General features: G+C 41.5%; 2 protein-coding genes, 1 long non-coding RNA gene and 1 pseudogene across 3 annotated transcripts in view; 2 read left to right on the top strand and 2 right to left on the bottom strand.

The window, feature by feature from the left end:
• The first annotated feature begins 7,170 nt into the window (after positions 1-7,170).
• LOC125292280 lies at positions 7,171-8,310 on the top strand (annotated as a pseudogene).
• A 21,587-nt stretch (positions 8,311-29,897) lies between these two features.
• On the bottom strand, positions 29,898-36,619 carry LOC125291702 (E3 ubiquitin-protein ligase TRIM35-like). The gene is made up of 6 exons (XM_048238540.1): positions 35,883-36,619; positions 35,034-35,120; positions 34,426-34,656; positions 33,899-33,921; positions 33,695-33,813; positions 29,898-30,808 (listed from the first exon to the last, which is right to left on the bottom strand). The coding sequence occupies exons 1-6, from the start codon at positions 36,255-36,257 to the stop codon at positions 30,177-30,179; spliced, it is 1,467 nt and encodes a 488-aa protein (XP_048094497.1). The 5' UTR covers positions 36,258-36,619; the 3' UTR covers positions 29,898-30,176.
• Positions 36,620-68,804: 32,185 nt separating this feature from the next.
• LOC125291748 lies at positions 68,805-69,176 on the top strand. The gene is made up of 3 exons (XR_007193049.1): positions 68,805-68,836; positions 68,952-69,052; positions 69,147-69,176. It is a non-coding gene; the product is annotated as an uncharacterized LOC125291748 (long non-coding RNA).
• Positions 69,177-71,881: 2,705 nt separating this feature from the next.
• The window catches only part of LOC125292283, a 20,767-nt gene continuing 20,559 nt past the window's right edge, over positions 71,882-72,089 (bottom strand). The window contains exon 12 of the mRNA XM_048239500.1: positions 71,882-72,089. This exon is cut by the window's right edge and continues 737 nt beyond it. The gene's annotated coding sequence lies outside the window, so the exon portion shown is untranslated.

Genomic DNA, 72,089 nt, shown 5'->3' on the forward strand with positions numbered 1-72,089 from the left:
TTTAACTTCCAACAAAATTACGTCTCACTGCAACGATCGCCATCTATTGGACAAAGCGACTACTTATCGCCAATACTGAAAATGCAGCCATGATGATGATGAATATTTATTTTGGCTTTCTTTTAATCCTACTGAATTTGTAATTATGTATCGGCCGTTCTAATACCGATAGTATGTGGGTGCCTGTGTGTGCATGTGTATATGTGTGCACCGCCATTTACAGGCCAATGAGTGTACAGTCACTAAATGTACACATAACCTAATTTTTTAGACCCCCCCATGGATGAAATTCTCTGAAACTTGGCATACCCCAGAGAATGCCAGGTCAATCATACACATAAAATTTGGTGCAGTTCTGAACATCTTAACTGAAGATAGGGGCGATTAAAGCAGAATAATATTGCATTTTCATTTTTTTTGGGGGTGCAAATCACAAATGAGTGATTATGAGCCAGGTTGATGTGGGCCCTTGAGACCAACATACCATAAAAGATTCTTCATCCTCAGTGCCACGGTTCAGGTAGTTATTTAGGAAAAACTGTTTTTTTTTTGCAGTTCGGGGCCCAGCCAGGCTGGTAGGTAGTTTGAAATGAAATTAAATTTTTCGTAAAAGTCTAGTGGGGCTACATACCCACCAAATTTCATGTACCCGGTGGTTCGGTGTCCCGGTATCAATGACCAAAATTCAGGAGTAGATGGCGGTAAAAATTCTTGAATTATGTGCATGTGTGCGTGTACAAATTTATGTTTATGTGTGTGTGGGTGTGTGTGTGTGTGTGTATGTGCGTGCTTGTGTGTTTGCCTGTGTATGTGTGTTTGTGCATGTGCATGCATCGTACATATGTCTACTGTGTGGTATGTGTCATAATTATGATTACTGTAAATGTATGTGTGTGCGTGTGTATCTGTTTATGCACATGTGTGCACATGGAATGGGTTAACATGACCCCTGGAGGCAAACATACGGAAAAATTGGTCATCCTAGGCCCTACAGTTCTCAAGATATTCACAGAGAACTGTGTCTGCCCTACCCTCCTTTCGGGGTCCAGTCCAGCGGGGGGCTACAGATCAAAGCGAAGAATAGCGGTTCCATGCTATCCATGTGGGGGTACATGCCCCAAGTTTTGTGTACCCGGTCTTTCAGTGTCCGGGAATCCTTGTTGGTGTACGTCACTAAATGTACACATAAATTATTTTATTGTAAGGCCCCCCCATGAACGAAAGTACACAAAACTTGGCATGCATTCGGAGGGTGTCATAATGATCCTACACTTTTAATTTTGTGCAGTTTTGACCTTGTCAGCCAGAGATATTGTGATGAAAACACCTAATTTTTTTTGCTTTTTAATTTTTAACTAGGTGGCGTATACATGAAAAATAAGTGGTAATGGGATGGGTTGACATGCCCCCTTAAGACCAACATACAAAAAAAGGTGGACCTCCTAGGCCCTCACGGTTATTGAGATATTCAGAAACTGTCTCCGGCCACCTACAGGCCAGTTGGTGTATAGTAACATAAATTAATTTATTGTGTGGCCCCCATGAACGGAATTCCACAAAACTTGGCGTGCATACAGAGGGTGTCATAATGATCCTACAATTCCAATTTCGTGCAGTTTTGACTATGTTAGGTCACAGATACCTTCAATTACAACACCTCATTTTTTACTTTTTTTTGTGTTTAACTAGGTGGCGCTATACATGAAATGAGTGGTTATGGAATGGGTTGACATGGCCTTGAGATCAACATACAAAAAAAAATAGTCCTCCTAAACCCTACAGTTTTCGAGATATTCACAGAAAACTGTGTCTGCCTCCCCTCCTTTCGGGGGGGTCCAGTCCATGGGGGGGCTACAGATCAAAACGAAAAACGATGGTTCCATGCTATCCATGTGGGGTTACATGCCCACCAAGTTTCGTGTACCCGGTCTTTCAGTGTCCAGGAATCCTTGTTGGTGTACGTCACTAAATGTACACATAAATTATTTTTATTGTAAGGCCCCCATGAACGAAAGTACACAAAAACTTGGCATGCATTCGGAGGTGTCATAATGATCCTACACTTTAATTTTGTGCAGTTTTGACCTTGTCAGCCAGAGATATTGTGATGAAAACACCTAATTTTTGCTTTTTTTAATTTTTTAACTAGATTGGCCAATATACAAAAAAAATTGGACCTCCTAGGCCCCACGGTTATTGAGATATTCACAGAAAACTGTCTCCGGCCACCTACCAGGCCAGTTGGTGTATAGTAACATAAATTTATTTATTGTGGCCCCCCATGAACGGAATTCCACAAAACTTTGGAAGTGCATACAGAGGGTGTCATAATGATCCTACAATTCCAATTTCGTGCAGTTTTGACTATGTTAGGTCACAGATACCTTCAATTACAACACCTCATTTTTTACTTTTTTGTGTTTAACTAGGTGGCGCTATACATGAAATGAGTGGTTATGGAATGGGTTGACATGGCCCCTTGAGATCAACATACAAAAAAAAAAAATAGTCCTCCCTAAACCCCACAGTTTTCGAGAGATATTCACAGAAAACTGTGTTTGCCCTACCCTCCGGGGGTCCAGTCCAGCGGGGGGGGCTACAGATCAAAAAAAAAAACGATGGTTCCATGCTATCCATGTGGGGTTACATGCCCACCAAGTTTTGTGTAACCGGTCTTTCAGTGTCCGGGAATCATTGTTGGTGTCGCCACTAAATGTACACATAAATTATTTTATTGCCAGGCCCCCCATGAACGAAAATTACAAAAACTTGGCATGCATTCGGTGGGTGTCATAATGATCCTACACTTTTAATTTTGTGCAGTTTTGACCTTGTCAGCCAGAGATATTGGGATGAAAACACCTAATTTTTGCTTTTTTTAATTTTTTAACTAGGTGGCTTATACATGAAATAAGTGGTAATGGGATGGGTTGACATGCCCCTTAAGACCAACATACAAAAAGGTGGACCTCCTAGGCCCTACGGTTATTGAGATATTCACAGAAAAACTGTCTCCGACCACCTACAGGCCAGTTGGTGTATAGTGTATAAATTTATTTATTGTGTGGCCCCCCATGAACGGAATTCCACAAAACTTGGCGTGCATACAGAGGGTGTCATAATGATCCTACAATTCCAATTTAGGCAGTTTTGACTATGTTAGGTCACAGATACCTTCAATTACAACACCTCATTTTACTTTTTGTGTTTAACTAGGTGGCGCTATACATGAAATGAGTGGTTATGGGAATGGGTTGACATGGCCCCTTGAGATCAACATACAAAAAAAAATAGTCCTCCTAAACCCTACAGTTTCGAGAGATATTCAGAAAACTGTGTTTGCCCTACCCTCCTTTCGGGTCCAGTCCAACGGGGGCTACAGATCAAAACGAAAAACGATGGTTCCATGCTATCCATGTGGGGTTACATGCCCACCAAGTTTCGTGTACCCCGGTCTTTCAGTGTCCCGAATCATTGGACGGAAATTTGGGCATCGAAAAAGAAAAAAAAAAAAATCTGACTAAACCTATATGACTGCCTTGTGGCGGTCATAATAATACAGATATGGTTACTACGGTGATGCTAGGATAGACATGGTGGTTGCATAGCTTAATAAAAGTTGATAGTTTAAAAGTAGACTGTTTAAAAGCTGAACATAAAAAGTTGTTGATCGACAGTAGATAGTTTAAAAGTTGTTTGATAGACAGCCAGTTTAATAGTTAGTTTAATGATAGTTTAAAAGTAGACCCGTTAAAAAGTTGAAGGAGTTTGTTGTTGACAGACTGGAAGTTTAATGAATGTTGATATTCAAATAGTTTAATGGCTGTGTATAAGTAGATATTTGACGATAACTGAAAGTTGGAATGGCTTTGATGTTTGCTAGCAGTTATGCTAATTTTTTAACTATGCTAACTATCCCTACTTAGCTAATGTTTTATAGCAGTGTTAGAAGAATGCTAACATGCTAACCATCTTTACTTAGCTAACTTAGCCAACGTTTTCTAGCAGTTTAATGAATGTTGATATTCAAATAGTTTAATGGCTGCAGATAGGTAGATATTTGTGATAACTGAAAGTTGGAATGGCTCTAATGTTTGCTAGCAGTTATGCTAAGATTTTTTAACTATGCTAACTATGTTACTTAGCTAATGTTTTTATAGCAGTGTTAGCAATGCTAACATGGTAACCATGTTACTTAGCTAACTTTAGCTAACATTTTCTAGCAGTTTTGCTAAACATGCTAAACTATGCTAAAGAATGCTACTTAGCTAACTTTAATCCAATGTTTTCTAGCAGTTTTAATAAACATGCTAAATGCTAATGTGATTAACATGCAACACGCTTTAACTATGTTATCCATGTGACTTAGCTAACCTAAAGCTTATCATTTTTTAGTAGTTATCTTATGCTATAAACTAGCTAAAGATGCTAACAATGTTAACATCTTAACTATGCTAATTATGTGACTTAGCTAACCTGTGATAATCATTTTAGTAGTTATGTTAACTATGCTTAACCAGCATCTTAACAATGTTAACATCTTAACTATGCTAATTATGTGACTTAGCTAACCTAACTAATCATTTTTAGTAGTTATGCTAACTATCTTAACCAAGATGCTAACATGCTAACTATGCTAACCATGTGACTTAGCTAACCTAGCTAATCATTTTTTAGCAGTTTTCATTAAAATGCTAATCTCAAGATGCTAACTATGCTAACCATGTTATTTAGTTAACTTAGCCAATCATTTTTTTAGCAGTTTTGGCAAAATGCTTAACCAAGATGCTTAACTATGCTAACTGGCTACAGTGGTAGGAGTCATAGTCGATACAAGGAGACAAGGATACAAGGAAGTTTATTGTCACATGCATATAGTTACTGAAGTAAGAAATGCAGTGAAATTATGTCTGGTGTCAGCCTATTTGTGCATTAATGGGGGGTAAAAGTGCAGTAGAAGATTTTAGTAGATTAAGTGGCAAGGGCTGCATAAAATGGTGGGGGAGGATTGGGATTGGGTGGGGGCACCAACAAGGGCACCCAAGAGCAACAGGGGCAAGGAAAACTCCTTACCAAGGAAGAAACCTTGGGCAGATCCACGGCTCAGGGGCTACCCAACTGCCAGGGTCTTGGTGTGTGTGTTGGGGGATGACAGGGGAGATGGGATAGTGTGCTGTGTATGTGGGGAGAGGGCAGTGTGCAATATGTGTGTTGGAGAAGCTTCCTCATGAGACAATGTGCTGTTTATGGGGCGTGTGTGCTGTGGGTATGTTGGGGATGTGTGTTGGAGAAGCTTCCTGATGAAATAATGTAATGTGTATGTAGGGGCAGTGTACTGCAAGTATGGTGAAGGGACTTACTATTGCAAGCAGAGTACTGTATGTATGATGTGTGTGAGTGATGACAGTGAAGATGTGTGTGCCGGGAGGGGAGTGGAGCAGTGACTGTGTGTGTGTGTGTGTAGTGTGTGTGTGGTGGGTGGGGGCAGTGTGCTGTAAGTATGTAGAGGATGTGTGTTGGAGAAGATCAGTGTGTGCTGTAAGTATGTAGAGGATGTGTGTGTTGGAGAAGATCACAACCGAAGACAATAAATTCAGATAAGGAGGCTACATTTTGTCTAGGCCTGTGGTGAAGTCCTAATATTTTCAATTTTGTGATGAAAAAAATATAACCAAAGTCATTAAACATTTTGTTGGCTTGAAATCTTGAGGTAGCTCTGTTGGGTTAACTTATCAACAATGGCAAAAAGAGCACAGGAGTTATTAATGTGTTAATAATGTTACAATTAATGAAGAATGCCTGGCCCTCAGAGTTATAAATGTGGAGTCTCTTTTTGAAGATGTCATTTAGTTAATCTGAAGCTTAGTGTTTCTCCATGGTGTTTTAGGTTTACTGAAGTCTTTCTAACCTTGGCAGGTGCTATTATACTATATAGAGTCAAGGACCCTGAGAATATTAGAGCTAAATTGAGTAAGATGGTCTTCCTGCACACATGGTGTCATAGCTATGGCTTCATAGCTATGGCTTCCATAAAAAGAGTGCTGATATTCTCATTAATTTATTTGTGGTAATTTGATGGTTTTACTGTAGAATTCACTATGATAGTTCATAGTAACACTGTCAACTTATGGATCTTTTACAGTTCAACCATGAAGTATTTATTAACAGTTCTACCATGACCGCTTTTGATGTGTTCATGATAAGTGATAATGGATGACACTGTGTTCTTTAATCAAAAGTTTGTCATGGTGGAGGCAGTGTGCTGTAAGTATGTAGAGGATGTGTGTTGGAGAAGATCCTGAAGACAATGTGCTGTGTATGTGGGGGCAGTGTGCAGCAAGTATGTAGAGGAGGCTTACTGTAGCAAGCAGTGTGCTGTATGTATGTGAAGTGATGACAGTGATGATGTAAGTGTGTGTGTTGGGGATGGGGGTGGGGGGCAGAAAGGCTAGGCAATCAAGGACATGGGTAGATGGAGGAGAAATCAAAAATAATAAATAAAAAGTGTGCAAAGGTTGGAGAAAGTCAGGTGATGATGCTACCAGTTAGAACACTCTCAACCGCTGAAGTGTAGAAGGCCTTCTGGACTGGACCCCCCGAAAGGAGGGTAGGGCGGACACAGTTTTCTGTGAATATCTCGAGAACCATAGGGTTTAGGATGACCACCTTTTTTTGGTATGTTGATCTCAAGGGGCCATGTCAACCCATTCCATAACCACTCATTTCATGTATAGCGCCACCTAGTTAAAAACGAAAAAGTAAAAATGAGGTGTTGTAATCGCATCTGTGACCTAACATGGTCAAAACTGCACGAAATTTGCAGGTACCTGTTGTCTAGCAGTTTAGGTACTTGTTGTCTAGCAGATACCAGTGAGAATTGAGTGTGCATAATGCAATTCAGTGACACAGTTAGAATCATATATGCCTTTCAGCGTGACTTATTTTTGTGGAAAAAATGTGCTGGACTGGGTGGCGGTCATATTTTGTACCGCTCTGCGGTACATCTAGTTAGTGTAATATTGATCATATTTGTGATCCGGTGTCATTTTTCTGTGTTTGTGTTCTCGCAGGTACAGTGACACAGAGCCACAGCAAGAGAGAGAGAGAGAGAGAGAGAGAGAGATAGAGAGAGAGAGATAGATAGATAGAGTGAGAGAGAGAGAGAGAGAGATGTCTCAGAAGAAGATTTTCCTGGTTTTGGTGGCTGTCAGCACAGTCAGTCTGCTTCTTCATCTTATCTGGTGAGTACAGTGAATGTGTGTGTGTGTGTGTGTGTCAATGTGTTTGTGTGTGGTGTGTGTGTGTATGTGTGCGTGCGTGCAAGTGTGCACTGTGAAGTACTTGCATGTGTGTGAGTCTTTAAATCGTTTTCCATTGTCTCGCTGTGGTTTGCAAATGTTGCCCAGAATGATTGATTCTGTATGACCATCATTTAAATCAAACATGATATGAATAATGATACATGATAAGTTTAAACCTTTGTTGGCCTGAAATTCCACTGAGAATTCTTGCTTAAAAAGGTGGCACTTCAAGGGGCATTGGATTGTTGCCTAGGTAGTATTATAAAATATAAAAAAGGAAAGTTTGGCAGTGTAGAAGGGAAACATTATCAACAACAAGCCTTTCATTTTCAACAAGAACCTCTCATAGAATTCATATCTGTGTGTGTGTGTGTGTGTGATGGGGGAGTGTGTGTTCATTCATCATATTTGGATGCTGTCTTGTTTTAATCACTATTAGTCATTCAAAATAAATCAAATGTGTGTGTTTGTGTTTTTAGGACCATGTCGGCCTTCAGCTTGGGATGCTCCTCGCTTCCCCTGAGCTTGACAGCGCCTGGTAAGCCCAAGCACACCAGCGTGGCCTTCCTGAAGACGCACAAGACGGCCAGCAGCACGGTGCAGAACATCCTGTTCCGCCGTCGAAAGGGCATAACCTGACCGCGGGCGCTTGCCTGCGTCTCCTGGGCGCCACCTGTTCTGCTACCAGATGTTCAGTTTTCGGGCCGCCGGCACTCCGCGACATGTCCCTACCGACATACTGGCCAGTCACATGCGGCTCGACGTGGTCGAGATGCGGAGGCTCATGCCTAATGACACGCGCTACGTGACCATCCGCGAAACACGCCATGCCCGAAATGCACCAGCTACCGGCGGCAATAAGCCAGAGCTTCCAGCTGCAGCTCCAACGTACCGCCGAGAGTTCCCATCCGCTTACTACCGCGTCGCAGGGAAAAATGACTCCATTTTCGCCAAGAACATGGTGGCCTTCGACCTTTGGCGGCGTAGCTGCGACCACCAGCCGCGGTAGCCATGCCAGTATGTTCAGGGGTTCGCCGCGCTGCGATCGAAGCCCGTCTTCTCACCGGTGATGATCGCCGAGCACTTCGACGAAGTCGCTGGTGCTTCTGCCAGCTCAACTGGGGAGCCCCGAGACGGTTGTACCTGAAGCTCAACATAGCGAGGAGTCGCCACTGACGCCAGTAATCGGCCGATGCCGCCCAGATTCGGGCTGGAACTGGCTGGACAGCCGCCTACTTAATACTTCAACGCCACACCGCGTCAGCTGAGCAGCTGGGCTGCCGCGCGGGAACGCGAAGCCGCGGCTGATGCCACAAGGCGCAATCCCTGCGCGCGAAAGTGCTTGAGGACATCGCCGCTGCAGTACCCAACACGAATACACGCCAACGGGACCTGCGGCCATGGCAGCCCTGCAGCAAGGTGGCCATCGTAATCTGACCTGCCTGATGCGGCTCCGGGGGGGCAGGGGGAGGAGATGGTGGAGGAGGAGGGCGCAAAGGGGAGTTAGGGGAAGGAGTCATAGCAAAAGACATGTGCGTGAAGATGGCCATGCCAGGGCCGCAGTACTCACGGCTGTTGCTAAAGTCACAGATGATACGATACCGGCGCACTCACCCACACCCGCAAGAATGGGAGCTAAAACTGATATCGCCAGACTCAGAGAACGGCTGGATGAACTGGGGAAAGGTAAAACTCAATTGTTTAACTCGAGGGGAGGTGGAAAATGAGTGTATTTCCCCAAATGGTGGAATATCCCTTTAAGGACGCACGAAACACATACTGTACTGTACTTAAGTAAAAGTATAAGTATATATACTTTTTTGATCCCGTGAGGGAAATTTGGTCTCTGCATTTAACCCAGTCGGTGAAACACACTCAGCACACAGTGAACACACAGTGAGGTGAAGCACACACTAATCCGAGCGCGAGTGAGCTGCCTGCTTGGCTGGAGGGGGAGCAGTGAGGGGTTAGGTGCCTTGCCCAAGGGCACTTCAGCTGCGGCCCACTGGTCGGGGCTCGAACCAGTTACAAGTCCAAGTCCGGTTACAAGTCCAACTTACCAAGGCTACTTGCTGGTGAAGGAAGTCTGCTTTTTAAAGTTGGTGACGGGAAAAGAAAATGAATTTGCTGCTTTTATATTGTTGTTCTTGAGAAGGACCTCAAGAACTGAGCTCTGAATGGTGACCATCTGCGCTCATCTTCTGTGACTGGACCTAGAATTTTAACAGCTGCACCTGTCCGTGGACTGGGAAATTTCTTAGCTTGACAATATTTTAATGCTAGTTTGCATATTGTGATGTTTTTTGTTTTTTTTTTGTATGTCAGGCTCTTTCGATATAAATGTTGAATGTTGTGCACTTAAACCTTGATGTGAATCCAAGGCTTGAAATACAGTTTGTATTTCAAATAACATATTTGTCGTCTGTTATTTGTTTTATCTTTTAGGCCCACATCATGTTTACCCCTTTTCATGTAAACTTAAATGTAATACTTTGAACTGAGTTAATTAAATCATGGAAAGTATTTCCATGTGATTCAATTGCTCTCTTTCAGCATGAAGAAATTAATTTGAACCAACTTGATTTACTTGGGTTTGTGCAACTTGATTTGAAGTAGTTTTCAATAAGTTGAATCAACTTAAATAGATTGTGTTAACCCAACCTAAGTAAAGTGAATTGGGCTCCAAACCTTACAAGAAAGTTTAATGGACCTTAACAAATTAAGTTGAACTAATCAAAGTACCTTAAGTTGGACCAAAGAAATTGCTTAATGTTGAAACTAAGTTATTTAATCATGTGGAAATACTTTCCATGATTTTTTTAAAGTAAATCCAACAAATACATTTTTTGAGTGCACCAAGTGATTCACAAAATGACGAGCCTTAGGCCTGTATGAAGTTTTTTTTTTTATTATTATTATTATTGTATAAAAAGGAAAATGGTATGCCTGGTGCCTGGTTGGAATCAAAAGTGCTCTTTAAATGTACATATTTATATATGGTACAGATGTGCTTTTCTGATTAGTTTGGGATTTGCTTCTTTGTATTTTATTTTTTTTGTTTTGTTTTGTTTTAAAGAACGCACAGACTTGTTATCTTAGGTGTTTTAAGAAGAACCAATAAGTACATTCTTGAAATAGCGGTACAGTTTTTTTGTTTTTCATCTCATTATTCAATTTGGTTACTTTGGGCTGTTTGTATTTTTCTTTTCTGGACATTCTTGATAGAAGTTATTTTAAAAAAAAACAATCTCGGAATGTTGCCATGGATGATGATGTGTATGTCTGTCATGAGAATGAACACAGCAGCTCTGTTTTTTTCTTATAGAAGGAAAGAAGGAGACAGAAAGGACAGCGAGAAAGAGAGAGAGAACGATTGTGGGTGCGAGTTTGACATTATTTTGACGACCGTGCATGCACACTGTGGCCAGAGCGGAGTCAGACACACTAAGTGGGCAGAGTCAGGCCGAAGCTAATTAATAAAAGATAGAGATAGATAGATAGATAGATAGATAGATAGATAGATAGATAGATAGATAGATTGATAGATAGATAGATAGATAGATAGATAGATAGATTGATAGATAGATAGATAGATAGATAGATAGATAGATTGATAGATAGATAGATAGATTGATAGATAGATAGATAGATAGATAGATTGATAGATAGATAGATAGATAGATAGATAGATAGATAGATAGATAGATAGATAGATAGATAGATAGATTGATAGATAGATAGATAGATTGATAGATAGATAGATAGATAGATTGATAGATAGATAGATAGATAGATAGATAGATAGATAGATAGATTGATAGATAGATAGATAGATAGATAGATAGATAGATTGATAGATAGATAGATTGATAGATAGATAGATTGATAGATAGATAGATAGATAGATAGATTGATAGATAGATAGATTGATAAATAGATAGATAGATAGATTGATAGATAGATTGATAGATAGATAGATAGATAGATAGATAGATTGATAGATAGATAGATTGATAGATAGATAGATAGATAGATAGATAGATAGATAGATAGATAGATAGATTGATAGATAGATAGATAGATAGATAGATAGATAGATAGATAGATTGATAGATAGATAGATAGATAGATAGATAGATAGATAGATAGATTGATAGATTGATAGATAGATAGATAGATAGATAGATAGATTGATAGATAGATAGATAGATAGATAGATAGATAGATAGATTGATAGATAGATAGATAGATAGATAGATAGATAGATTGATAGATAGATAGATAGATAGATAGATAGATAGATAGATAGATAGATAGATAGATAGATAGATTGATAGATAGATTGATAGATAGATAGATTGATAGATAGATAGATAGATAGATTGATAGATAGATAGATAGATTGATAGATAGATAGATAGATAGATAGATAGATTGATAGATAGATAGATAGATAGATTGATAGATAGATAGATTGATAGATAGATTGATAGATAGATAGATAGATAGATTGATAGATAGATAGATAGATAGATAGATTGATAGATAGATAGATAGATAGATAGATAGATAGATAGATAGATAGATAGATAGATTGATAGATAGATAGATAGATAGATAGATAGATAGATTGATAGATAGATAGATAGATAGATAGATAGATAGATAGATAGATCCGAAATTAACACCGGTTGCATGTGGTCTTGCACATTTCAGTGTCCCTACCTTGACATACATAGTTTCCCGCTACCTAAATCGCCGCCAAGATAGATAGAGATAGATAGATAGATACTTTATTGATCCCCAGGGAAATTCAAGGTCACAGTAGCATACAGACACATTCACTAACAGCAGAAAGTAATTAAAAGTATATAATATAAAACACAACTAAGCAAGGACAGTAGAAGATAAATATATACTAAATACTAAAAATACTAAAATACAAATTATACTAAATAACACTTAATCTAAATCAATCAATCAACAGTTGATTAATCAATCAAGATGCGCTTGCAATGGCTGAGGCAGGGACTGAGCCTGTGATTCTCTGTGCATAGTAAGGTAAGGTGCTCTGTGTGAATGAGTGTCATGGTGATGGTGCAAATGAGTAAGTCAAACAGTGAAACAGTGTATAAAGTCTATATATATATATATATATATATATAACTATATTAAGGAATGTATAAGTGTGGTCACAGTCCGGCTGTGGCATGGAGGGAGGGGTTGTGCGTATGTGCTAATATAACACGCAAACAGTGAGGCAGAAGACAAGTGTAAAGTGACTAGTGGACAGACAGTTCAAGACATGGAGGTGGTGAAGAGGCAGTCAGACTATGCGGAGAAGTCTATTTCTCCTCTTCCCTTAAGTGAAGCATTGAACAGTTCAATGGCCCTGGGGACGAATGACTTCCTCAGTCTGTCTGTTGTGCAAGGCAGTGAGCGAAGTCTCCAGCTGATCAGGCTCTTCTGCTTAACAATAGTGCTGTGGAGTGGATGACACTCATTGTCCAAGATATTGATCAGTTTGTTCAGGGTCCTTTTGACAGATATTGAAGTGATGCACAGAAGGATGCCAAACTTGGGCCCGAAGCGTGTCTGAGAGTGAACAAAGGATCCTGTCTCTTGTCCATCATCAGTGTGTCTCTCACTGTGATTTGTTGTGTATTTTCCTAATCTGCTCTTTTCTCTTGGCCCTCCGCCGCAAGTCTTTCATAAGGAGATCGACTCGGGAGGCATATTTTCGGTTTTTTTCCCCCTAAAGGCAGCGGAATGGCCTGCTGCAGTTTTGGAGTGCTTCCCGGACAGGGATTAAAGAACCACGCCTGCTCCTACTGGAGATTTGTAAGTTTAGTCCGTGGATGAGTCCGTGGATGAGCTTTGCCTTTGCCATACTCAAAAAAAAAGAAGAAAAGAAGAGACTTTTTTTTTCTCTGTCCAGTGGTGATGGTGAGGTGTCCTTCATGGCTGTGCTGCTTCCTGTCCGAATGCTTTGGAACAGACAATGTTTCCCAGTATGGGTCTCGGGCCGCCTAGCTCCACTCACATCCATCTGGGATCGGTTCCATTGAGAGTGATTTCAGCACCAGATTGTATGGTAGAGCCAATCAGGACGCAGAGCGGGAGTTTCATAGATGTGACGTACAGTAGCGTAGAAGCCAGGGGGTCAAGAGCATGCAGATTAGCTTCGGCATGTTAGCATACGCCATTTTCAAATATGGCGCTGCATGGAGCATTAGGAACCAGCTCCATGCACGAAAATCCGTGTTGGGCACGAGCTCTCATCGCTGCATTACCTGTTGGTGGGCGGGTACCTATCCGGCTACAATAGCGTTATTCTATTCAGTTTTTCCTTTGAGGAGCCTATGAGAAGACGCGTGCATATTATGGTTGTTTATCCATCATATGACAAATAAAGAAAATTCTATTGATCTTGTTTTACGTTGTTGTTTGTCCCGAACAAACATAGCCTAAACATGATTAAATACAATAAATTACACAACAGCGGCATAAAGACTTTGTCTCGTTGCACCATGGGTCTCCAACCGTTGCTCTCAACCTATAGCCCGCCCCCTTTGGAGCTTGCCAGAGGCTGAAGCACTAGGCTACTACATTTAAACACAATTATTGCCTTGAGGCATTCCAGCCTACAATTTAATAAAGTAAACCATGCATAAAAAAAAAAAAACTCAATTTAGGCTACTTCGCTATGCAATAAGGTTTCCATTAGAGCACAGCCGCACGTTCAATGAATGAAGGAAAGGCCTTGTCTGCAATAAACAGCTGGAAATTCCAACACTTTTTTTCAACTACGAAAACTTTACAGTGATCATCAAATACCCTCTAGATTTAATTGCCCATCAGTCTCAACATTTAACTATATAATAAAAGTCAAAAAGTAAATTAAATCCCATACCAAAACCGAAAATCGTCTGCGTTTGATAGCCTGGTATGCGCTCCAAACAAAAGCGCATGTCTCACAATAGCGTACAATGTAAGAAATAAAGGTCTGCCTCGAATAAGCCTACCTCAAATAAATAGTGCCTGTGCTTTGCAGCCTAAGTAAATAGCAGACCCTGTTTTTGCTGAGTCCGCAGACAACATTCTCTTTAACCGTTACTTTACCATCTGCGATTGGTGTACAACTCAAAGTAAAGACACCACATGAGTTGGGGGCGTAATTGTCGCTCAGGCTGATCGTTCTGTCGCGTTATCTTCAATACTATCTTCAATAATATTGAATATTTTCAATATTATTTTTCAAAACAAATTGGCTATTGAGGGCTCTGGCTCCAGTCATTATTGTGGCTACTGGCTATATTGGCTTGATTTGGTCATGGGCCAACAAATACGTTTACAGCACCAGCTATGAGATAAAAAAACAATACAATAAAAACAAACTAATCATAGACTGTAAAAATCGCTACACCTGGCACTAAAACCGAATAGTTTATTTATAGTTCGACTACAGATATTTCACGTCATGTTCGAATGCATATTTGCAGCAGGACAGCAGGCGAACCGCTGTGTTATCCAATGAAATTAAGTTAGCTTCAGGCGACTCCACTCGGACTCCATGCGTTCGAGCCACTTTTTCTTCTTCTTGTTATGAGGCAAGAACTTTATGTGCATTATAGCCACCCTCTTACTGGAGGGCTGACTCTTTTTACAGAATATCCAATAAAATCGGCGTTGGTCCATCGTCATTTCCAGCTTTGTAACTTGGCGCATGGTCAGAGCCGACTGGCGCTGGATCCAAACTCCAGTGTTCAAGATGGCGTTGACTATGAATTGGCCGGATTTACTAGCCTAGCCTCCACCATTCATTTGTATGGAGGCGGGACTTAGTCACTCTCTCCAGTTATATATAATACCTCCATGGTAGAAGCGACTGTGAGACTGTTCTCAGCGTCACGGGTTGGCTTTGATGTGAGTGGTTGAAGTAGCACGTCAATAGATGACGGACAAGTGGCTTATCCAATCTTATGCAAGGATTTTATAATAAGGCCCAGCCTTCTGAAGCAACACTCCAATGGATTGATCCCAGATGGATGAGTGGAGCTCGGCGGGGGTGAGGTTGGGAAATGACCGAGGTTGGACGTGAACCCAGGTCACCGTGGGCACTTAAATCCAAATGGTAGGGGCGCTGTAGCCAGTTGTGCCACAGCATCCCATGAGAGTTGTACTCTTGATTGGTTGAAAACACTTAACACTTGCTCCTGATTTGTTGAACACAGCACTACTATAAAATCAAGTTGCTGGACCAGAGACATACCACAGACATGTAGTGCTGTAGGTCTCTCTTAGCAACAAAATTTTGAACAGAACCAAGCAGTAAGCCGAATGAGAAAAGAGTCCAGTCTTTGAGCAACAATACACACCTTCCTCAAAATAGATCTCTATCATCCATGCCTCTGAGACTACCATCAAATTAATAACCTAATTGAGTGTCTTTGGGGTTGAATTGCTTTGCTTTTGAAAAGCGCAGTGCTCTCTGCTCAAGGCAAGAAGAAGACAAATTTCCTTGTAAGAAATGTGATTGCGTTAAACAGCCAGCCCTTGTTATTCTAATCAGTCATGTCTGCCGCAGTGAGGTGCAGTAGTTTGATGCTTAGTCTCTGATCTGTCCATTCCTCCCACTGTGATCTGTCTGCAAGACAAGACCCTGCTGACTCAAATACTGTGATGGATGTGTGTGTGTGTGCTGACTGTTCCTCAGACAGATCTGAACCTGACTCAGATAGACATCCCCAACTCCTGTTGTCACAATACCAACATTATTGTTTCAATACCAATACTAAGTGAAGAATCTCAATTTCGATTTTTTAAAACTTGATTTGGTTTGTGTGATTTGTGAGATCATTCACATCAGTGGCAATCATAGAATTTGATTGACCCTCCACACACACACACACATACACAGAAAGTGATGGTTGTCATCAGTGTTTGGCAAGTTACTTCAAAATCGTAATGTATTATGTATTTCTCATTACTGTTATTTCAAAGTAATTTGTTACATTATAATATGTATCTGAATTGTAAGGCATTACACTACTATTGTATTACTTTTGAGTTACTTTCACCAAAATATCTAGAAATATGAATTTGGAATTCTAAATGCTTATTATGCTCAATGCAGCTCATTGCACTTCTAATGGAGGGTGATGTGGTACAACATAATGACTGAGCTAGGCCAAAGGTCAAAGTCTGGTCAATTGTGATAGAAATGCTGTAACTTTAGGCTTAGGCCTACTCATTAAAATTAACAGAGAGCCCACTACCTGTATATTGCAACCCAAAACTTAAAGGAACACGCCACCCAAAGTTGGTAGTAATATATATTCTTACCTTAACTTTCACAAATTGAGTCATACCTCTCCCATGTCGGTACGTGCACTCAAACGCTCTGGCTTGCAGCGTGAATATGTTAGCATGTTGCTATGCTAGCGGCCTCAGACGTAGCCATAGAGGGAGGAACATAGCAGTAATCAAACACATCCACGTTTTTCCTACTTAAATACAGTTGCACGAGTAGTTGATAAAAATGTGTAAGGTCACACAACATGAAACGGGGCGATTTTCCAAGCGAATAAACAGGAGAACTACAATGTGTGGCGCAATAGCACTTGGGAGTACTTCAACGTTAGCGTAGTAATATTAATTAACACCTAATTGTAGATCCTATCCACCACAGAGTTTAGAATTCATGATTGATCGCACACACGCATTTTCGTAAGAAACAACCTGCCCTGCTGGCCTTAGTTTGAGCTGACTTAGCAAAGTAGCAGGTAGTGAAACAGATTGTGAACAATCATGGTTATAACATGCATTGTGAAGGGTTTGCTCTCAGCATTTCTCACCAGAGGATTACACCACATCATTGCTGCAAACGCATGCTTTCTGTGGCACATCCAGGGTCTTCTCGATCTATGACCCCCGCTACCGATGGCAACACCATTCTCGACAGCACAGGCTCTCCACCAGTTGCTGTTCGCCCGTGTTCCCTCACCGTCTCACTCATCTTTCCTGCCTTTCACGATCCATAAAAGCTAGTTCCTCGTCTGTGTATTCGGGTTCAAACAAATATGGTTTTGGGTCTGCTACAAGCCAGTTGTTATCGTCATCGTCTATTAAGTCAGCCATTGCAAATAATTTCACTTCCTAGCACAGGTTGAAGTCAACGTCAAGTTGGTTCTATTTACGGAGGTGAATGTGTGTGTGTGTGTAAACATCATGAGACTGCCTGGGTTATTTTGTTTCAATATTATAAAACACATAGTAATTGTAGCCTACCATTCAGGGAATAGGCATTTAAAAGAGAGACAGATTTTGGCAGCATTTCTCAAACCCACTACTGGGTCGCGGAGACAGGTGGGGCGCGAACTGACGTGAAAACAGGATTTTTTTTTATCTGTAGCCTAGGCAGCACCCGGTGCGCAATGGACGCACTGTGTTATTCATAGGGAAGTGCTCGTGTCAAGGCAGCTTAGTCCCGACCTGAATGAGATTTTGAACAAGGTTGTGAGAGTGATGAATTTCATCAAGACCCAGCCCTTAAAAGCGTGTCTGTTCCCCGCACTTTGTGAGGAGATGGGAGCTGACCACACAGCTGTAGCCTACTGTTTCACAGCGAGGCAAGGTGGCTTTCCCGAGGTAAAGTGCGCGCGTGTTTGTATGGACGCATTTGAGTAGCTTTATTCAAATGAGAATGCAATATGCAATTCAAAAAGACATTACATTATGCAATTGACAATTCATTATGCAATTTAATATTGCAATTTGCAATAATATCCAACAAATTGTATTTTAATCTGCAAAGTGACAATGAAATCCTAAAATCAATTCCAATAATTTTGGTTAAAAAATAGAATAAACATGGATTGAATTGCATTCCATTTTGCCATGGTACTTCAGTCTCAAAATTCAAATGGCAATTCATTTTGCATTTCAATTTTCAATATTCAGTTTTATCATTTAACTGTCAATTCGTTTTGCAATTTAATATTTAAAGTGCAATGTAGGATTGCATTTTAAAAACATATTTGGCAAAACTGTCAATGCCAGCCTGAAAAGATTTTGGATTATTTTGGGCAAAACGTTTTGCCATCGTTTTGAGGCATTTTATTCAAATGGAAAAGAAATAGCGCCCCCTGTGATTGTATTGCACTTTGGTCACACTCTTTGTGTTGCAAAATTCAAATGGCCATTCAATCTGCCAAACGCATTGCAATCTGTCAAGTCACTCTTCAAGGCGGGAACTAGGCTACGTCACTTCCGTGTTTACGTCTTCTTACCCAGTTAGCGTTTGCAATGGAGGAGTTTGGCGGAGCAAACATATCATGTCACAGTTGATGAATAATGTTAACCGTGACCGCGAGTAGGCCTAGTGTCTGCGAGACCCAGCTGTGTTCTTACATTATTAAGGCTCTTTATGTTGCTGCTGATAACTTTGCCAACCAGCGGCATCTTTAGTAGCACCCCCTCCCCCCAGCAATCAGTAGCCTACAAATAAGCATCGTATAAAACAATTCAGCGAGATAGATTTGGCCAAACGTGGTCCCGGAGCGACCGCACCCCCAGGTCTGCTTATGAGGCTAGCCAGACCACGGAGGGGAGTCTCCGTTGTGTGTGTGTGTGTGTGTGTGTGTGTGTGTTAGAGAGCAGGGCAAGGAAAGGCTGTGTGAGTTTTAGCCTAACTAACGACAATAACGACAAATGGACGACAGAGTGAGCGATCTAGCCCTACTTGTCCTGTGAACTCCAAAGAGCTCCGCGCTCTCCCTCATAGGAGAGGTGACCCTCTATTCCCTCCAGTGGTATCCACAGAAGGTCTCCCCACCGGCTAGCGCCTATTAGCTGTAAGGCCTCAGAAATCTTTGAACGGACCAGGTTGACATCAAATCGGACAAGTAGGGCTAGAAAGCCCACTCTGTCGTCCATTTTCAGTAATCTGTCTGTTGAGTCAGACTCGTTGACGCGGTGGTGTTCTACATAATCAGCCAGAGACCTTAGTGCAGCTGCAAACTCCTCCATTGCAAGCGCTAACTGGGTAAGACCAGAGCGGTAGAAAAACAGAGTGGCGACACTCTCATAGACATCCATAGGAAACAATGGCGGCGCTTTTTCCAGGCTACTTCGGCGTTATGCAGAGCTCAAAAGTTCCTAACTTTGACATTCACGGCTTTAGCCCCATTCACTTCCATTGCTCTACTTGGATCAGGTTGATGAGGTGGCACAATGGTGTCAATCTAACAGCTTGACAAACCCACTGAATATCAATAAAACCAAGGAAATGGTAGTGGATTACAGAAGGCAGCAGCAGAACTACAGTTACACCCCACTAATGATCAGCGGGCAACCTGTAGAGAGAGTCACAAGTTTTAAATACCTTGGTGTCCACATTACTGAAGACTTAACATGGACTGTTAACACTCAATATGTTCTGAAGTCCAGACAAACGACTCTACTTCAGCCGTCCAGCTAAGGAAATTCAAAGTTTCTACATCTATCATGAAGGCCTTCTACACTTCAGCGGTTGAGAGTGTTCTAACTGGTAGCATCATCACCTGGTATGGGAACTCCACAGTTAGAGATTGTAGTACTCTGCAGAGAGTAGTGCGCTCAGCTGAACGTACTATAAGAACTCAACTCCCTGTTCTACAAGATATCTATTCCAGAAGAGTACTCCTAAGAGCCCAAAAGATTCTGAAGGACTCTTCTCATCCTAACAATGGATTATTCCTACCGCTGAAATCAAGAAGACGCCTATGTAGTCACAAAGCCAGAACTGAGAGACTCAGGAGAAGTTTTTATCCCCAGGCCATCCGAACTCTGAACTCACACTATACTGCTTTGCACACATTCACTCCTCAGCACTCTCAAACATTTCCCAACTCTGAACTCACGCTATACTGACTTTGCACTCATTCACTCCTCAACACTCATGACCCCCGCCACACACACACACACCTACAAGACTTTTAGCACTTTTACATCCCTCACCCTATGCTACAGACCTTTTATTTATTTTCTTATTTCATCACACGTCAAAACACACACACACACACATATCTGATTTTCTCAAACTTTTGCACATCTCCATAGAACTTTTTATTTATTATTTTTGATTTCTCCTCCATCTACCCATGTCCTTGATTGCCTAGCCTTTCTGAAAGAGCAACACCTAGACTATTATAAGTTATTGTTGTTGTTACTGGTGTGTGGTTCTTGTGTCCCTTGCCAGCCCAGTCCTGTGCCACTATCACTGTTCCAAACGGGAGTGTGGCACGAGCGTGGTCGTGGGACAGTATAGCGTCTGTATAGTAGCCTACAGTAGGAGTTTTTGCTCCAACTGATGATAGGTTTCAGTTCATTTAGTTTTCAGGAATTTTACATTTCTTGTTGGTGTTCTTGGTGTAATAATTTTGATTGCTTTATCTGCCAAGTAATTTGTTAAATACATAGCGAGGTTTGCATGGAAGAGACTGACGTGACGGCATTGCCTTTCATTAAGTCAGTGATCTTTGTAAGTAGGGGAGAACCGGGACAAATGAAACACTTCTTAATTAAACATAATTTACAAAGACATAGTAAAACACTGAAAGTTAATATTTTGTCACTAGCAACCTACATCTGTCCTCTGTCAAATACAGTTGCATCTACAGCTCTGAACGAAACCGTTAAAGAGTTATTTAAGGAGAAGTCGAACGTGCGTTTTGTTTCATTCGTCCCTCCTGGCTGGGACGAATGAAACAGCATGAGGGACGAATGAAACATACAGCTTAAATTATGTAAACTTTCGACAATTTCAATATTTGACAACATATCATGAATGGTACTTCCAGTATGTGTTATTTTAGATAGATTGCTGCTGGGCTAGTTCATGTCCTTGTTCATGTCTGTTAACAACCGTCATGGTGAAGCGCATATCTCACGCTTATGGAAATAGCATGCACTATGCCATTAATATAGCTAGAATAATGCATGTTTCAAATTATATAATGTTTCTATAGTACAAAATGTTATTTAACTCTGTTTTTATGTGGTTAAAGCCACCACACATCCAAATAAGTGTCCTTCATGACCCACAGGCCGTCAGTCTCCATAGGTTAACATGGCAAAACTCGACCCCCTACCTGATAGCCTCAAATATATTTGCATCTTTCTAAAACTGCTTTTCCATATCTCACCTGCATAAAATATAGTATAAACACAGATATGTGTGCATTGACTTAGAATAAATGGGGTTTACTGCCTGGTCGGGACAAATTAAACAGGTGTTTCAATCGTCCCGCCATAGACATTTAGCATTATAGGATGTTTTGCATCCATTACAAACAAACATGCAATGTGAACGTCTTGGATTGGGGAGAGCACTAAATGCTTTACTGAATAAGCATGAAGTCAAACATTTAAATGAAAAACACTCTTTAATAATCAAAAAAATAAACCGCTAATGAAATAAACTTGTGACCATCAAAAATCGTTTATCGCCTGTAACTCTGTGATACCAGGACGTAACAGGAAGGCATTTGGCTGTGCAACGGAGGTTAATATGCTCTATGTTTTGTCCAAATGAGGTCTGTCTATCATCGTTGCACTCGGAGAAAACCGGAATGTTTCATTCGTCCCCCGTTTCAATCGTCCCAGTTGTACCCTAGGACAAATGTCTTTTTTTGGATAACTGAAAAGTGTAGTCAGGTTAATAGGGCATAGATCACTCTGAAAGTAATCCCCAACAAAATAATTCTTTATGTTATTGTTATAGTTTTTGTGTGGACTTGTGGCACCCCCAACCAGCCTTGCAAATGGTTGGCTGTGTATGGGTATGTAAAACTCTTGCTGGCCTCTTGCTGGAGATGGCCTCTTGCTTAGGTTTCTGCTACTTACTTACTGTGTTGTCCAGATTCCAAAAATAATTCAGTGGAAATGCATGGATTCCAGTTGCTGCTACTGGAAGAAACTGGAATCCATGCATTTCCACTGAATTATTTTTGGAATCTGATCCCTTTATCATACCTGTTCATTCTTACTCGTAAGCTCGACTTATCAGTGACTAAATTCAAGATGGCTGCAAACGCTAAACTTCGTTGAAGATACTGTCTGTATAAATCGTCTTGTAAGTAAACTACCAGTGCTTTTTCAAAGTTCTCAATGTCTCGTTTTAAATGTCAGGGCCCTCGGAAGTCTACCAATGAAGTGTGGAGATACACTGAGCCTCGTAAATGGGTGTAAAACAGTGATTTATTTGCATGGCTAGCCCGATGCCGAAGCACCACTATTGAAAAAGCTGTTGGTAGCATCGGCTAACTAGCGCCAGATTTTGGAGTGCAGGGGACAAGCCGAGATGGGCTATGAGACATACGTTCACACTCGGCATCATGTTTCAATACACTTTAGGTCAATATCACTCCGGAATTCTCCTTTAATATCGAGGCGCCATAGTTTGTCGGATTGGCCTGCTGGTATAAAATGAATTGCGCTGTCTGAAAAAGACGCGCTCTCTTCCCATGCAGTCAAAATGAATGGGAGTCTTCAGAACAGGCTTGTCATATAGTGTCACCCTGACATGACAGTGCATAAAGTAGCCTATAATGTGAATGACTTGTTATTTTATCAAGGATTTCTTTGTTTTTGCAAAAAATAAAGTACAATAGCCTTTATTAGTAGGCCAGAAAGCAGCATGTTGAAATTATATGCCAAATTGCGTTTTTTATTACAATGATAAAATTGTAGGCTACTGGCCGATGTGCGTTTTATTTGGAGACTGTTTTGCGAGACAGAGACTGAGTTTGCTGTTACAACATAGCCAATGTAGGACTTTAGCCTTTTATATTTGCTGCATTGGATATTTCTAGAACAGGCAAGAGCTTTCTAGCCTCACGTCAGCAGCGCCACATCACCCATGTACATTAAAACAACCAGCGGATGGCGGGCGGGTGCTGTTTTGAAAATTGGTCAAATGCGGATGGATGATAAGTTTTGCTATGCAGTTAAGGTTGAAATAATAGCCCATCTGCGCATCTCTAGTGTGTGTGCCTCTCGCTCAGAGGGGAGGGGGAGGCTGAGGGGTCGATCAAGCATGAATTCTAAACTCTGTGGTGGATAGGATCTACAATTAGGTGTTAATTAATATTACTAATTACTAACTACCTACTTAATACGCTAACGTTGAAGCAGAGTCCTGCAACGGGTCGGGTATCCGCGGGTACCCGCAGAAAAGTTGCTAAAACGGGTAAATTATGACGTCCCTAAAATATACGGGCAGGTATGCGGGCGGGAAAAGAACTCCTTGCGGGCGGATACGATGAGAACCAAAACAGTAGCCTATAGAAATAAAACATCATTGAAAAATATGTGAAATATTTGTATATCTAAATTACCATTACCACATAAAATATGTGTTTTAGTCAACGATCGACACTTGACCCATCACATCAGTACTGCGACTTTTGAATTATTTGTTTGATGCATCTATGTGTGAAAACATTAAACAATCTAACCGTCTCGTAGTTGGAGCGCAAGAGAGTAGGCTACAATGGAGGAAGTCAAGGTAAAGTTGGCTAGTGGCAGGCTCAGGTTGTTTTTTTCTTGTTCTCTTTGTTTCATTAACAGGTCCATTTTATGTAGAATAATGTTCTGATGCAGCAAAGTTTGGGCTATGTTTCGTTGTTGTAAGGTTTATGCCTGACGCAAAGTTTTGTTAAAAAAAGGTCGTCCTTTACGTGCTTCAATTGTGCGAGAAAAAAAATAAAGCACATTCATTTGAATGATTTTAGCTTGTGTGTGATTTATCGCGGGCACGGGTCGGGTAACGGGCAAATATTAACGGGTCCGGGCGGGTGCAGATTTAATTTTAATATCACCACAGATGACGGGTCGGATCTGGTGCTGAACTTCTAGGGTGCGGGCGGGGGCGGGTCTAAAAAAATGGACCCGTGCAGGACTCTGCGTTGAAGTACTCAAGTACCAAGTGCTATTGCGCCACACATTGTAGTTCTCCTGTTTATTCGCTTGGAAAATCACCATGTTTCATGTTGTGTGACCTTACACATTTTTATCAACTACTCGTGCAACTGTATTTAAGTAGGGAAAACGTGGATGTGTTTGATTACTGCAATGTGAGGCCACTAGTATAGCAACATGCTAACACATTCACGCTGCGAGCCAGAGCGTTTGAGTGCACGTACTCACACGGGAGAGCTATGACTCAACTTGTGAAAGTTAAGGTAAGAACATATATTACTACTGACTTTGGGTGGCGTGTTTCTTTAAAAACATGTCAAGATAGGTTACACAGTGCCGCTGCTGGCCATTTTGGTGCCCTAACTGGTGAAATACAGTATTAACCTAAGTATGTCATCATATGGCCAACTATAAAGATGTAATCTGCCTGTTCTCAGGGATGGGTAGTATTTCTGAAACATGTAATATGTATTTCAAATACAAAATAGTATTTTGTCATTTGTATTTTATTGGGTTGAAGGAAATGGCTCTGTATTTTCTATCAAAATACTTTATTGGTGTGTATTTTTGTATTTTAAAAATACTGCAAAATACTATGTGAAAAACACTAAAAAAAAGTAGATACTACACACAGGTGTAATGAATTATTGGTAATTAGGCAACAATGGTTAATGTTTATCACAATCAGCTAATGTGAGAACAGCTGTGTTCAACGACATTCACAGCTTTTCAGTGATGGCCTTTGCTGAAGCATCAGCTCTGGTCTGAATTATAAGTATAAATACTCTTTGATCCCGTGAGGGAAATTTGGTCTCTGCATTTATCCCAATCCGTGAATTCGTGAAATACACTCAGCACACAGAGAACACACAGTGAGGTGAAGCACACACTAATCACGGCGCAGTGAGCTGCCTACATCAACAGCGGCACATTTGGGGAGCAGTGAGGGGTTAGGTGCCTTGCTCAAGGGCACTTCAGCCGTGCCTACTGGTCGGGGTCCGAACCGGCAACCCTCCGGTTACAAGTCCGAAGCGCTAACCACCAGAACTGCTTATCAATCATGTTTTTTTTGTCATAATGCCATTGTGTGTGTGTGTGTGTGTGTGTGTGTGTGTGTGTGTGTGTGTGTGTGTGTGTGTGTGTGTGTGTGTGTGTGTGTGTTAGAAGACTGATGCAGAGGATTACAATAGTAAACTACAATTACATTGCTTTTCTAATAATATTGCAGTTGTCACTTTTTTCTCTCAACCTATTTTGATGATTAATGTGCTAGAAGAGGGGGATTAGTGTGTGTGTGTGTGTGTGTGTGTGTGTGTGTGTGTTAGAAGACTGATGCAGAGGATTACAATAGTAAACTACAATTACATTGCTTTTCTAATAATATTGCAGTTGTCACTTTTTTCTCTAAACCTATTTTGATGATTAATGTGCTAGAAGAGGGGGATTAGTGTGTGTGTGTGTGTGTGTGTGTGTGTGTGTGTGTGTGTGTCTTCCTCGTCCCATCTCCTTGTCATGGCAAATTACTAAGCGCTTTCAGATATAACCTCCGGAGTACATGCGAAGGTTTGTCAAACGGAGGTCCTACCCTTCGGATGATTCAGATATGATGCTAACCTGCGGACCTTATACTGACCTTATACGGACCTATGTGTGAACGCACATTACAGAATCTCCGTGTGGTTGTCGAGTGAGGGGTGGGGGCTTGTAGAGTTCACAAGATGCGAGATATGACGCAGAATATATGCGGCCGCTGCCTGTCACAGCTGCTGTTGTATGTTGAGTGTATGCATTATGTAGGCTAAAGAACAAAAATCTATTGTGCATAGGCTAATATTTGAAGTAGTCGCGTAAGTGCGCACTTGATCTACAGTATTTGTATGTGTGCTTTGAATAAACACATTTATCTGTTTTCAACAGTTATGTAGCAGAATTACTTGGCTATGGAACCCCAAATCTGGTTTGCGTTGGAGAGAGAGAGCATGCACAAACTTTATGGTAGCCTACCAGCCAATTCAGTAGGCTAACTCAAGACTTCAAGGCCATCATATACAACGTTTTTAAGCAACAAACAAAATACTAACATAACAGTGAAGTGGTTTGCTTTTGCATGGTTTATTTTTTCCAAAAGCATCCTCTCCTCATGTGTCTATTGTATTTACATTTTGTATTTATCTGTGTGCAGTTGCGACCTAAGTTGGAAACTTTTCATTCTGGTTTTGTTGCTAAGCACACTCTAAACACATAGGTTTGGTTTTGAATTTCTATGAAAAGATAATCTGCTATATCATCCCTCTATCGGCAGACCATAACATTACAACTAGGATTTAATTTCAGATGTGGGTAAAAATCTGTGAAACCAAGATTTCAATGATACGTGAAAATTGACCTGCAAGCTGCGCTGAGTGCATTGGCAGGCCGCAAGCTGTTCATGTCTGCACTAGATGAAGGTAGTTAAGAGGCATTCCACTGTTAGGAGGCATTCAGTGCACGAGTCTGCAGCCTGTGAATGTACTGTGAGTGGTGAGGTGGTTTTATACAGTATGTGGTCTTAAGATGCATCCTCTTCCATGAGCATCAATATCAGTAGGCTATCACATGGTTCACTATCTTATCTTTATCGGTCTAAAGGGTGCAGTAGATTATTAGCTACCCTACAGTCCATTCTTTTGTAGTGAAGTGAAAAGAGGAAAAACTCCTTTTAAAATGTTACCTAATAGAGAATAGGCCTACAAAGTGAACTGCTTTGTTATATCCTTCCTGAGCCATTCATATTGCTAATGCATATAAATTGTGTCTACCATTAGGATTTACTTTATGAATTGCAGGTGCATGACATTGGATAGAGTCAAAGTCCTTAATAAACTCTCTGACACAGTAGCCTACAGTATGCATGGGTGATAGTAGTGGAGGTGATTAAGGAATGCCGGGTGTTGCCCCGATGTGTGTGGAGGCGGTGGGGGGAAATGATCCCCGTTATAGCCTACAATACCCACTACAGTAAACTAGATTACATCAACTTGCAACTACTTGCCACTTTTTGAGTTGTGCTCTGAGTTGGACAATGAGTTGTGCTCTGAGTTGGACAATGAGTTGTGCTCTGAGTTGGACAATGAGTTGTGCTCTGAGTTGGACAATGAGTTGTGCTCTGAGTTGTGAGTTGTGCTCTGAGTTGAGTTGTGCTCTGAGTTGAGTTGTGCTCTGAGTTGTGCTCTGAGTTGAGTTGTGCTCTGAGTTGAGTTGTGCTCTGAGTTGTGCTCTGAGTTGAGTTGTGCTCTGAGTTGAGTTGTGCTCTGAGTTGTGCTCTGAGTTGAGTTGTGCTCTGAGTTGTGCTCTGAGTTGAGTTGTGCTCTGAGTTGTGCTCTGAGTTGATTGATTGCATCCTTTTCATTTTTCTTTTCTCTCACTTCCTGATCAATAAGAGATTGGGAGCAGATATGAGACTTACCTAATGGCTCCCTTTCAGATCTGATCTCCACTGAACAAAAACGAGGAAATGTCTTCCTCTTGTTAACTCCTGTGTCTTCAGAAAAATGAATGGCCGACCTTAATGTTTACTCCGTTATCCAGTTAGATTGACTCCTCTGCAAATAATAATAGGGCTACATATGAGCTTCTTAATCTAATGTTAGGCAGGGCAGCCTTTTGAGCAAAGTAGTTCCTGGGTATTGTTCGGGCGTGTTCCCAATGGGGGCAGCCGTGTCCTACTGGTTAGCGCTTCGGACTTGTAACCGGAGGGTTGCCGGTTCGAACCCCGACCAGTAGGCACGGCTGAAGTGCCCTTGAGCAAGGCACCTAACCCCTCACTGCTCCCCGACCAGTAGGCACGGCTGAAGTGCCCTTGAGCAAGGCACCTAACCCCTCACTGCTCCCCAAATGTGCCGCTGTTGATGCAGGCAGCTCACTGCGCCGGGATTAGTGTGTGCTTCACCTCACTGTGTGTTCACTGTGTGCTGAGTGTATTTCACGAATTCACGGATTGGGATAAATGCAGAGACCAAATTTCCCTCACGGGATCAAAAGAGTATATATACTTATACTTACTTATAGATATACATTGATATTGGGCAACATTGTTTTTTTCTCTCTTTCTTTCTCTTTTTCTGGAGAAAAAAATAGAGATATGCACCGAGGGGTCAAAAGTTTGGGGTCACTGATCTGGTAGACAGATTACCAGCTGAGTTGCAGTGTTTTCTTATCAGGGCAGCAGTTTTCAATATGTTCTTACATAATTGCAAAAGAGATCTCCTATGATTTCTCAGTTAGCCTTTTAAAATGATATCAGATTAGCAAACAGAATGTGTTTAGCTACTAGTAATTACTAGTAAAATACTATACATTATTAACTAAATACACTCTATATGAATTTAAAAATATATGAAATAGAAACATATCACATAAGCCATCATTTTCAGTGTGTGTTTGTAAGCAGAATCTCAAGCAGAATCTAGGATGGCCACTGGTGTGAATGATCCCACTGCAGTATATTCAATATTACTGATGAAGTCAAGGTGGTGGGGACCCACAAATCAAATACATTTTTAAAAAGTATCAACCCCTACATGAATAACCTAAGTGGGGGAATTCCCCCCATTTTGAAAAATGAATTTTAAGCCCTGCCCTTATTGTGTGTTACATGTGCGGTTGAGACTACCCCTGTGTTGCCCTATGTTGTTGTTGTCTGAGTATTCCTTGATGTCTGCTCCAATAAATGCCCATCCTGGTCAAAGGTAATCACTGTCTGCGGGTGTGATCGCTACATTGTATTGAGCTTTACCATGTTAAAAGACATTAGTGGAGACCTTCAGGTAAGATTACTGGTCTTTGTCACAGAAACATTGTCATGTATTTCCCTCCAGCTGCCATGAATCAACATTCAGGTCGGACTAGTTTAATGTCTCTTCATGCCCTCCACTTTATTTACCCTTGTTTCTTACCTTGTAACATCCACATTGTTCTGCCGAACTTATGCTAACCGTTTCGCTAGCTTGTAAACAAATTCATGTGCTTTATTGTTACCTTTTTCCACAGTTTGAAATAGCATAATGCACAATTTCTCCAGCAGAGGGGAGAATATAGCTAATCCTGCCAAGTTGCCCTTTAAATTTCATATCTCATATACTGTATCTGCTCCTCCATTTACAGTATGTGTTCCTGATTCAGAATATGATTTAGAATATATTTCTCAAGGTTATGACCTTTCATCTTGCAATATTTGCAGACTTCATATGAAGCTGTGAGACATTACTGTAAATAACAACAGGACAAGTAATTCAGTATTTACAATGTATAATGTAATTTTAACAGCATGGACCAGTTATTACAACAATAGACTGATGGCAAGATGTGACATCAGCTCTAACTGTGCTGTCCTAATGGCAGGGCCAGGTTAAGGTCATCTGGGGCCTGGGGCAGAGGCCTCCCCGAAAACAACAAGTAGCCTAGCCTACAACTTCTGTAGTGTGCGTGTGTATTCTCCTCTTGCTCAAACAAAAGTGTGTGTGTGCATATATATTTCTGCATTAAGTTGATTTTGATGACGTGTTTACAAACTTTACTTTACAGAAAATTGTAAATAGCCTACTGTCATGCCGTTAATGGGATACTGTGCAGAGTTGTGAAGTTATGGTAGGCCAATTTGGTGGGAATACACACACACACAGGGGAAATTCTCTCTCGTTGTTGAATGGCCTGATGGTACGCACAGTGTGTACGGCCGTACACTTGCAGGCGCGCTTTACTGAGAACGCCGGGCTGCTGCCCTCTCTCCGCTTTCATATTTCCTAATCGTCTCATGCAAAGCCATTGTCGTCTGTGATAGCATGCATTGATATGGGCAACGACGCGTGACGATAAGACAACGCGGGCTTCACTACTGGTGGGGAAATGCATCAAAAATATCAAAATATGATCATATTATTTTTTTCCTTTTTTAAACGTCCCGCACCGGGGCCCCCTAGTGGCTGGGGCCCTGGGGCAGCAGCCCATTTGCCAATGCCCAAACGTGGCCCTGCTGCCTACTGACACTGAAGCCTTCACTGCTAAGACTCTCAGAGGTGAGAGTACACAGCCAATAGCAAAGTATGGAAACACTCTCTCAGTGAAAGTGTGTTTGAAAGTGTGTAGGTGTGTGTTATTATCAGGGTCAGAGAATGACAGCTCTCCTCTGTCCCAGTCCAGCTGCACTCTGATCTTCTGGAGTTTCTGCTTCACTGGGAGGAGAGTGGTGGGCTGAGGTGGAGACTCTGCTCCATATTTACCATCATCTAAACAAACATACCAGCGTCCAGTCATGGAATTAAAATCTCCCTTCCTCTGGAGAGACTCTGTCATCACACCCACAAACCACCAGGTGTTCTCCCCAACCTCCACATCCCAGCTGTGAGTTCCTGAGTTAAAGCCCTCAGAGCCCAGGACGTTGGCGTAATCATCAAATCTCTCCAAGTTATCAGGAAGCTGCTGCTCGTCATCAGCCCCACTTACACTGGTCAGATCCTCAGACAGGAGCAGTGTGTCAGCCGCAGTGTTGGGATCCAGAGTCACAGGTGCTGCAGAGAGAAAGAACACACATGAGCTGAACACTAGCCCAGTTTACAGTACATGGACAGTTATTTTGTCATGCCGATAAAACTATTACTATTGAAAAATGCATGCCGTCTGTTTACATATGTTCTCTTCTGATCAGACGCTCTCAAGCGCTTTAGAATCTTTGATCAGAATAGCCGTTGTTGCCTGCTTTTCTTTGAGAAGATACAGCAGGCAATCCAAATGACCGTATACATGGCTGTTCAAACGCAATAGGAATGGAATATACCACCTCTTTCATTCCTATTGTAGCGATCTCACCCTCAGACAAGATTCACCTTTGGCCAGAACAGCCATTTATTGGAACAAGAAGACTCGAACACAATCAGATAACTACATAGGGCAACACAGGGGTAGTCTCAGCCGCACATGCAACACACAACAAGGGTTTACCACACACATCTACACGAGGATAAACACATGAGGTACAACTAAAGAGACTAACACGCTAACAAATACACAACATGGTACACGCAACTACAACTATTATAATCGACATTACACCTTATAGCATTCACTCGCACTCCATTCTGGGAGACACTCATTCAACGTTAGACATGTACATCCACCGACGCTACATAAGCCCCTCCCGAGCCATTGTCGTCCCCGGCAATGACAGCTCAGCTCACCGCTCGCGGCTGCGTCGGTGTCAGTCCCAGTGCTTAGTCCAAGTGACTGGAAAGCCTCCGGCTGCACGATAACCCCTCCCGACTGGAAGGGCTCTCTCGGCTGCCTCGGTCACGCCAGTTCTCCCCGAACAAGCACCAGAACCGCCAGACGTGGGTCATTGGTGTCGCTTGGGCCCTCGGTTTCCCACGCCGTGCAGCTGCGCTTACCTCAAACAGCAGCAAACAGTCCCACTGCAAGCCCGAACCCCTCGGATACGCGCTGGAACCCTGGACGTTCGGTAGCCCCTTCTGGCTACTGTGACAGCTCGTGGCGTTGCCACCTGTCCACAGTGTGCCGATCTCCAGGCGGTCAGCAGTCCACGCCGAGGTCCCTCCTCGCTGCCCTCTTGTAGAACTTTTGTCGGCTGTCTCGAGCACAGCAATGCTCCACTGTGGCGGGAAATGGAGACCCCGACCCTCCCAGCAGGATCGGGACACACAGGAACTTCACACGCAAAATGTGAAAAACATTGCGCAGACTTGTGTCGAACGTGCGCACTTAAAACTTCATATACATAGGGCAACACAGGGGTAGTCTCAGCCGCACATGTAACACACAACAAGGGTTTACCACACACATCTACACGAGGATAAACACATGAGGTACAACTAAAGAGACTAACACGCTAACAAATACACAACATGCTAAACGTAACTACAACTATTATAATCGACATTACACCTTATAGCATTCACTCGCACTGCATTCTGGGAGACACTCATTCAACGCTAAACATGTACATCCACCGACGCTACACTATCAAAATTCTGATCAGATCAGGCATTGTTATTCAAAATATGATCATTTTTATTTTGACTGAGCCGTCATTCCATTTCTAATCGTAATAAAAGGGGCCATGTAAACATGGCTACTGAGTGATTATTAATAGAAGTGCTGTGTAAACATGGCTAGTGATGTGTGATAATGATGGTCATTATTAATAGAAGTGCTGTGTAAACATGGCTACTGAGTGATGTGTGATAATGATGGTCATTATTAATAGAAGTGCTGTGTAAACATGGACACTGAGTGGTGTGTGATAATAATGGTCATTATTAATATAAGTGCTGTGTAAACATGACTAGTGATGTTTGATAATGATGGTCATTATTAATAGAAGTGCTGTGTAAACATGGCTACTGAGTGATGTGTGATAATGATGGTCATTATTAATAGAAGTGCTGTGTAAACATGGACACTGAGTGATGTGTGATAATAATGGTCATTATTAATATAAGTGCTGTGTAAACATGGCTAGTGATGTGTGATAATGATGGTCATTATTAATAGAAGTGCTGTGTAAACATGGCTACTGAGTGATGTGTGATAATGATGGTCATTATTAATAGAAGTGCTGTGTAAACATGGCTAGTGATGTGTGATAATGATGGTCATTATTAATAGAAGTGCTGTGTAAACATGGCTAGTGATGTGTGATAATGATGGTCATTATTAATAGAAGTGCTATGTTAACATGGCTACTGAGTGATGTGTGATGATGATGGTCATTATTACTGTAATAGCAGTGCTGTGTAGCACACACTACAATGGTGCTACCAAGTATACTGGCAGAAGAAGTACTGACACAAAGGGATCACAGTTATGTTACCAAGTATACTGGCAGGAGAAGTACTGACAAAAAGGGATCACAGTTGTGCTACCAAATATACTGGCAGGAGAAGTACTGACAAAAAGGGATCACAGTTGTGCTACCAAGTACAGTATACTGACAGGAGAGGTACTGACAAAAAGGGATCACAGTTATGTTACCAAGTATACTGGCAGGAGAAGTACTGACAAAAAAGGGATCACAGTTCTGTATTTGGCAGGGGAATAATGTAATGATCTGGTATGATCATCACTGAACATTTTGATGTGTTTTGTACCCATTTCTCTTTCTAGCTCTATGCACAGTAATTACCCTTAATGGCATCCACTCTTTTTCTTGGATACCCTTACATCCTATTTATCGGCATTTCAATTTTGCCTCCTATTTGTGTGTGTGAGTGAGTGTGTGTGTGTGTGTGTGTGTTTGTCTGTGCGAGTGTGTGTTATGTGCATGAGTAAAATTCATATTTGTGTGTATGTGATTGTGCGAGTATGTGAGAATGTTCTGAATCATGTGATGATGTTTTGAGGTTATGGCAGACAGTGAGAGAAAGAGAGAACAATATATTCACTGTATTGAATAATCTCCTGCATCTTCTCCCAGACTCTGAACTTCAGGTTGCCCAGGTGCTTGGCCACATTGATCAGAGCTCCTGAAACCCTCTCTGGATCCTGCAGTGTGCACTGGGCTCTGGAATAACATTCAGGAGTCAGTGCTGCTGTGGGTTTGGGTTCAGAACCACAGAGAAGAGAGAGAGACAGGAGGCAACACTCACCTCTTCACTGTGCTCTTATAATTCTGTGAAATTAGAACAGGATGAAGTTATTGTTATGCTAATTGTCTCACAAATCATAAACATACTCAATCATACTTAACTTTTACTGGGAACAGATAAACATTGCACGTCACTTTTTGGGAAATTAGCTTATTTGCTGGCTACCCCAGAGCTAGATAAGATGGCATACCCTTCTCTGTGCATGCAATAACCCTGTCTGAGCCCATCAGCCTAGCTTAGCATAACTCACTGGGAGTTGAATAGACCAGTTAGCCCATAGCTAGCCTAGGGGAGTTAGGTGTAGCTATAGGGGAGTTATAGGCTAAGTGGTCTTACCCGCTTCCAGTGAGTTATGCAGGCTAACAGGTAACTTCAAAACAGTATAAAAGGCTATAACAGCAAGAACGTTTTTGTCATTCAAAGTAGCAATCAAATTGATATAGACAGACAGACAGACAGACAGACAGACAGACACACACATACACACGCACACACACACACACACACACACCACTGATAGTTCTGACCTGTAGGTAGGTGATGTCATCAGCTCCCATCTCCTCCTCTATGGCTCTGATTGTGTCTGAAAGAGATGAGATCTCTCTGCTCATCTTCTCAATCTTCTCCTTCATCATCTGACTCTTCTGCTCCTCTTCCTCCCTCAGTGCAGCTATCCTGGCTGCCTCTTCATCTCGTAGAAACTGGTGAAGCTTCTCAAACTCCTCATGGACCTGCTTCTCGGTGTTCTGGGACTGAGTCTGGATGAAATTAAATTGTGTCACGCTTTAAATAGCTTTGTTGACGGATGGAAAATGGATAAAATACTGAAAAATATGCAGGACAGTAAAAGAAATAATGATCTTAAAATCCCATGAAATATTCCAAAAACTACAATAGATGTTGGTTAATGTTGAAATAATGTTAACTAGAATAATGCATATCCATGATTAATTTATTATCACAAACAAACCATTAACTTTGACATTAGTTTGATAAATGATTAATTTGTTGTGGATTGAAAATGCAAAGTACTATACAATGAAGGCTACTTGTAAAATGAGCTTAGCAATGACACTGTATTTTACACAATTGCCTTATTTTAATGATGCTCAGCAACGCAGTAACTGGCACTCACCTTAATATACTCAGCTGAATCATGACAGGTGTCTTTAGCCTTCTCAAAAGCCTTCAGCTTCTCCTGTAGTTTGATCATGAGTTCCTCCTGAAATTAATTGACACTTTATTGTTACGCTAATCAGGCTACTGCAGCCTGTAGGCCCCAGATCGCGACTGTGCGTACCACCAGGCTACTCAACAACGAGAGAAAATTTTCCTTGTGTGTGTGTGTAATGTGTATCACACCAAATTGGCCCACCATACCTTCCCAACTATGCACAGTATCCCATTAGCTGCATGCCATCAGGATATTTCCATTCACATTTTCTATTATGTAAAGTTAGTGAACAGGTTATCAAAATTAACGCACACACAATTTCTTTGAGCAGGAGACAGAATGCAGGCACGCAACTAGGCTACTTGTTTTCCTTTACTCTGCTATCTATATATGGTTATCAGCACACAATGTTGAGCTAATTCACTAACTCAATAGGCTACTCATCATGGATATCACAAGTTTAAACAACAAAAACAGAAAGGATGGAGGCAGCAAAGCCAGAGGAGTTATTTCAGATGGGAAAGAACAATGTAGGCAATTGGTGTGCTTGTCAGAACGTTAGACTGCATTACAGCTGTTTAAAGCCAGATGTAATGGTACGCTAGAACAAAACTAAAGATAGAGTCAACATATAGAATATTCACAATTCGCTATTCCATGTGTGTGTGTGTGTGTATGTGTGTGTGGGTCGGTGTGGGAGAGAAAGAGAGAGAGAGTATTTGCAAGTTTGCACTGACTTTGTTTCATAAACAAACATCAAAGAGTATTAAATGAGTCTAAAGGTGTATGCTGAGTGTGCTGAGCACCTACCTTTACATGAATTGCTGCTTCAGCAACTGGACGGAAGCTGTGATCTTTGTGTAATAGTGAGTCTCGACACATCAGGCACACAAGCTGCTGATCATCGTGGCAGAAGAGCTCCAGCTTTCTTTTGTGCAGACTGCACGGCACCTGTTGCCACTCCTGTAGGAAAGTCTCACACAGGTTCATCAACGCCAGATTTAAGGGAAGCCAGTCCTCTGGTGATCTGTGCCCGCAGACTGGACACTCCCTGGATCCTTTGCCCTCCCAGAACTGCTGCAGACATACTTTACAGACGCTGTGACTACATGACATAAGAACGGGATCCTTGAAGATTTCTCCACACCGTGGACAGGAAAGATCCTTTTGTAGTTTTGCCGCCATTCTCTTTTTCACACACACAAAATATAAATGTTCACAAAATGAGGATTTCTTCTTGTTTGAAAACCACCTCAAAACACAAGTATCAGCCTACTACACTTGTGCTTTTGAAGTTGGCTGGAAAACTTTACTTTCACTTTCAGGAGTGTACAAAATCAAGTCCAGTCTAAAACATCTATAAGGATGTCATCCTCTCCGATATGTTATTAAAAAGAAAACACAACTACCGTCTGACATTTCTTTTCCAAAATGTGTCAAGTAGCAGAGAACCTGTAATGTTGATCAGAGCAGCCGTCAGTTTCATTTCCTCATTCAGGAAGGGAGCCGGTCATGGGGAGGGATCTAGTGGAGCTGCAAGCTGATTGGTCAGTCTCACTAAAATCCTGCAGAAAACATTCCTTTTCTTGTTTTGAAGTCCAGAGATCAATGTACCCGAATGAGAATGCTCTTTACAGCCATACACAAGCTTGGCTTTCATCTACTATTCACATAAATGTTGTTAAGAACACATTCTGCATAACTGTATGTGTCTTTTGGGTTCTGTTTAAAAAAATATCAGCCACACGCCGCCATACAGACACACAGTTCAACTTACCATACACACACTGAACAATTTACATTTAAAGTGTTTATCTCATAGACAGTAGTCAGGTGAAAGCCTGAATAAATTAAATGAGTAATTTATCTCAAGAATGATTAATAAAACCAAACTATTTTCCTGATTAGTCTTAACACTGTAGTTTGTATGCATAGTATCTAGTGGAGGACAGGACAGCAACCTGCCACTCAACTTCACTTCCTGATCTGTTGTCAGGCAGAGGGTGGGGCTAAAGAAGGATTCTGCCTGGTTAGCTGTAATTGGCAAAATAGTTCCCCTTATCACCGTGGCCACAGACACCGTTGTACTTGTTGTCAAAGTTCCAGTTGTGGGTGTTAACCGTACATGACAGAGATAAATAGACAGCCCCAGAGCACTAGATTATACACAAACTCTCTCATGAAAATATATGTGTTAGTGTCCTTTATCCCTGAAGGATAATATGAACTATATTAAAATAATATGAACAGAAAAAAAAGCAACATATATGCCTTAAGTTGGCCAAACAGATGTTTTAATGTGTTGGCTTATGTTATTTATTCTCTATTTATTTTTATGTAGGCCTACTCTCTCCCATACAGGCTTTAGGTGTTTAGATAGAATAAATCAATAATCTTGATAATTCTTAATTAAATAATTCTTGATTTCGCTTACAAATTGACGGTTTTATGCGTTCACTAAACAAAGATTGTGGAAGTTAAACATCACTTTTCCATCAAAAAGCTTATAAAAGGCATAACTTGTTAGATTTAAGACCTAGGTTCGCCAGGTCTGTGTAGAACCCGCATGAGAGATGTGATCCCAAAATTGCCCCAAAATGTATTGAGTCCCTTTTGACATATATTCTCATGTTTTATATATTTGGGGTTTTGATATATATATTCAGATTTTGATATATATTCTCAGGTTTTGACCTATACTGTATATTCAGGGTTTTGATATTCAGACTTTCATACCATATATATTTCCTAAATATATATACATGGGCGGAATATGAACTTTCGGGCCCCTGGGCCCAGATGTATTAAGGGCCCCCCACTAATTGTCGTATATGTGGGAGGCGGGGTTTGGGGGTCCTCCCCCAGAAATTTTTTAATTTGTTTGATGTGATTTCCTGTATTCTGGTGCATTTTGTGGATGGCCAATACTAAATTTAATCAGATTCATAGCCTACATCCTGATTTGTTGATAGTGAGGCAATGATTCCATGCATTCCCGCTAGGCCCGTGCAGTAATCCATCCATATATAAATAAAACATGAATTAAATGAACATTAATAAATGTCGTCACATTCGTCATCACAAGTATTCTGTCGCCACTGATTCAAACTTTTTAATCAGATCAGATTTTAATCAGATTCAAATATTTTAATCCCTGAAATACTGAACATCAGTGTCTATTCCCCACACCTGATGCAAGCAGATGGCAACATATAGAGTTAAGATCATCTCTCATCACATTTATGTCACACACATACATTTTTCTGTATCATTCAATATATGAAATACTAAGAATAACTCATTGAAAATTGAAACAAAAGTAGTCTGTTTAATAGAAAAGTTTGAAGTTTAAAGATTGCAAAAACTCTATATGGAGTACGGGTAAGTGAAAATGGGGACAATAATTAAAGAAGATTGGCTAGACTCTCTGATGGAAATTATTTAAATATCACAGTCAAAGTACTAGAAGGAATATGTTTGGAAAATGAGCCAAAGATTATTTATCACATTTGTTAATCACATGGAATGTCACCAATTGGTAGGAACTTTGAGAGATAGATAGATAGATAGATAGATAGATAGATAGATAGATAGATAGATACTTTATTGATCCCTAGGGGAAATTCAAGGTCACAGTAGCATACAGACAACACACACACACATTCAATAACAGCAGAAAAAGTAATTAAAATTATATAATATAAAAAACACAACTAAGCAATAAGGACTGTAGAAGATAAAGAATATACTAAATATACTAAATACAAATTATACTACAGTTTGTTTCAATCGCTAACAAACACTTACCCATACTTCAGATACTTTTTCTAAACTCTTAACAGAGACTCACACCTACAAAACACAATTGGCCAAATGGATAATTTTCTTCTCAAAAACACATTTTGTTTAACATACTACTAACACATCTTTCTTTGCACAAACTAACCTTACCAAAACACTGGAAATCTGACTCAAAATGAAATTATTCTGTCAAAGAATAACACTTGTTTTCACTTCACAAGGTACATGCAGTCAAAAATGAAGATGAAATAGGAAAGGAACCGTATGTAAGATTGTGGCCAAAACTGGTACTGCAATCACTTTCAAATTATTGTAGAGCAATGTATCCCCGCTGACTGGCACAGCTGGCAACCCAGATGCTGAAACATTACTGACTTTGTGATTAGTAGCCTAGATAGGTGGAGGTTGGTGCATCAGGCCAAAACACAACATGACAACATCAACATCAGTTGAGGGCTGCAACTTCACTTTTTAAATGACAATATCCTGGCCGGACTAGTGTTGTCTATGATATAAGTATTTGAAATGAACATGATTTCTTAATGTCTAGTGACATATCAGGGCCATTTAATGATTAATTGAAATACATTTCTTACATACTGTTCCTTTAACTATTCACCAGAGACAAAGTCAGACAGTTTTTTTTGTCATTCGGATTAAGCTATTCTGATTAAAAAATCTGTACCATCTGTTTACAGTGTGTATAGCCTATGTTTTGGTTATAATGGAGCCTGTATAATAATGTAATATGGATCTCATCCTGCAAACTGTGGTTTAGTCTCTCCTTAAATCACGTCTGTTTCAAGATTAGACTAACACGATAAATACGCCCTGTAGTGTGTGAAGTGAATTTCCTTGAAGACACAGCAATTGAGATCAAGGTAAAACGCAGCAAAAGGTTAAAAGGTACATCAGAGCACAAGAGTTTCACAGGAGCATAAAATCTGACTCAACTTTATTTCAAGTATTTTTTTCCTCAGTTGGAGCTCAGAATTTCCAAATATCCGATGTGGCATGAAGGTAGCATTTCCATGCTGAAAAAAACAGCCTGACCAGCCAAAGTTAATTTGGTTGATCAGCTTGTCTGACCAACAACTCTTGGGGAAACATATACAGTGTCTTCAGCTGGTTTACCCAACTTATGATGGTGATTCAGCTGGTTTTGCTTGTCGTACCACCTCAAGCTGGTGATTTTAGTTGGAGTTGCTGGGCTTACATAGCCTGGGTTATCCCATGCTACCTTACGCGCGCAATTTTATTCTCGCTGCTAGGGCAGCCTGGATTCTATGGACTTCGTTTTCACCTCAACGAAGGAACCGATCAGGCGTGTTCGTCTTCATGCAGATCTGTGCTTGATGCATCACATGAAGACCAACACGCCTATTCACAGAACGGAGGGGGTACAGCAAGACGATGACGACACACTGAAGTGGTTATGAGCTACGTACAGACGCATTTGATAGACATTTGTAGCGCCCAATAAACGACTCTGGGCATTCGTAAACCACGTTTCAAATACGAGGAAATGAACGTGTAGTTCCCAGACCCCATCTCAATGAGATGAGGTCTGAAGTTAGCCAGGCTAGGGCTTACATTGCTGGTTTAACTGGCCGTGCCAGCTTATATTGGTTATTATAGCAAACCAGCATGGCCATCTTTCACCAACAATGTCAAGCAGCTTACACCAGCTGTATCCCACATGACAGGCTGGTCACACCAGTATGACCAGCTTTCTTAGTTGGTTATGAGCATCTCTAATTGGTAGCCCAACCAGCTACTCCAGCAAAGACCAGCTAAAACCTGTTAAAACCAGCTACCAGCATAAGGTGGATTCTAGTTGTTGATTTTTTTCAGTAGGGATGCTGGGCCTGGTTTGTCGTGCTGGGTGTCTGCTGTCTTGACTGTCAATTGACCACCAGGTGGCAGTCTGGTGGCATATATAACATATAGAATGTTTATTGGAGAATATACTGAATACACATTAAAAGCTGTTAAAACAATGAAAAGGGACCAACATATGTGCTATATCATATCTTATCTTTTGCCCACCCCCCAGTTCAGAGTCTTAAGGTTTTTTTTTTTTTTTTAGATTAAGGAGAGAGTAGCCACACTCTGATCTCCTTTTCTTTTTCCTTTTCAAAAATACTTTTTTGCTGTATACTCCTGTAGTATATATACCTCAAGGTAAGGAATCTCATAGGCATACATTATGTCTCTTTATTACACAGCTCTTCAGAGTGCTGCAGAAAGTTCCATTCGCTGTGTTCTAAAGAATGTCCGATTCAAGTTCAGCAGCGTGTGTTGTTGCGAACTATTTGTTTCTCAGCAAATGCCACGATGAACGGTAACAAATAGGCTAGGTTATGTAGGCTAAAGTCATATCGTGGGGAGTTTATTATTTCGTTTTGGCAAGTAGGCGTATAATTGCACGTCGGGGTCCGATTCGCCCTGTCGGGACTTATTTTCCCAGTAATGACCGGCGTTCTATACATTATCCCTTACATACAACATCCATCTCTACAGGTGCCTCTCATTGTATGCCAATCCTGACCTAGAACCTTCTAGTTTCCCTCAGCTCTAACTGTGCTGCTTTACTGTTACTGAGGCCTTCACTGGTAACATCCTCAGAGGAGAGATGTTACGAGGTATATTAAAGTATGGAAACACTCTCTCAGTGAAAGTGTGTGTGAAAGTGTGTAGGTGTGTGTTATTATCAGGGTCAGAGAATAACAGCTTTCCTCTGTCCCAATCCAGCTGCACTCTGATCTTCTGGAGTTTCTGCTGCACTGTGAGACATGAGAGTGGCTGTGGTGGAGACCTTGCTCTGTATTCCCCATTTTTAAAAAACACAAACCACCGTTCACACACTGTGGAGGTGTGGTCTCCCTTCCTATGGTGAGACTCTGTCATCACACCCACATTCCACCGTGTGTTCTCTCCAACCTCCACATCCCAGCAGTGAGTCCCTGAGTTAAAGCCCTCAGAGCCCAGGACACTGGCATACTCATCAAATCTCTCTGGGTTATCAGGAAGTTTCTGTGCCTCATCAGCAAATCCAACACTGGTCAGATCCTCAGACAGCAGAAGAGTGGGTTTTGCAGTGTTGGGATCAAGAATTACAGGAGCTGCAGCGAGAATGGACAAACACTGACTAATGTGTAATATGAATATGACTGATGATTATTACAGCAGTTTTAAGCACAATTTCTGAAATTAGGGCTCTCTTTATCAGTAACACATAATGGTACACTATGAAACACCAATTGGCCAGTAGGAAACATCAATTCTTTATTAAGCATTCCCATAGAGCTGGCTGAGAGGCATTTGTGGCATATTAGTTATCAGTTGACCATGAATGTTAAATAATATTTGTGTATCTTGATGACAGGGGTGTAGACTATCATGTAAGGGATAACAGATGATATGTTGGAGGAGTTCTCTGTGTCTCGTAGTTTCCTATATTGGCCATTATCAGTTTTCTATTTTTTCATCTGCTTTTTACTTTGTACATGTTGGTCTTTCTGTAAATTGCTAATAGAAATAGAAATTACCAAATCATTTGATCCCAGTCTAACGTCTATAAATATGTACTCACTGTATTGAACAATGTCCTGCATCTTCTCCCAGACTCTGAACTTCAGGTTGCCCAGGTGCTTTGCCACATTGATCAGAAGTCCTGAAACCCTCTCTGGATCCTGCAGTGTGCACTGGGCTCTGGAATAACATTCAGGAGTCAGTGCTGCTGTGGGTTTGGGTTCAGAACCACAGAGAAGAGAGAGACAGGAGGCAGTTCACTTACCTTTCCACTGTGCTCTTGTACTTCTGAAAAATGGAAATGGGATGATTCTTGATTATCACTGTCATTTTTTTTTTTTTTTTTATAATCACTGAACACCTAGTGAACCACTTTCAGGCAACACTGTGCATTCACACACACGTAAGCACGCACGAGCACGCACACGCGCACGCACACAGGCATGTTTTTTTATTTCTGCTCCTAAGAACTCCTACACACCGCAAATTGAGTTGGTCCCTACATATGTTGAGACAGTGCTCTTATAAAACCAATTGCACATGCCATGCTTGAAAATACAAACGGAGGATAGGTCTTACCTGCAGAAATGTGACATCATCCTCTCCCATGTCTACTTCTATGGCTCTGATTGAGTCTGAGATAGATGAGATCTCTCTGCTTATCTTCATAATCTTCTCCTTCATCATCTGACTCTTCAAAAAACCCTCCTGCCTCAGTGCTGCTACCATGGTCTTTTGTTCATCCCATAGGAATTGGTGCAACTTCTCAAACGCCTTATTCAACTGCATTTCTGTGTCTTTGATCTGACTCTGGTTTAGCAGAGAGAAGTGTTTAAAATGTGGAGTTCAAAAGTGTCATTACTCCATACCAGCTCACCTAAAAAAACACTGTTTTTACACATCCGAGGGTAAATTATACATCTCACATGAGCAACTGCACTTAAATAATTTTCCATTTGATTGTGTACAGGTATTGGATCACATTTTGTGAAAATAGAGATCAAAGTCAAAGTCAAAGTCAAAGTCAGCTTTATTGTCAATTTCTTCACATGTTCCAGACATACAAAGAGATCGAAATTACGTTTCTCACTATCCCACGGTGAAGACAAGACATATTTTACCAATTTAAGTCCACAGACAAACATAACATTCAAGTAAACAAAAAAGTAAGTAAATAAGAGGGCACATATAATAATGAAAAAAATAAGAGCAGCAAAATTTGGTTGAAATTGTGCATAGACAGTCAATAAAATACTAGTGCAAAGTCTAATAAAAGGCTTGGGTAGTTCTGTTTGACCTAAGTAAGAAAGAAAGTGACATAGTGGTGCAAGTTATGTAAGAGCAGCAGAAGTGTTGTGTTTTCAGGACAAAACAACAAGTTGTAAAGTGTACAAGTGTGCAAGTGTGCAAGTGGAGAGTGCACGCCGCCATTGTGGGTCCAATGTCCAGGATGTTATGTAGCTGAGGGTGGAGGGGGGAGAGGAATGAGAGAGTTCAGCATCCTTACAGCTTGGTGTATGAAGCTGTTGGTGAGTCTGGTAGTGCGGGAGCTCAGGCTTCTGTACCTCTTCCCAGAGGGCAGTAGATCAACAGATTGTGAGCGGGTGACTTGCATCACTCACAATTTTGGTCGCCTTGGGTGAGGTGGGTGGTGTAAATGTCCTTCAGGGAGGGGTGAAGCACCAATAATCCTTCCAGCTGTGTTCACTATGCTGCAGGGCTTTCCTGTTGTATTCAGTGCAGCTTCCCCACACAGCTGATACAGCTGGAGAGGATGCTCTCAATGGTGCCTCGGGTAGAATGTGGTCATGATGGCTGGTGCAGCACTTGCTCGCCTGAGTTTCCTTGGGAAGTACAGGCGGCGCTGAGCTCTCTTAAGCCAGTGATGCAGTGTTGGTGGTCCAGGAGAGGTCTTGCCGGATGATGTGCACCCCAGGAATTTGGTGCTGCTCGCTCTCCACCACAGCACCGTCGATGGTCAGTGGCAGGTGTTGGGTGTGACCTCTCCGGAAGTCAACAACAATCTCTTTGGTCTTGCTGACGTTCAGCAGGAGGTTGTTGTCCCTGCACCACGTGGTCAGATGGTCGACCTCCAACCTGTATTGAGTCTCAATAAGCCCTTGGTGATGAGACCCACCAGAGTTGTGTCGCCAGCAAATTTCACTATGTGATTGTTGCTGTAGGTTGCAGTGCAGTCATCGTCAGCAGGGTGAAGAGCAGCGGACTGAGCACGCAGCCTTGGGGGCCCCTGTGCTCAGTGTGATGCTGCTTGAGGTATTGTTGCCAACATCGCATTACTACTTGAGGCCTCTGACAGAGGAAGTCCAGTAGCCAGTTGCAGAGGTAGGTACTGAGTCCCAGTTTGTCAAGTTTGCAGATGAGTTATTTGTGGTATTATGGTGTTGAATGCAGAACTGAAGTCTATAAACAGCAATCTCACATATGAGTCTCTTTTTCCAGGTGGGTGAGGGCTGGGTGGAGGGCAGAGCAGATTGCATCCTCTGTAGACCGCTTGGCTCGGTATGCAAACTGGAAGGGGTCCAGGGTGGGGGAGAATGGATTTGATATGTGACATGACAAGCCGCTCAAAGCACTTCATGATGATGGGTGTCAGTGCCACAGGGCGGTAGTCATTGAAGCAGGATGGAGCAGTTTCTTGGCACAGGTATGATGGTGGCAGCTTTGAAACATGATGGGACGATGGCTTGCTTCAGGGAAGTGTTAAAGATGTCTGTGAAGACATCCTTAAGCTCCCCCGCCAGTCCTTCAGCGCACGACCTGGGATGTTGTCTGGACCTGTTGCCTTACGGGTGTTAAAGAGATAGAGAGAAAGAGAGAGAGAGAGAAAGAGAGAGAGTGAGCAATATTGTATATTTTTACAACCATAACCTGCAGAAAATATACATGAGCTTGATGTCGCCAGCAGCGAACACAACATACTATGCACAGAGAATCACAGGCTCAGTCCCTGCCTTAGTCATTGCAAGTGCCTCTTGATTAATCACCCACTATGTCGATACTGTTTTTAGTATTGATTTAGATTAAGTGTTATTTAGTATAATTTGTATTTTAGTATGTTTTGTATATTCTTTATCTTCTACAGTCCTTATTGCTTAGTTGTGTTTTTTATATTATATACTTTTATACACTTTTAATTACTTTTTTGCTGTTAGTGAATGTGTGTGTGATGTCTGTATGCTACTGAGACCTTGAATCTCCCCTGGGGATCAATAAAGTGTCTATCTATCTATCTATCTATCTATCTATCTATCTATCTAATACTTGCGTTGTGTTAAATAACGTGTGACCCTCACCTGAATGTGATTTGCTATCTGCTCACAGGAGACCACCGCTTCTCCCCATAGCTCCATCTGCTTCCTCATGGGCTTCATACGAATCTTGAGCACCTCCTGGAGAGAATTACCATACACTGTACACCTTACGGCACACACTGGACATAAGTCCTTAAGCAAGTCAACTGGGTCCCTCGTTAAAAAGCTGCCTTTGCGCTGCTAGAGTAAAGTCTGTGGATACTTTAAAGGTAATTCTGGACATTTTTCACATAGATGTCAGTCACCAAGTACTGGCGGTACGGAAAAAAATGGCAGCCAGTTGCAGCGCTACCTTCTGGTCCGTGAGTCCCCATGGCCATGCCCCCAGAGCGTAACCCTGTAGGTCTCAGCTGCTTTTAGCTGTTAGCTGCAGCAATTCAAGCTAGGTAAAACTGATTGTTTTCAGGGTTTTTTCATACCAACAGTGCTCGGTGACCTTGAGAAACCTATGTGAAAATCGCAGGAATGTCCCTTTAAGTTTTGCACATGTGTAACATGTAATACGTTTTAATTTACTTCTATTCAAACACCTGTCAGCGATCCATAATTATAACTTATTCTTAATGTGAAATAATTGTCCAAGAGTGAAACAGACAAGCAAACAACTATAAGTAACTAACCTTAAGGGCAAGTTTCTGTGCACTGATGGTAATGATTTTGTGACACTTGTGTGTTTGTGAGTTGAGACATTCACAACACACCAACTCGCTGTCATCTTGACAAAAGAGTTGGACCCTCTGACTGTGTAAATGGCAGAAGAAGTCTGGAAAAAAGCCATGTGATCAACATATGTGTGCATGTGTTACTCCTAGAACTATTATTGTTTGACTTCGATATAGGCTACTATTAGATTATTTGGGTACACTTTACTTGGCAGTGTCGACATACGACTGACATGACACTGTCATGAACGTGTCATAAATAACTCATAAACATTTATGACATAACACTTTTAAGTTATTAAGTGTCATTCAGTTTTTGGCATCATGACTCACCAGACTCCTTCCTCCTCTTCGTCGTCCTCCTCCCGGTCCACTCCTCTCTGCTTTTGCCTGGGGCAACAGCCATATTCTGCTACATGAATTAACATTCATGGTCATATGGTATATCAGTTATGTGACATAAACTAACATTCATGGTCATATGGTATATCAGTTATGTGACATAAACTAACATCACCTATATATGGAAGATGATCTGGATAAGGCAACTCTGTTATGGATTTAGATTGTGAATATTCGTTCATCATGAATGTATATCCATATGTCCTGTTCCATTTGTCTTAGATAGATAGTTGTCTGGTCTATTTTTTAGACAGAAACTGGACTAAAATATGCATTTAGAAATAAATAACACATAGCCATTTCAAACAGCAGACAAACTAAAGTATTTCTACCTTTGCAAGCGAAAAGAAAGGGGTATAAAATGGCTGTTTGTGCTGTAAACTTGACCCTCTTCCAGTTGCTATCATGTGGTGTATTTACAAGTTCATTACTGAACTCTCCTCCTTTTGTATCCTTAGAAGAGTAACAGTGTGACAGTAGCAGTGTCACATTTGGCAATCGACTGGTATGGACATTATTCACACAAGATGGCAGCGACTGGAAGAACATGGGGTCTCATGAACATGCCCCCGGAGTGTAGCACTGTAGCTTCTTGGATGCTCTAACTGTTGGCTGCAGCAACTCAAGCTAGGTAAAACCGATTGTTGTCAGTGTTTTTTTTTCCGTACCGACAGTACTCGGTGACCTCGAGAAACAGAGATCTATGTGAAATATCGCTGAAATTCTCCTTTAAGGAAACTTGCTGTTTACTAACTAAACTGAAAATCTTCAAGTGTCTAAGGGGATTTGGCATTATGAAAAGTAAATGCGTGGCACTCTGATATATCTTGCTGCAATATTATACAGGGACATCCTTCTCCATTTTCAAAAAACTCCTGAAGACCCAGCTCTTTAGAGAACATCTCCTCTCATAGCAACACTTACAACAAGTCTTACTGATCCTAGCACTCACCAGCCATCTTAAACTGACAAGTAACTGTTAAAAACAGCACTCACTGATGCACTTATTCTTACTGTACTCTAATGTTTTTAAATTGTCCTAAAATTGTTGAGAATTGCTCTAAAACTTAAACTGTTTACCATGTTGTTAGTCGCTTTGGCTAAAAAAGCGTCAGCCAAATGTAATGTAATGTAATATTAGTACTCCCTCCAGGACAATGGAAAGAATAGTTCTACTTTTCCAAATTTGTATAACATCAAAATGTAATGCCACTATATTTTGAGAGGGGGATGGAAATAAATAAGACAGAAAAATCATCTTTGCTGTGGCATGTCATAAGTGCACTGAAAGTTGGCAGTCTTGTAAGTTATCCCTGAACTATTGATTCCAACCTGTGCTGACAGATTCCCAACCAGAGTTAATTCTGGTTCCGGCTAGTTCCTTCTCCAAATCTTTGGCCATCTGGTTCACGTTCATCTTCTTTAGGATGTTACACACCGTCTGACCAGAATGTTCCTTAGTAAACGTTTGCACTATTAAATCTACGGTATCAACACGCTCTGCTGTCTCAAGCTTTGACCACGGAACCTGGTCCATGTCCTTCAAAAAGAACTTGAAGGTCTTGAACTCAATCTTGCCGAGTTTGCCCATTGTGTTTCTCAGTGTGTCCTGGACCGAGGTCATGGCCAGATCAAACCCATATATTCTGTAAAAAATGTAAATAAATCACACCTGTTGTGTCCAATGTCCAATACTTTAAAATACCAATAAAGCGCTTTCATATACATGTCAAACTAAAATGGAGTAGCATTTAATATGAAAAGTAGGTCAACATAATTTTAATATTTTTTTTTTTTGTAATTATAAACTAATACATACTGTTACCGTATGTGTGCTATTTAAACTATGAGCATTTGTGATGTTTCCAGGCGTCTCCTTATGGGAAAGGGTAAAACACTGGCTGACCAGTAAGAGGAGACAAGACTCACCTGAGGGCTTCTCTCTTCTCACCTGATCTCTACAGAACTGCAGGGAGTTCAGTTTATCCCTCTGCTACCTGTGTTTCTGTTTCACTGGTTGAACCTGTTAGTCAGAGAGAGGGCTGAATTCTCATTGGTCATTGGTCAGTGTTGCTGGTGACGGGACAAGTGAAAGATGATATTTTATAAGGGTATTTGTTTTGTTTTTGTTGTTGTTCAGAGGAAATAAGATGATCTTACATGTACAGGTAGGTATTAACCTATAGACTGAAATGTTACATTTCTAATCCAGCAATAAACACAAACTTGTTCATCTACAAAAAAACACTTCAATATTTGCTTGAGATTTAATGACAAAGAATAATTCCATATCGAGAATAATCCAATTTATTTACTCTGGGCTGGACTTAATTAGGTTCTGCTAGAATGCAAAGTATCATTTCAAAATACTCAATTGATAGGAGCGCCAAACAATAATCCAACTTCAGATACTCTTGTGAGGCTCTACAGTGAAGAGTCTACATCAAAACAGCTTTCACTTCCCAATAAAAATATTTCTCTCTCAATGCCTGTGACAGCAGCATTCTTTCCACTTCAGAGGCAAAAGTTTAAGCTTGTACATACTTTATTTTCTGACATATGAGGCTTAAAGACAGGGTCATTAATCTGATAAAACACAGGGTTTGTTTGACCAATTCATGCTAGATGCTTGGCATTTTCAGGGGATATTGCACAACTGTAGATGTTTTCGAATTCAAAGTAATTTAGCCCAGAGATAAATATTTGCCACAGTACCAAAAAAGAAAAGTTTTGGACTACTCACTCCTTGACTGGCAGGATGGCGGCGAGCAGAAAAAAAGTTTCATATTTGCTTGTGGGACACGCTGCCCCTACATTCTTTGTTTTTAGTTTTTGGAGCCTACAGAGATTGTCCTTTTTTTTGCCAGCGTATTCACAGGATGGGCCGCTGGCGGATCTTGAGGAGACGGTTGCTGAATGTGACAAAAACGGGCTTGACATTGTGTATGATTGCTGACTGCACAGTTTCAGTGCATAAGAATTCATGGACGTTCCTTATGGTGTAGCATGTACATAATAGCATAACTTTTACATTTTACATACAAATTACTTCACTACATTTTATGACAAACTAATTACTAAAACTAAACATTTTATCTTACCACTCCTAAATCGCACCTAATGTTTTTAGCTATAACTACAAATAGGAAAACCTTTCACCAAATCAGCAAAACATTGTAGTTCTCTTGTAAAAGCTAGCACGCCTTGCTTAACTCTTCACACCTTCATAAAAATGGTGTTTTCGTATCAAACCGTAAACACAAGCCATCCCAATAATAAGTGGCAACTAGACACTGATGGTATGAATAAAAAAACACATCTGGCTTTTGGTTTCTCTGTGCACAAGGTAGGCTATGTCAGTTTGAGATCATACTTTTGTCATAGTTCTCTAAACATACAGGGATCCAAACTTCAAGTATTGGTGTTTATATACACACATCAAAATAGCACAAAATAGCAATTTCACTGAGAAAAAGAAATCAGTCAACATTGTGTCGTCTCTCTCAAAATTTCGTCTACATCACATGCAAAGTCCTCTAGTCCAAAGCCCTGGGGAAAATCTATTCTGGAATGCCGTATCCAGGCCTGACATGATGCCTGGTCAATATCCCCACATGTACAGTAGACTGATTTTTTGCCTGTAAAAGGGCTATTTCTTACTCTTCAGAGTGGTGCTTACTCTTCTTACCCTTCCTCTTGCTCCTCCTTGTCCTTGTCGTCCTCCTACTTCTTCACCTCCACGTCCTATTCTTCGGCCTCCTCTAATTCTCAATCTTCCTGCTCCCTCCATTGTACCCATTGTACATTACCTGTGGCTTATTTACACTGCTTAGGCTGATTGCAAAGTGAACTAATTATCTAAAACAGTTTTAATGATGTGACAGTGTGCCAGACAGTTAGCAAAATAGTGTAAATAATAGGAATACATGTGTATAGTTTTGTTGTTAGGAGTGTGTTGATCAATTTGGAAATTGAGTGTAAAGCAGTGAGTTGTGTTTACAGTTCTGTGTGTGTGTGCTGTGCAGTGGATTGTACCTACAGTTTTGCATTTAATAATAATAATAATAATAATAATAATAATAATAATAATAATAATAAGCTTTATTTGTATAGCATCTTTCATACACAGAATGCAGCTCAAAATGCTTCACATTTAACACAATAAACCAACTATTTCCTACAAGTTCTTCAGTCATTCCTCTTCATTGCTGTGGTTGTTTATGATCTGATCAGTAACATAAGAAATATGCAGCGATTTTTGTGTGAGCATATCAGTGAACACCCCTGACCACTCGGTGAGTTTCACGTCTTTGTAAACAAAAGTTTAATGCGTTTTAGGAAGGATTGTTCCAGTGCACCTATGCAGCGTTCTGGAGGAGGGGGGGGGGGCGCTACCACAGAAACCGAAAATTCTCAGGACAGCAGCATGTGTCCAAATTTCAATCTTAAACGTTCTATTTAATCATAAACTATCTGAAAACAGGGCTTTAAGTGTAAAATACCAAACCTGTACTTTAAGGAAGACAAAGACCGGAAAACAGGCAGCCTTAACCCTTAATCTAATTGGTTTTACAATAAAACTTTACATTTGCTTTACATCTTGACAATAAATGGTTCTGGTTGTTGGTGGTGTTATTGCATCCCTTACAATGCCCAATTAGGTGATTGAGAGCTCATGTAAGTGCTTCTGCTTGTGGATGTCAAACACACATATGACATGAAATTCTACAATCAGCTGCTTGCGATTGTTTGTGAATTGGTCTTAGTGAGTTATCTCGACTACTTCTGTCCCAGAGTCCTAGAGTGCTACTTTTAGGGCTAAGATGGTTTGTGAATTAGCCTACTTTTAGTAAAAAAAGCTGCTAGAGCCAAAATTTGCGAAGTGGATGTTCATCTCGTGACTCAATGATTGATCTATCCTGTAGCTTAATTTTGATTAAGACACTGCTCCCCTACTTGGCTCATTCTTGCTATTTATGTTAATTCAAGTATTGCCTTGCTTTTAGTATTATAATCTTCACAGTCCCTAACAACAGCAGTGTTAAATGGTGTAGTGGCTAAAGCAGATGACTTATTATCCCAACGTTGTAGGTTCGATTTTCTTATGATGTGAGATTGTCCTCTTGCTTCGCTGCAGGTGAACTAGTGTGACCACGTAGATTCAATTGTTTTTGACTGATGTATTGTACCTATATGGTCTCGATGTAGAGTAACTATATACATAAATATGTATGGTCAAAACCTATTGTTTGTGTCTCGTAGGCCTACTCTTACTCAGAGATGAAAAGAAGAGATAGGATCACGAACTCCGGCCCGGCCAAGAGTGCACCAACGGCGCTGCCGTTAAGCCCGCGAGACAGATAACCTATGGGATACCCAGATATTTGTCCAGGCTATATTTTTTTCCAACACCTAGATATTTAACACAAATAATGACTCATATTGGTCTGCTTAAGTTAACTGTTTTTATATGCTTGCAATAGGTTTAGGTTTTGGCTGATGGCAATGACAATACCAGCATTAATCACTTTCGGTTTAGATTAGAAACATGCCGACATAGGCGTGACAGAACATTTCTAGGGTGGGGTATTACACGTTTCCACTGTTTCCACCAATGATATGTATCGCTGCATCATCAACAACGTTGTTGAACTATGGTGTTCGAGCGTCGGAGGTAGTGCGACACAGATGCGATGCTTTCTGGAAACAGGTGTAACAGTGTCGTTGTTGTTTGGTCGCAAGTTGCGTCGTACCATGGTGGTTGAGCAACGTCGTTGCTAACTTTTCTAGAAACGACCCCCTGGTACATTGTGAGCGGTGTCCCCTCTTTTTTATCTGCTTGTGTCAAGTGTGATCCTGTGTGGAATACCATGTTTGTGTGCGTGTGTGTGTGCGTGTTTATATGGCGCCTTGTTATTTTCCTAGTGTCATTTGTCATTTTCCTAGTAGTTTTTTTGCACATCTCATTTTTAAACAATGCTCCAAGGGGTGTGGTAATTAATAACCTAAGGAGTGGTCTGGCGCATTGTCTAAAAAAATCACTATCCTGCACTACCTAAGACGTATTACGCCACTGACCAAGAGAAACCTGATCAAAAGTCTGTGGTGAGTTGTTAATGTTATTTTAAGAGCACATCATCAACAGTGATATGGGAGGGTGCACAACGCACCATTTCTATCATCCATGAACATGCACCAGTGCACATCCATGCAAACCATTACATATTACATGATTACAATAGGAAGTATAATTAGCATAAAGATATTACGAAATAAATCTCATGATGAGTAGTTATTCACCATCATTTGCAAATTGGTAATGACAGATAAAAGTGATTAGGGGAGAGGCGAGAGACACGTATGGAGCACAGCTGAAGAAGCACTGTCACAAAATATAAGCAACTCCTATGCAGGATAAAGGTTGTTTTATTCAGTCATTTGAACAATATTAGGGTAAGTGTTGATTTTTCCAGCCTATGTTTTCGATGGTAACCCATTGTCAGTCAATAGTGAAACTTTGTAACTCTGATGTTACACTGAATACTTACATGTTTTAGATTAGATTCAGCGGCCACTTGATGCCATTGTTACCATGCCGATTAAGTAATGCCGAGACTTGTATAACAATGTTTAACTACCTGGCCAAGTTAGAGACAAGACACATTATGTCTCAGGCGGGTTTCGAAACACTCTTGGGTCTCTTGGGCTGCAGGCGGATGACTTACCATTGAGCTACGGACTAACTCACCAAGCTGAGAACTGAGTGTGAGAGTATATCACAATTCATGTATGCAGACTCTCAAAATTATTTTGTTACATTTCTAAAATGTGACCAAATTGTGTATGTGTCTATAGGTCACTATGTTGATTATGTTTATGAACATTTGTTATGCTTGGGCCTTTGCATGATCAGATAAGGGGCCACTTCCTTGATCAATGCTCAGGTTTTTTTTAAATATGGTATGACCAATGAAAGGTTTTTTGGATAATTATTTATCAGCATTGTTTGTAGATGATGTACATTTCATTTTGGGAGACTGAAATGAGCGGCCTCAGGCTAATCCACTTTACTTTCACTGTCATTTATCTGACATTTGTGAGCTAAGTGAGAGAGAAAAGACATTTTAGAGCAGAGGACCAAAAGATGAATGCAAACCGAGTCTAGGCATCACTGTACTTGAGATATGAGCCAATATCTATTTAATATTTTTTTCATTTAACAGTGTAGCCTCATACATAAAGTAAGATCAGGAAATATGGTGTGACATTGTAATGGGTTTAATAAACATAATGTCTAATGCCATTTCAGTAAATCAAGCACCATATTTGATACTGGAATGTTATGTTATTCTGTTCTTTGTGAATGTAGTTAGAGCTAGGCCTACTGCAGACATCAAATACAATATGCTGTTTCACCTTGTGGTGGCACTGAAACCTCCCTTTACATTCGGACACCCTCAATTTAACCATCATGGGACTTGTTGGATGCAATTGAAGATAAAGAGTCAAAACTTGACAGATTCTGTGAGATTCGTTGTCACTTTCATCTAAAATATTTTAGCGCACTGCATCACTTAATGAAAACACAAACTATTCACAATTGTGGTTTGTTGAATTTCAACAAATATTACCGGTACTTTCATTTTGCGCAAAGCTGTAATGGAAACACAGCGAGTGACATGCTCTTTATTAGTCATCAGTATGAAGGGATCAGAGCTGTGCAGGAGACTCACAAGGCAGATAGTGTCAAATGACATTATGGGAACATGTGCAAATATGTTGCTTTTTAAAGGACAACTCACTGTACTGAGAAATGTCCTGCATCTTCTCCCAGACTCTGAACTTCAGGTTGCCCAGGTGCTTTGCCACATTGATCAGAGCTCCTGAAACCCTCTCTGGATCCTGCAGTGTGCACTGGGCTCTGGAATGACATTCAAGAGTCAGTGCTGCTGTGGGTTTGGGTTCAGAACCACAGAGAAGAGAGAAACAGGAGGCAGATCACTCACCTTTCCACTGTGCTCTTGTAGTTCTGGAAAAATATATAATATGTGTCTTTACTATTTCATTTAGTACCTGGTTCCCTGTATGTTCAAAAAACAAAAACAATCAAACTGCTGAAGAGGTAATGGTACTTGCAGGAATGTGACATCATCAGCTCCCATATCCTCTTCTATGGCTCTGATTGTGTCTGAAAGAGATGAGATCTCTCTGCTCATCTTCTCAATCTTCTCCTTCATCATCTCACTCTTCCAAATCCCCTCCTCCCTCAGTGCAGCTATCTTGGCTGACTCTTCATCTCTTAGAAACTGGCGAAGTGTTTCAAACCCTTCCTTGATCATTTTCTCTGTGTCTTCGATCTGATGCTGGTTTGGCACACAACAGATAACAGAAACACCTACTGTAGTGTACTTCTATTGTGTTCAGTGCTTACATTGTGTTACATCACCTGTCACACTCACCTTAATATGCTTTGCTGTTTCTTCACAGGTGACCTTCACTTCTTCATGTAATTCAATCTGTCTCTTCAGTGGCACCACTTTAAGCCTGAGCTCCTCCTATAAAGAATCATCTCACACCTTACCGCCAATACAGCTGGGCCCATATTCACAAAGAATTTTAAGGCTAAAAGTAGCTCCTAACTGGCGAATTTAGGAGAAACTCCTAGACATAATGGGTGTGTCACTCGTAACTTTAGGACTCCTGATTTTTTTGAGTAATTCACAAAGCATTTTAGCCCTCAAAGTAGCACCTAAGTCTGGGACAGCTTAAAAGCCTCACTAAGACCTATTCACAAACCGCTTTTTGTGGCATTTCACGTTGTGATGTTTTGAAATGCGTATGCGGCTACAGGAGCTTCCAATCACGAGGAAACAATAATTATGCATTGTAGGCATAACTAAGGGACGCAATAACGCCACCAACAACAGCCAAAACTACTCATTGTCAACATGTAAATTAAATGTAACGTTTCATTGTGGATCAAATTAAAATGTTCTCCTCTTTGCAAATGTAGGCATAGGCATATGGTGACAGATTAATTTATGCTGCAAAGACACTGCATCAATCCGTATGTTTCATTAGGCTGCTAGGCTATTTGTTTTCCCTTAGTCTTTATTAATTTAGGCTATTTATTCAGTTATTCATCATCTTCCGTCCTTTGCATTATAGCGCACGCATTCTCAGACCTGGCACCTCATGCACAAGCTTGACTGGCTGATTGAAATACAGTACGTATTGATGCAGTATCTTTGCAACATTTTTTAAATGAATCTTTATGAAGACACATTTGCAAAGAGGATAAACAATTTACAATACATTACATTGCATTTGGCTGATCCATTTTTAATCAAAGCAACTAACAGTAAGAATAAGTGCATCAGTTAGTGCTATTTTTAAACAGCCGAGTGTCAGTTTTAGTCAGGTGGTAAGTGCTAGGATCAGCAAGACTAGTTGTAAGCAGTACTACGAGAGGAGATGTTTTCTGAAGAGCACCTCTTTTAGTAGGAACTGGCAGTGCGTTCCACCAACGAGGAAAAACAGATGAAAAAGTTTGGATTGGCATTGGAATTTAATTTGATTTTGTTGTTGTAGGTGGCGTTATTGCCTGCCTTATAGTTACAATGCACAATTATTCCCTCGCAATTGAGAGCTCCTGTAGCCACATACAGTAAGCATTTCAAAACATTGTCTTGAAATAATACAAACCGCTGCTTAGGATTGTTTGTGAGTAGGTCTTAGTGAGTTAGGAGTCCTCTTCTTCTAAGCTGTCCCAGACTTAGGTGCTACTTTTAGGGCTAAAATGCTTTGTGAATTACTCTTAGTCAAATAAATGGGGAAGCCTAAAGTTATGAGTGACATGCCCATTAGTAGAGTTTCTCCTAAATTCACCAGTTAGGAGCTACTTTTAGCCTTATAATTCTTCGCGAATACGGCCTCAGGCTGCTAGCTGTCGTGCCAGCACTGCTCTTGAGGCATCGGGGAGTGAGGTTTACTAACGTTCCATTCCGTACATTGCTAACATCAATCAAACCAAGCACTTATTTTTTTAAGATAGACATATATCACATTTATAACTAATGTCCAAAAGAGATCCGAATGCACTATTACAGTAATACCGATAAAATGAAATCATTTTCTTAAAAAAAAAAAAAAAAAAAAAAAAAACACTACAGTACACTTACCTTAAGGTCACTGCTGTTATCAGATCAACTGACAAATAGGGAGAGAATGAGATAGGCCCTACCAACCAGGTCACCTTGGAAACATCAAGAGGTGGCATTATGACTCACCAGACTCCTTCCTCTTTTGCCCTCTTTCTGGGACTACGTCTGACTCTTTCCTCTGGTCCACTTGTGAACTGGTGGGACTCTGCCTTCGCACTCCTCCTTTCTCTTTTCTGCTACATCTGTGGACAGTCATGGTCCTCATGAGTGGGAGATATGCCACTTTTTGGCAACAATACATTGCTTCTGTCAATAACAATCACGAAAGTGTTAAAATCATAGTATTTTATGCACCACAAAAATAGATCAAGGATGCAAGCTGTTGATGGAATTGCCTACTTTGATGATGAGTCATCATAATTAGCAGATACTTGTCTGAATCCAAGTCTAAATACAAACTTAAGATCTTCACTGACCTTTATTTGTCTGAAAACATCAACTCTGATGAGTAACAAAGATATCAACCACAGAAACATCACTGGTTTACAAACTCTACAAATGTTTTAATAAAACACTGTAAAAAGAGTGCTGCAGAGACCTGCTTTTCCCCCCACCGTATCAAAGCATTGTACAAGGCTTCAAAAATGAGTTTGAAAAACCTTGTAATACCTTTTTAATTATCTGTTATGCTTTGAACACATAGTTTGGGATAACGGAGGACAAACACAATGTGTGCTTACAAGTATATGTGGATAAACCGGTTAGGGAAGTGGGCATGTATAGGTGTGGTGTTGAGTTACAGTAGGTCACCCTGGTGGATATCTAGCTGCAATACTGGTGAATATTACTCAGTCCAAGAAAGTGGTCAAATAAATAAAAATGTCTGATGCTAATATCGTTTCATTTAGGGATGAAAAGAAAAGAAATATGCTTATGTGGCCAATCGCCACTTCCTACCGTATTTATAATATATATCTATATATGGCCATCTGGTGCAGTTTCATTTTCTTATTCTTACTGACATTTCTTACCGTATTTATAATGCATGTCAAATTCATTTGTCTATGAACAATTGATTACAACCTGTGCTGACAGTTACATTGCAAGATTTCTCCCCAGTTAGTTCGTTCTCCAAGTCTATGGCCATATCTGGTGCAGTTTCATTTTCTTTAAGATTTTACACACGGTCCCACCAGAATGTTCTTTAGTGTACATTTGCACAATTAACTCTACTGTGTCATGATGGTCAGCTTTCTCAAGTTTTGCCCATGGAATCTGGCCAATATCCTTCAAATGGTGCTTGAACTTCTTGAAGTCGGTAGAGCTGAGGTTCTCCATGGTGTTCCTCAGTATGTCCTGGATGGAGTTATTGGTGGAGTCTGCCATAAGTATAAGTATAAGTATATATACTTTTTTGATCCTGTGAGGGAAATTTGGTCTCTGCATTTAACCCAATCAGTGAATTAGTGAAACACAAACAGCACACAGTGAACACACAGTGAGGTGAAGCACACACTAATCCCGGCGCAGTGAGCTGCCTGCTACAATGGCGGCTCATTGGAGCAGTGAGGGGTTAGGTGCCTTGCTCAAAAGGGCACTGGCCCCCTTTGCCCCACTGGTCGGGGCTCGAACCGGCAACCCTCCAGTTACAAGTCCAGAGTGCTAACCAGTGGGCCACGGCTGCCCCTCAAATGTCAACCTATATGCAAAATGTTAGTTAAAATGTAAACAATAATAATAATAATAATAATAATAATAATAATAATAATAACAACAACAACTTCAAAATGACACCTTTCATATAACAAAAAATCATAAAAGGAATAAAGAAAAAGAGGCATTGTTTCACAAACTGATGTGAGAATGGGTTATGCACTGTGGATGTATAGATGTGTGTGGATGTATACGTGTGTGTGTGTGTGGATATATACTTGTGTGTGTGTGTGTGTGTGTGTGTGTGTGTGTTAATAACCATTTAAAAAACGTGTGTGTGTGTGTGTGTGTGTGTGTGTGTGTGTTAATAACCATTTAAAAAATGTATTTAATTTCATTTCTTTATTCTTTTCTGATTAAAGCACAATCTGATTCATGGGCAAGTGGGGGACATTCAGTGGGGGACATGGGTGTTATAACTCCTTAACACACATCACACATCACCCAGGTCAGTGTTTGTTAGTTTTTTTAAGATGCATAATGTCTGAAAGGGGGCAAACTTATGTAAGCAGAAGAGACTTACAGATAAGAGTGAAATGTTGTCAAACTTGCTATGCTATGGTTATACTTACGGTTCGTTGCACTTTGTTGACATGAAAACTGATGCCCGCATGTCTTTACTCTCTTAGGTGAGTTTGGGAACATATTAAAGCAACACCAAAGAGGTTTTTGAACCTTAATATAATGTTTCCAAAATCGTATCAGTGGTTCATCAACTCGTAAATCGTGAACAGTACTTCGCTCCGCGACCCTCTATCGCCTATAACCGCACTATGCAAGTTTGCCAGATTGGGTAGCGGATCTGTAGTTTGATGGAATGAGACATACTGTAAGAAACTACAAATTTGACTTGCTTCTGATGTCACAATACATTAGCCTAGATATCTAGAGCGCACCCTAAGCGGGCGGCAAATTAATTTGCTCAGCCTTTTCGTCTAGGGAGCAAACCATAGGGATTTCTATTGGCTGGCCGCCGTGGACGTCATCAATCCTGGCGCTCTATTTTGTTACAGAGTCTTAAGGCGGGCTTATTAACAGGATGGCGACAGTCCCACGGACGGTGAACAACAAGGAAGGTGGCTATGGCTTAACAAAGAGGCGGTTGTTTGAATTGGCGTTGGCGTCAACTTTGGAGGAGTTGGACTTGTGCTTTTCTTTGAAAGTTGAGCAACACAATGCACTTAAGTCATTCCTTTCAAGAAGGATGTATTTGCCGTTTACCGACCCGATTTACGGATATGGTAAGTAAGCGCTGGCCTATTGCATGCCTAGGCAGTTTGAAAGACAATTCTCTGCCCACCCCTTGGATTAAGCGAGGTGAATGGGTCGATTCCAGACTATACATTTCAATGATATAGGATGGCCCGCCAGGCTAGCAATACATCATATCATAAAATCATGCAACATACTCTACTTTGTCTGTGGACATTGTTATTTTCAAAGCCGGTGCTGGATAAACAAATAGCGTGCGTGCGACAGAGGAAAAGTGCTTTGGTGTTGCTCTAAACAATGAAGATAATCGGGTGTGAGTTCGAAAACGTATTTGGCCGACAGTGCATGTGGCCAGAGCAAAGTCAGACACACAAAGTGGACAGAGTCAGGCCAAACTGAATTAATAAAAGATCAATCAGAATTTAACACAGGTATCATTTTTTTTTTACTTTCACTTTACATCGGAGAGGTCTCGCCCATTTCAGAGTCTTCAGAGTTTTAGAATCCTATACCTATAGCCAAACTCGGGCCCAAAGTGTGTTTTTCATGTTGTTACATGATATATCCCACATTGTAAAGTAGGCGTCCCTGGCCTGAAGCCACACATTTTGTGTAAGTAGTTCACCTGCTTAACTGTGAAATTCACAACTCACTTTTAAAATTCAGGTTAAACAAGTTGTGAACAGAATCAAATTCAATTTAGCTAATTTCAGATACTGAAAGCCATCAATAACTACACTGCAGTCAGTGGAAAAACACTGGATAAAAAATCAAATGCTTATCACCTTTGTATATATATACAATGTATACAATAGCAGCAATATCGATATATAAGAGTATTCGGATATTTTAATGTGGTAATATGGTGGCAACATGGAGGGGAGTGTCTGTAGGACGCTGGTTTCACTGTTAAGCCTTCATGAGGTGTTGTGGGCCTAACTTAACAAAACATTGGTGTTTTGCCCTTGACATTCCCCTTGAATTTCCCCTTGAGGATCAACAAGGGTGCCCACTTGATAACCCCAATGACACGTTGCATGCTGTATACTGCTGTTAGATGGGCCATTTGTCTTGTGTTTGTGACCATTGGTTGGTAGATTGGTGCTTAGCATGCTTTTTTAAGTTAATTTGGGCAGGTGCTTCTGAATGTGTTTTTACCTTGGATTTTGGCAGAAGGGATTGTTACTGCAAGCTATTGTTACTGTAAATTGAGATAGTAGTAGTGGTATCCTACTGTAAATCTGAATTACAGTAGGTTAACTCACTGGCAGTGCTGCTATTTAGTTACTGTGAAAAACACTGAAATGTCTAACAGATTTCATACTAAAATATTGCGTAGGACTACGCACACACTTAACAATGTACTGTAGCCTAATATGAAATAGGATAAATTCTGATTTATAAATCCCGACGTTGGCGGTGAAAGATGCGGCTACGCACAGTTCAGCCCCGTTCATTTTTTTGTGTGCAGCCTTTCTAAATGAGACAATTTTGATTCATATGATTTTGATTCAACGATTTTGTGTAAACACTACATCTATCTCAAAAGCTACCCTCCGTCCAACTTCTTCCAGCATGTTCGCGGGAAACTTCCTCAAACTATGAGTGTTTACAAACGTTGTTTTGCCTATATTTGCGGACTTGAACGCACCTCTATTTGTGGCAACTTTCGCCTTACTTTGCGTATCTGGTAAAATTCGAGTGGGCCTATTTGGTGAGTGTTAATATCCTCGCTTGGTGTTAAGCCTAAAGAAGAAGAGGAGTATCTAGACGCACTGTACCTGAGTGCTTCTCTCTTCTCCAGACATCCAGTGATTCTCCCAATTCTAGATAGCGGCTTCCTGATTCGCAAATTATAGGCTTGGTTATCCCACAACAGTGTCTTTGAGAGAGAGAGAGAGAGAGAGAGAGAGAGAGAGAAAATATTATTGCTTAGGTGCTCCGTGATATTCTGTTTCTGAGATTCTTAGGAACAATGGGCGGAGTTTAGGCCTAGCGTGAAAAACGAGGTGATCCAGCGCACAGTGGCTTGTAGAACCTAACTAGAAAGTAATTCCAAGGAATTACTAGTCGTTGTTATGCTAAATAAAGCTGTTGCTATGGTTGCAGTGCCACCCCACACATTGAGCTCAGCCCTGATCTGCACGCTGCAGCCAGGGGCCTCTGCGAAAGTAGCACACAGTCTATGAACATGGGGGCGACATATTCCTATTTTGCCCAGGGCACAGGATTGCCTTCCGCCGGCCCTGGGTGGTTGCTAGGGTAATCATGTTGGTTGCTATGGTGGTTGTTAGGTTGATATTATAGTGGTGGTTGCTAGGGTAATTAAGATAGGTTGCTAGGGTGTTGCTATAGGGAACATATGGTGGTTGCTATGCTAAATAAAGTGGTTGCTATGCTGGTTGCTAGGTTAATCATGTTGGTTGCTATGGTGGTTGCTAGGTTGACATGGTTTAATGCATGGATCGGCAACAGGCGGCCCACGGGCCAAAGCTGGCCCGTCAGCAATAGTATTTGGCCCGCCAGATTATTCTTGATTTTTTTTTTTAGATAATTTACAATTTCCCCTTGAGGATCAATAAAGTTTGTCCTTGAGAATTTCCCCTTGAATTTCCCCTTGAGGATCAATAAAGTATCTATCTATCTATCTATCTATCTATCTATCTACAAATAGCTTATTCACCAATCAGACCACGGGAGCTTAAACAAATATGAGAAAGAACACCAGAATGCACTATGATCCTCTGCCAGCGCATGTTGCACTTTTGTACCTCTGTCTGGAGCAGAGAGAGAGAGACAGCTGTTAAAGACCGGGCCTTATCTGATCCTTTCTGCGTGTTCTTTGATGTGTCTATGTCCCACACACTCAAAACACAGCTATGATGGTAAAAGGAGAATCATAAATGATCAGACAAGTGCTCTCTTTGAGCAAGCACTTTCACTCGAGTCAAGTCAACTGTCAGACTCTGAAGACTTATTTGATCACTTTAATGCAAAAATGGCAAACATTATGGATGACATTGCTCCATTACAATTCAAGAAAGTTAAGGACAAACAGAAAGCACCATGGAGGCAAAATCCAGCAGTTAAACTTCTAAAAGAGAGTGTAGGAAGACTGAAAGAAAATGGCGTAAATACAAACTTCAGATCCACTATGAAATCCATAAAAGATGCTCCAGACATATAACTCTGAAATATGCAAAGCAAGACAGTCTTTCTTTTCTAACATTATCAATAGAAGTTCAAATAACACTCGTATTCTATTTTTCAACTGTTGATAAGTTAACAAATCCCCCCTCACAATTAGCACCTGAACTTCTCTCAACTAATAAATGCAAAGAGTTTTTTATCTTTTTAAAGGTAAAATTGACAAAATCAGACTCGACATATCTGCTCAATTACAAATTCAACAACCTGAACTTCCAGCAACAAAACAGGGAAACTAAACTTGATGTCAGAGTTCAGCTTGATAGACTTCGAAACACTGAAAACGGTACAGAATCTCAGCTCTTCCACATTCTTCTTGAGCCACTTCTCAAGAAGAATAACCTGGATGCCTCCATGCTAAACAATTACAGGCCCATAGCCAATCTACCTTTTATTGGCAAAATTATTGAAAAAGTAGTCTTTAATCAATTAACCACCTTCCTAACATCAAATGGGTATTTTTGATTACTTTCAGTCTGGTTTTCGGGCCAAATCACAGCACTGAAACAGCTCTCATTAAAGTTTCCAATGACATACGCCTCAACACAGATTCAGGTAAAACATCAGTCCTAGTGCTACTGGACCTTAGTGCAGCATTTGACACTGTTGATCACAATATTTTACTACACAGACTAGAACACTGGGTTACATGTGTAACAATCAGCCCTTCGTCCTTTTTAAACAGCTGTGTTACTATAAGCGCACAAGGAGTTCTTGGGAATGAAAGTAATGTCGACAATAACAAAACACTTCAATACGGTCACAACTACTTTTTGCCTTATTACACAAACACATATGCATAAGAGCAGGTATACTGCCGTTAATAAAACACACAGCAACCAACAAATATTCAGGCGGCGCTGAACAAAAGAAAAGACGCACCAAACAGTTGAATTGAATGGCCACTTTAGCGCCAGTATATTATTATACACCAATTATCCGTGCAACCACACAATGCTTGAATCCACAGGATGCGCTATGGTCTTTATATTCCAACCAGGAAACATGTAGGCCGAAAATAATCCCTCTGTCGGAAACGCAGCGAAAATAAATAATCCCACAACAACAAAGGCAAAAGGTCAAAGCTGATTCAGTGGTATACCACGCCAAAAAATACTCAAAGCGAGATAGATCTCACCAAGATCCGTTGAGCGTCCGGGCAACATTAACACGCCGAAGTTGAAGTTTGGGGTCCGGGCACGTCCTCTTGCTGGAGGCGCCGATATGAGGTACAGTCTATGCAGTTGCACAATGTTCTCTCCTCTCCTCCATTAAAGCAGTCTCTTAAGGCGTGATTTAAGAGCTCTCAAACCCAAAGGGAACTAGCTTTATATCGATGTAGCTGCAGCAAACAATACTGGCGCCACACATTCAAACGCACCCTGCACTTGCTGAATCTCTCCCCCCCAAACACCTGATGCACCCACCTAAGTAAGCTTGTATCGTGGTCATAACTGTCTTGGTGACCGAGGCCTTAAAGAGACACCTCACATTCTTACCAAAACCACAGTGGACAATACAGCACATATATTACACAGATATACATATGAATATCATTCCTCATACATAAACATTATAGGAAATCAAGGTAATGTTCTGTGCAATAATAAATGTAAAGGAACACTTAAATTAATGTGGCGGGTGTCACAGATCCCCACCCGGAGGCATCGGGCCAGAACCCTTGAAGTAGGGCTTCAGGTTGACCACATTAACAGTGTCCATTTTTTTGTCCTGGTCATTCCACTGTATACAGTAATTGATGGGGCCTAGTTTTCTCATCACAGTAGCTGGACCTGACCACTTGGGCAAGCTTCGATGAGAAGTTTTCTGATGCTTTAGAGAATGGGTGAGTAGGACCCAGACCAGGTCTCCGGCAGGAGTTGTGCACCTCTCCCTATGGGTATTGTAATACCTGGCTTGTCTGGACTGACACGCCTCAACTCTCTTCTTGATTTGCTCATTCATTTGTTTTTGTCTCTCCAGGGTGTGTATGGTGACTGTTGTATGTAGGGAGGTGAAGACGATGAGTCTCTCCAGTGGACCCTTCAGGGTCCTTCGGCGCCAACTCTGCAGGTGTCTTGCGCCTGTGGTTTCATGATGGCAGCATTGATGGCTAAACGGAACTCCCTGATCCACTGGTCCCAGTTCTTATGTTGGTCCCCCCATATGGCGCAATCATTGTCTTGATGGACGGTTGGACCGCTCCGTGAGGTTGGCTTGGGGGTGATAACTGGTGGTGAATTTCTGCGTCCTCCCCAGGTCTTGCAGAGGTTAGCTATTTCATGGCCAGTGAATTTCGTCCCCCCGGTCCGAGACCAACTCCGTGGGGACACAAAGCGGGTGAAGATTTCATCCTTTAAGACGGACACAATGCGGTGTGCCTTGCCATCTTTTAAAGGGAACATCTACGACCCATTTTGTGAAGTAATCCACCAGGACGAGAAGGAAGGTGTTGCCTTTTTGCTGCGGGGAAAAGGGCCCCATGAGGTCCTCCACTGGAGTAGGCTGCATGAGGCCAGCCCGGCTTCTGATTTTCAGCCTTGTAGACTTGGCAGATGGTACAGACCTTGACGTGATTCCAAACGTCTTTGGCGAATGGATGGCCACCAGGCTACCTCAAGGATCCTCAGGAGTGTTTTTCAGCCTGCCCAGATGCCCACTCAGAGGATGATCATGGAAGTAGGCCAGAAAGACAGGCACAAGAGACAATATCAGCTGGGACGACCAGCTGATATCCCCCTTCCTTCACTTCATTACCCGTCGATACAGGAGGCCTTGCAACTTTGTGAAGCCTATCCTGTCTGTCCTACTAAGGGTGTCTGCCTCTTTGGCTAGGTCTGTGACCTCTGAATCCTCTTCTTGTGCCTTCCCTATTTCAGTCAGGGAAGAGGGGCAGATCGGAGGAATCTGAGGCATTCGCCAACACACAGACTGCAGCTGAAGAGGGGAGGTTCTTTAGCTCGGGACAGGGCATCAGGCACACGATGTTATGGAGGCCTTTCCTGTACTGGACTTTGAATTTAAACTGTTGGAGTCGAGGATCCAGCGAGTCAGGCGAGAGGAGGTTTCGGACAATTGAAGGCCCAGGTCAAGGCAGCATGGTCTGTGTGTATAGTGAACTCCCCGCCTCAAGGTAGTGCCTCCACTTCTCAACAGCCCAGGCGACTGCAAGACACTCCTTTTCAGAGGTGGAGTAATTGCACTCTGCACCCGCAACCCCCTGGATGCATAGGCATCCTAATCTCCCCTTCAGCTGTTCTCTGCACCAGCACAGCCCCCAAACCCACATCACTGGCATCCGTGTGGACTTCAAGCGGCAGGGAGGTGTCAGGCTGCATGAGGATAGGTGCGCCCACCAGTGCCCTCTTCAGCTGATCAAAACTGTGCTGACATTCCTCTGACCAGACCCACTCTACATCCTTCCTCTTCAAGCATTCAAGGGAGCAGCCAGGTCTCTTGAAATGGTCAATAAATTTGTGGTACCACCCCACAAGGCCTAAAGCTGGAGGGCTTGATGTTAGTGGGCTGTGGATACATGGTCACTGCCAGAGTCTTTTCTGGATCCACCTGCACGCCTCTTGTCCTAAAACTACATGGCCCAAGAACTTCAGCTCCTATGAAAAAGGCACACTTAAGATTAAGTGTCAGGCCAGCCTTATGGAGCTTCCCTAGGGACGGGTGCAGATCCCGGAGATGTTGTTCTGGCGTAGGCTAAAAAGACTATGACATCGTCAATGTACACACAGCAGATCTTCCCTCTAAGCTCGCCCAGGACCTTTCCATTAGCGGCTGAAACGTGGGTTCGCATTCATGAGCCCAAAATGGCATACACCTGAACTGGTAGAGGCCCATGGGTGTTATCACGGCTGTCTTGGCCTTACTGTCTGCGGACATGGCGACCCGCCAATAGCGGATTTCAGGTCAAAGGGTGCTGAAGACTACTGCACCATGCATAGACTCCAATAGCTCGTGGATCAGAGGCATGGGGTATGCCTGGTGGGTTTTGGCATTGAGGCGCCGGAAATCTACACAAAATCGAATGGAGCCATCTGGCTTCTGACTAAGACCACCGAGCACCCAGGCAGACTGTGATGGCTCAATAATGCCATCCTTGAGCATCTGCTCCACATGGTCAGCGATGATCTGCAGCTGGAAGGGCGACACCCTGTATGCCCTGCAGCGGACATGCACCTCGTCAGTGGTGAAGATCCGTGTTCCTCAACTCTGGTCTTGCCTAGTGTCCCAGAGCATACCATGGGCCAGGCCTGGAACAGTTCCTGACCTCTGGAGGGTGGTCTGAAAAACAGGAGGCCACTCCCAATGATGGAAATGGACCCAATGAGCCTGGGCAGGGAACAGCTACATATAGGCTGGCATTGGAACGAAGCTTCAGGCTCCTGCCTCAATGTTCCCTCTAGCGGGTGAGACAGAAAAGGATGGAAAGTATAGCCCTGGGTCCCTTCACTCCATAGGTCTGGTCTCCCATATTGATGATGGTGGAGGTTTTGCTAAGAAAGTCCAAGCCTAGGATGATCGGGAAAGCCAGGTGGTTGTCAGCCATGATGAATGTCTCCAGAGCCCATATCACCTCATGCCAGGTGTACAAAATCTGTGTCTTTCCCACAGCACCATAAGTCTTTCCATTGGCCAGGGCAAAGCTTTGGTTATCACGGGCTTCAGTCGCCACCGTCCACAGCCAGCTCCAGCCAGACACTCTGCTGCATGAGTGAGTAGGTGCATCCAGTGTCGAACACAGCATGGCACTGCTTTCCCCTCACTCCAATTGGGACATGGAGGAGCACCACTGAAGGCTTCCGGTCCCAGCTGCACTACCGTCACCACATCAGCAGGTTTCCTGTCATCCTTAGAAGGCCCCTTTGTCCTGGGTCTTCTTTAAGCACGGTAGCACGGAGCACGGTAGTCGTGAAGCAAAATCCTCAGACACTGATCTGGCAACTGTACCATGTCCCGTAGCTTTTCTTTACCTCGCTGGAAGTAATCAGGAGGAGGAAGGCATCCTTAAAGGCGTTCTTAAACTCAGGCCAGTTGTGCACATTGTTTTCGCCACCATCCACCAGCTATGTGCTGGCCCTTTTAAGCCGTGTTGGACAGGGCGCCTATCAGCTCTGCATCAGACACGGCCGCACTGCAAAAACGCTTTCCAGCGATCAACAAAATGAAGAACATCGGCCACTTCCCTGGACCCACTAAAAGAAGGAAACTCCATCTGTATAGCCGGCCTGGAATAAACCACAGCAGGTCTGAGGGTGGGTTGGCTACCTGAAGCACTCAAAAGAGGCGCAGAGGCTTGTGCTTAGTGTAAAAGGCTGTGTAGGTGGCTGAGACAGTGCTCCCGTGAAGGGTGTCTGAAGCGGGCACCTACCACACTATGAGCTGGTTGGCTTGGAATGAGCTCATGAACATGAGGAGAAGAGGGCTGCACAGCACTGTCAGAACTAGCTGCCATGTCAGGAGTGGTCACGCTAATTGAGAAGAGGAGTGATGCCACTGATAGCCGGGTCATAACAGGCCCCTGCCCGCTAAGAGAAGCATGAGTTTGTGAACGCGACTGGAGTAACAAGGTGCCAATGGAACACCATAGGAAACTTGAGCAGGAGTGGAGCGGCTATGAGGTGGAAGAATAGTAGCTCGCGGCGTGGATAAGGCCTCGGGAGAAAACAAGGCTGGCTGGCGCTTCAGCCGCTCAATTTCTGCTTTCCATTTTTCATCACGCCTTTGTAAGCACTCCACTAATTTTTCCTCAAACTGTTTCAGTGTTGTTATCATGCATTGCTCAAGCACCTCAACACTTCGGGTCCCACATAACTCCATATACCTGCTTCTCTGTTCAAGGCACTATTAACAGAATCTCTGAAGTCAGTCTCCAGCGTATTTAGTCTGTCCATGACTGAACCTAAGTCGGTGGTAATGGTTGTGAGAGCAGGAAGTGTGAGGTAAGATGTGTTTCCCTCATCTCCAATGCTTTGTTCATTCTCTTCTGGGTCTGATAGGTAAAGTGAACTAATTAGTGATGTTACTTCCCCACAGGATTTCTTCTAGTGACCCATGCATCTCCCCCTTGGTTCATGGTGCGGTTCACTAGGCCCGCGGCCCTGATGCAGGTGTTGAAGCCCGTGTTGAATGCTCAGAGATTTCGCCCTGGGATTCGGCTAAGCTCAATTAGAGCTGGACCACTTTCTTGATACATATCTCCCCTTTTCCGTAATAAACAGTGCTTAATATTCAATGCAAAGCAGTGTAGTGTGTATACAATTATTGCTTTTTGTGTGTTCAGCAATATACAGGATATAATTACAAGTTAACAACAGCAGACAATATTCACCGCGACTATAGTAACAATAAAGCAAAGTCAAAAATTACATTTCATTCCCAGACGGGCCACCATCTGTAACAATCAGCCCCTTTCGCCCTTTTAAACAGCAGGTGTTACTATAAACGCACAAGGAGTTCTTGGGAATGAAAGCAGTAATCGACAAATAACAAAACACTTCAATACTGTCACAACTACTTTTGCCTTATTACACAAACACATATGCATAAGAGCAGGTATACTGCCGTTAATAAAGCACACAGCAACCAACAAATATTCAGATGGGCTTGAACAAAAGAAAAGAGCGACCAAACAGTTGAATTGAATGACGCCGCTTTAGCGCAGTATATTATTATTACACCAATTATCCCGTGCAACCACACAATACTTGAATCCCCTCTGTCTCAGTCCACAAAATTAAACTAAAAGTCCAAACTAAAGGAAAACTTCAGGTCTTTCCCAGGATCGCGCTTATGGTCTTTATATTCCAACCAGGAAACATGTAGGCCAGCGAAAATAATCCTCTGTCGGAAACGCAGCTTAAAAATAAATAATCCACAACAACAAAGGCAAAAGGTCAAGCGCTGATTCAGTGGTATACCACGCCAAAAATACTCAAACGCAGATAGATCTCACCAGATCCGTTGAACGCCGGGCAACGCAAACACGCCGGTTGAAGTTTGGGGTCGGGCACGCCCCTCTTGCTGAGACGCGTATGAGGTACAGTCTATGCAGTTGCACAATGTTCTCTCCTCTCCTCCATTAAAGCAGTCTTAAGACGGATTTAAGAGCTCTCAAACCCAAGGGAACTAGCTTTATATCGATGTAGCTGCAGCAAACAATACTGGCGCCCACGCATTCAAACACCCTGCACTTGCTGAATCTCCACCCCCAAACACCTGACGACTCCACCTAAGTAAGCTTGTATGCGTGGTCATAGCACCGCGGGCGTCGAGGGCTTAAAAGAGACACCCCACATTCTTACCAAAACCACAGTGGACAATACATATATTACACAGATATACATATGAATATCATTCCTCATACATAAACATTATAGGAAATCAAGGTAATGTTCTGTGCAATAATAAATGTAAAGGAACACTTAAATTAATGTGAAGGTGTCACACATGTGCACATGAAAGCGATAACTAAATCAGCTTTCTACCACCTCAAAAATATTGCCAAACTCAGAGGGCTGATGTCAAAACACAAAACTTTTAGCTGCTATGTGGCTCAGCTGTGGAACCAACTTTCGGATGACATTAAAAGGGCCCAACTGTAGCCAGTTTTAAATCTTTGACTTAAGACCAAACTGTTCTCAGATGCTTTCTGCTAACTGTGCCGAAGTTACAAATTCTGAATCTGCCTTGATAATTATTCTACTTTGTCTTTATTTTTTTTTACTACTTTTGCCTTTGTTTTGCCTACTAATTATTCTTTATTTTTAAATGATTTTACCTTGTGTTTTATGTTTTCTTTTTATCATGATCTTTACCTTTTAACTATTCTTTGACTATATTGCCCTTCTATGCTTTTATTTGTTATTATTGTTTGGTTTTGTTTATGTAAAGCACACTGAATGACCTCTGTGTATGAAATGTGCTATATAAATAAACTTGACTTGACTTGACTTGACTTGAAGGTGGCGCTTCGTCTTGTAGTGGGGTCATTCCGTCTCCTTGCACCTAAATTCTAAAAAAATCTCCCCACAGCGACAGCGTCATTCCAGATCAGACACACAGGCTTTGCATCTGTGAAACCAGGAAAGATTGATGAAACTTGTCTTTCTATTCCTTTTTATAGGCTCTACTTTCACGGTTAAACTTCCTTATTTAGGCTTGTTCACCAAGACATTTTCTCCCAGCTAACTTATGCCTGTAGTTCCCTCCTCACTCTGCACGCTAATATTTCTTGAAGGAAAACGATAAACATTGTAACGTTGTCAGGTGGGTCAACCAAGTATTTAAGAATGAAAGTAAGGGAGAAAGTAAGTAAAGTAACCTCACAGGTGAGAAGAGAGTGTGTAGTTACACAATAAACACCACTAGATGGCAGTATTCATACCGAGGCTTTCACTAGCCCCTGGCACTGGCCGGGAAGTGCCTTTTCTAATGTTATGTGACATTATGTACTGGTGTGCAGAATATGTGTTAGGTGTAAATCCCCAAATTGAACTTAATTGTTTAATCACAATTTAACTACTGTTAATTAATTTTGTTTCTATATGCATTAAACTTTGTTGTTTAGTGGGGGCGATCATTAGATTGCATACTATTCATGGGAGGTTTTTGTGCAATTAAACAATTTGTTTAGGTTTTCAAATATGTTTATCTCTTTGTTTATTGTTAAGGAAGATTACAAAAAGGAAGATTATTAAAGTATATGATATACAATGACAGAAGAATGACAGCTTTCATTCAGTATCCTGCCGGGCCCTTGTAGGGCCCAAGTCCGGCGGTGATATAGGTAGCTGTCAAGGTGGACTCTGAAAATTCTGAAAATTAAATAAACCAATCACATGCAACCAGTGCTAAAGTCTGATCTATCATCTTTTATTAATTAAGTAGTTTGGCTTGATTCTTCCCACTTCGGGGGGTCATTCTGACCACAGTGTGCATGCACTATCGGCAAAATATGCTGTCAAACTCGCACCCTTA

The sequence above is a fragment of the Alosa alosa genome, chromosome 3 (assembly GCF_017589495.1).
Source record: "Alosa alosa isolate M-15738 ecotype Scorff River chromosome 3, AALO_Geno_1.1, whole genome shotgun sequence".
Lineage (NCBI taxonomy): Eukaryota > Metazoa > Chordata > Actinopteri > Clupeiformes > Clupeidae > Alosa > Alosa alosa.

Excerpts from the sequence above, each read along its gene's own strand:
- LOC125291702 (XM_048238540.1), bottom strand. The coding sequence starts at position 36,257 with ATGGCGGCAAAACTACAAAAGGATCTTTCCTGTCCACGGTGTGGAGAA. Across the intron at positions 33,922-34,425 it reads ATGACATCACCTACCTACAG|AATTATAAGAGCACAGTGAA; the intron begins GTCAGAACTATC and ends CTAATTTCACAG. Across the intron at positions 30,809-33,694 it reads GCAGGAGATTATTCAATACA|CACCTGTGACTCTGGATCCC; the intron begins GTGAATATATTG and ends TTCTCTCTGCAG.